The sequence below is a fragment of the Molothrus ater genome, chromosome 3 (genome assembly GCF_012460135.2).
Source record: "Molothrus ater isolate BHLD 08-10-18 breed brown headed cowbird chromosome 3, BPBGC_Mater_1.1, whole genome shotgun sequence".
NCBI lineage: Eukaryota > Metazoa > Chordata > Aves > Passeriformes > Icteridae > Molothrus > Molothrus ater.
Genome location: NC_050480.2, coordinates 92366300 through 92438388, shown reverse-complemented (window position 1 = coordinate 92438388; position 72089 = coordinate 92366300). Strand labels below are relative to the sequence as shown.

Below are 72089 nucleotides of genomic sequence, written 5' to 3'. Positions count from 1 at the left end.
TTACACTCATTTTCATTTTTGGGTGACTCACTGAGACTTGTGCTCTTGCTGGGTCACTCTTCCTCCTCTGAAAGATGATTTTTTCAAGAATTTTCCTATTTCCAAGTGTACTCATCATTTATAATTACAACTTTGAAATATTAAATTAACTTATCTTTACAGTCCTACCCTCCATTTCTTGTCAAATAGCCCAAAAATTCACTTCTAAGGCTGGATCTATGTCACTCTATCTTCTAATCCATTTGGCATGGTTTTCTGACTGCCATGGTCAAAGCAGCATGAAAGTAAGCTGTGTGATTGAAGGTATCTTTCATAAAAGCCAGGGATACAACCTGCTCAGCATTTCACTGAGAGCACTGCCTCATTAGCATGTGTTATCTCTGCTGGAAAACAGTCAGATTGCTACGCCAGGTGTTCCTGTGAGGGTTTTTTCTGCTAAATCACAAAGAAATGGCAATGCTGAAACCTGATTTTCCTTGAAAGGCAACAACCACCTTGTAAAGTATCTTATTTCTGAGGGAGTTAGAAAAAAAGGGGAAGTTTACTCCGTAGTGCCTATTTAAATTATTTTTATTCCAGATACTGTCATTTCAGTTTATTTTCCAGCAATCAGCTATAAAATGAGGCAAATCTGAATTTCATTTCACTGTGAATTTAGATGCGCTTTTTGAATTCTCATGTTTTCTTTTGTTTTTCTAGTGAGAGAAGCAAAAGAAAGATTTGAGAATTTTAGAGGAGCATTGTCCTTCTTTTGCCTGGAAGATTTGCAGCTAAATCTGTCTGTCCTTACCAACCCAACTAAAGCAAGTTTTTTAATCTTCAGTTACAATAATACAATATCCTCAGTGCAGACCCCGGTGTTTTTTCTCTTTCTTTTGGATAAATTTCACAACTCAACTCTAATTTTTCAAATTACAGACAAATGGAATAAATCACAGTACATACAGCACCACCTTTGGAAAGCAGAGCAGTGGCACATACAATTTCATTTGCATGATAAATGCTCTTTGCTGCTTATGTGAAGAGTAGCAAATCAAGTGACTGCTACCCATCGAGCTAAAGAGGAGACAGAGGGTATGATACCTTAGATGTGCATCTGAGGCATTGAGGATGTGTGTTTCACCTCCCCTTAAATAACCATGGAAGTAAGATGTGCACCACCATGCAATTTTGACCCAGAGAGATAATCTGGGACATGTTCTGGTTCAAGCAGAGTTTTACCAAAGAGTCAATACACCTATGTGTTTTCAGGTCCTTTTCATTCATAAGGGGAACCAAGCATGGGAAAAGGTGATTTCCTCTGCAACCCTTCTGCAGTGGGGTTTTGGAGAGGCTCAAAGCAGCTGGTGCTCTCCAAAATGCCTCTGGGCCAGGCCTAGCAGGTGAAATAGCAAGTGAAATCCCCATCTGCCAAGGCAGTGGGTGTCCAGGAGCTTCTCCAGCCTCAGCCAGGAACACACCTGAGGTGTTGCTAAGAGTTATTAGCAGAGAAAAAGCCACAGACATCAGAGTGTCTCAAATCAGGTGGCAGGGGCAGGCGCACAAGTGTCAGGAGCAAAATATTTACAGGAAAGCTGTATCTGTTGAAGTTAGGCAGTGTTCATGAAAGTCCTTAAAAACAACAAACTCAGCCAAACTGAAAGTTATATTTTTTTTTGTACCATACTTATTCCTGCTGTCATGAAAATGATATCCTTTATATCTGTAGTTGTAGGGGTGTGGGTGACAGGGGTCATGGTCTGAATTTATCCCTCCCTTCTCTCTCTCATTTGTAAATTTTATTCTGTCAGACTATAGTGATAAGAAAAGCCTATCCAGGAATATGTTCACCTGAGCCTCCTAATATTCAAACCCCTCTTTTTCCTCCCCATCCCTGCAGTAGGCATTACTGGCACACACAAAGTGTGGAGGAATCCCTGGGCAGCAGAGGATGACCCTTCTAGTGTCTCCACAAGTCACATCAACAACATGGTTAATTTTTTCTAGGCTACATAATAGGTTAGAGGGAACAATCTGTTTCAGAGAGATTATTGAAGACTAAGCTTTGGCTATGCATTTGCATACTCCTGAAAAGTGCTGGCAGTGACAGTTCTGTCCTTTGTAACACTGTAATCTCCTTTTATTGCCTACTGTCAGCAGCTTTGTCAAACATGGTGAGGTAGAGTCCTTTGCTATATGGACATTATATATAAAGCTCCTAATTAGGAATATTTTTGACACAAAAAATATCATGTAAACTGAGAATGAAAACAAAGAAAACCCAGCCAACTTTCTTGTAGAAAAATCTGAAGTGTTGGATGACATGGTTGCATGAAAAAAACCCAACTAGTAGTCTGAAACTACTTTTTGTTTCCATAATGGTCAGCCTCATGATAAAGTAGATTTTGAAAATCTTTGGGTTGGAAATTGCAGCAGATCCATGTCAAACTCCACTTCAGTATCAGCAGTGATTCCCTGGAAGATCTCTGGAAGGCTGATGCAGCAAGGGGAGGCTCAGGTGGCTCCAAGGTCCTGTCCTCTCTTCAGGAATGTGGTAGCATCACCAGGCACATCCGTGTCTGAAGGGGGCAGTGGGTCTGGGCTCTGCACAACCCCCTTGGTTCAAGGGGAATGTAGCATGCTGCATTTTTAAAAAGCAGGTGTGGTGCCTGGTAGTGGATAGTTTTCAGCCTCTTCTGAGAACTGAGCAGCGGACCAAGGGTGCTCAAAATGGAGAGGAGGTATCACCACTGCTATTTTTACTTACATCATTACCAGCCTGCCTTGCTTATCCTGCTGAGTTGTGCTGAGTCCTTTGAATTAGTGAGAGACTCAGTGGCACAGAAGGCAGAATTACAAGGCCTGGTAGTTTGTAGAGCAAGTGCCTCTGAGTGTCACTGTCTAGAGCAGGAAAGGGGTGTTAAGGGCTGTTTTATTCTGCCATGAATTTCAGAACAATGTTCCATTGTTCCTGAGTATTATTTGAAATCTAAATAATTCCAAGTGATTTGTGTGAGCGAAATGGTTTTGTGTGATAGCCATGGTATCTGTCAAACTTTGTTCCCTACTTATGAGAATAATGAGTTACAATGGGAGAGAAAGAATTCTTGATGGGGCTCTCATCTCTCCTGGGACTTCCTGAATGGAGTTATTCAAGCACACACGACATGGGCACAAGAATAAGTGTTGCAAACTGGCCATGAATAAACTTACACTGCTTTCTAACCACATGTGATATAAATTCTGGCATAGCCTCCAGCTTAATGCAGAAAGCCATCTGCTTTCAAAGAGGAATTTTAAAAGCGTAGGGGTGGGATGAGAGAAGGTAAGTAGGTATATCAGCTGCCCTGCTTGCAATGACATAGTGTGTTGGAATAGGTTTTTCATGCAATAGTGTGAGTCATGATGTAAAGAACACATCACACATGTTCTGTGTCAGCAATCCCCAAAGCAGAGCAGCATGTGCTCTGGTGGGGAGCTTTACCCTCATCAATGACCAGGGAATAAGGTATTTTTTAAGGATTAGTGTTTTAGGTTGAACTGGGGAAGGCAGGGTTTTAAAACCACGCTTCTGTATGTTGGGTGAGCACCTGTGTCTTCTGCTTGGCTCAGCAGAGAGGTTCTGAGACAGTTTCTTGGCTGTATAGGATCTTGAAGACAAGGCAGGTGGAGAAATAGCTGGTTTGAAATCCTCCCATTGGTGAGATGGGACATAAAGCTCTGAGCAGCATAGTGGCATCAGGCTCTTTCTAGCTGTGCATGAGGTCCCTAGAGGAAACACATTCTCAATTCACCATGGGAAAGGTGGGATAGTGGTGGAGACTGCCTGTGACAAATGTGGTGGGGACAGGAGGTTGGGCACCTCTGCTTTGGGGGTTACATCTGCTGCATAATCCTGAATTCAAGCAACCTTTGGAAGGAGCTATTTTTATTATTTCACATAATTGCTCCAGAAAAAGATCTTTCCTTCACCTTCTGGCTGCTCTTCTGCTGACAACATTGGAAGAGCATCATCTGATAACAGAAGCATCTCAGTATCCCAAAGCAAAATAATATCAGTATTTGAGGACTGGAGATAGTGGTCAGGTTTTATCCTTGGACTGGTGTGTAGTTTAAGCCCCTGGAGTTTGCTGCAACAGTGTGAAAACATAAGTGTATGTATGGCTTTTGTAATATATTTCAAACATCAAATAAATAAGATATAATCATATTTCTTTTATATGCTTTTAAAGGTCCTAATCCCTGAAGGAATAAAAGAAATTATTTGGTGGATTAATGTAAACACTTCTTTATACACTCAGAGTTTTTATGTTTGGGCCAAAATATTTATGTTTTCCATCAGCAGAAAAACACATAACAGATATCTGCCCAATATTAATCATCTTTATGTAAAGAACATTGTTCATTTATAGTTACCGAGTACATATTGTGTGATTAGGCTATTTTAAAATGTGATGAATGGCAATTTTACCTCTGTTTTGCCAATGAGGCAATTCTTATACTCAGATGATATTTACATTATAAATAGCACAAGCTGACTGCATTAATGCTAATAGAATCATTTGTTGTTGCCCTCTCAGCACTCCTCCTGAAAGCTGGCTTCATTGGATTTAAATCCAGCCAGTACTTTTGTCGAGAAGGTATTTATGTGCCTTTAATATCCACTCCATGCTGGCAGTGAGGGAAGCTGTATCCCCCTACATGTGAGATTCACATAGAAACAGATCAGCATTTTTCATGACTTAAGAGTATTTCTGCCTTCCTCCCCTCTCTGATTTGAAATGTGGTTTTCACATTAAAATCGAAATAAATCTCAGAGACACCTGTATGATATTTCCTCGATCATTTTAGACATCCAAATTTCTGTGTGAGGTAAATCAGGTCATCTGGCTCACTGCAGTCACAAGAGTTTTTTTTCCCCCCCTGCATACAAACAGTATTTCCAAGGGAGAGCTCCAAGTCTAATAAAATGCTGTGGTAGTGAGACAAAGGCTGCTGGGTAATAGTGCAAAGTATGCTGCTGGTATGATTAACTCACCATGAGCTCTCATCATTACAAAAATACATTTCTATGCTGGAATTCATTTCCCCACTCAGTCCCTTCAGCAAACAAAACACTACTTACAGGATGAAGGCTGAAATTACCCTCTCTTGTATGAGTTTCCAGCAGTGCTTAAGGCCATGTGACAGCCCTGATGTGAATGGGAATACAGAGAATCCCAGTGCCAGATCTTGCTGTGGACCTCCAGCACCATCTGGCACTGTCCCCTGGCTTGTGGGGAGATGGAGGTTGCAGCATCATCTCAGCAGCTTTGCTTTACTTCTCCTTGGGTAATTCCATTACACACACACTCCCACAGAGCCCCATGCATTAAAAGCACTCCAAGGAGATGCTGTGGCCCCTCTTGGGCAGAGCTGCTGCCTGTGCCAGGCCCTCAATGCTCCTGCTTGGTTTTGCCAATGGGCTGCTGTTTGGTTCTGAACTGAGAAAGAACCAGCCCAGCTTTCGGACCAAGGTGCTCAGTGCTTTGTTTTTCCTTGCTGTTGAACCTGTGGCTCCAGGCTCTATTTACTGCTCTCCAGCCAAGCCCTGTTCTCAAATGCTAATTTCCTAATTCTTTTTTTCCTGTGGCATGCATTACCTCATAATGTGCCTCCTTCACAAACATTAATTAACTTATCTTCACAACGTGCCTGCAGCAGCAGAGAGGCACGGATGGCCTTGCTTCCAGCCCTTCTGAGGCACTGAGTGTTCCAGCATCCTACTGAGGGCTGGCCTGAGGCAAGCTTGCTGCAAAGGCAGGAGAGAGGAGGAATCTTGCTGGAGTGTGTATGCATCTAAGGAGCCCCCCATAACCCCTCAGGTCGTGACAAAGTCCTGCCCTGCCTGAAGTCAGAAGGAGATGCTCTAACTGGGTATCATTCCCTGTCCTTTCTGACATCCAAGGCACTGGACTGGGACCACAGATTCTGCTTCTGGTCCTTTGGGTTCAGTATCCCTGTGAAACAAAAGGGGACATCCCCATCCTCCTTGTAAATCCTGCAGCCTGCTCAGAAGCATGAGCACAGTGAACTAGATTTATGGTGGCAGAAGATGGCTTCTCCATTGCCTGGAATGAGACCCCAAAGAACACAGCAAAAGTAAAACTACAGAGAGATGAGATCTGTCATGGTTTGACACTGGCACAATGCCAGTGCCTCCATGAGAATAACCTCTCCCTGGTTTCTGCTGTGAGATGTGACCAGGAATAAGCAAAGCAGGCTCCCACTTAGGAAAAAAATATTAACTAAACTACAAGGGAAACGGAAAAAAAAAAGAAACACACAAGGAAAATGAAAAATACATCATTCACAAATTCAATTCATCATACAAAATTCACAAATACATCTCCTCCTCTTCCCCACCAAATTCCCAATACAATACATCCCCCAAATCATCGACTCTCAGTCTGGTGCCACCCTTCAGAATACTCAATCCTCAGTTCATCAAGAGGAGAAGGAGTCCTTCTTGTGCCAATGGTGGCCTCTTCCTTTCATGTCCTGCGCTCTCACCACTGAACACGGACCAGAGCTGCTTCTAGGGTCGACTTTTAAGGATGCTTCGTCCCACTCCAAAAAGGCACAGTCTCAACTTTGGGACATCTGTCCCCCCTGTATTTTTCACCCCCTGGGGCCGAGGGGTACCCACACCGAACCCTCTTGGTCCTGAGGCATTGCCTCTCCCTCGAATGCAGTCCCTGTATCACAAGGAAACATGGCTCTGTCCATGGCTACACACAAAGAGTCCAGCATAAGCTACTCCATCATCTCTTCCACCTGAGTTCTTCTCTATTTCTCTCGTGGCCCATTTCCTCTTATCTCATCTATCTCTCTCTTCTCATTCAGCTCCAGGAGGATTAGCATTTGTAAGGTTTCCATCCAAGAAAAGGGTTAAAAATCTGAGGCTCTGTCTGCCCAGAACTCCCACGGCTGGCCCTGCCGGCCACCTTCTCGCCGCACCCTCCCCTTCTCCTTCTCGGCCGGCCACTATTAAATTTCAAGGTGGCACAAGCACAGGCACAGGCTCTCTCTCTGTCTCTCCTGGGGGAGGGGGAAGTGGCTGCCTGATGCCTCTCAGTGCTCCTCCACCCTTCCATCCTGCAGGGGCCTTCCCCTCCCTTCTGTCCAGGGCCCGGCCTACCTCACCCAGCCGCATGGCTGCCCCTGGGCCTACCTCACCCGGCCGCATGGCTGCCCCTGGGCCTACCTCACCCGGCCCCATGGCTGCCTCTGGGCCTACCTCACCCGGCCGCATGGCTGCCCCTGCCCCGCCCAGCCCGCAGCCGGGCAGGGGAGCTCTGAACCTTTCCCTGACCGGAACCCAAGAGAGCCTCCCAGGGCAGAGCCCTGCTTTAACCCCGTGTTCTCAGAGGTGGACCCAATGTCCCAATGGCCACATTAGGTGCCAATATTAAAATCTGAGTATCCATTGGCCTAACCACAGCATCCCAGAAAACATATTTCCTGTCAAACCACCACAACTTTCTGTTTTCAAGTAACCTGCTTTATTAATTAGTAGAGAAATAAATATGAAGCGGCCAGTAGTCACAAAGAGACCTGTTCAGGCCACAGAAGAAGATAGCAATGGATGATGTAGACTCTCTATTGCCATATCCTACCCTACAGAGGGAGCAGGGCAAGTGGGGTCAGACATCCAGGCAGTAGCTGTGTGACATGTTCCCTTTGTCCCTGAACTGCAGAGTGTCCACCCTGGGTTTTTGCAGGTCTGATTCACCCAGTGCTTTCTGATGTTAAAGATATGAAAACTTTACCTTTGTGGCATAGCAGACAGCTTGACTATGGCATGATACAATCAGAGACATGGTGCAAAGCACCATCCCTCTGTAAAGGGAATATATGTGAGGAATAATGGGAAGGGCACTGCAAATGGAGAACAACATTTGCAAAAAATCAGCAAAAGTGTGGTGGTGTGCTCCTGCTCTGTTATGCTGTTCTTACCAGAAACCCATCCTTGGATTATAGGTCCTCTTGCATTTGGACTCCAGACACTTCTCTGCTTTTAGTATTTATTTCTGTGTGCACAGATGCAGAATGACAGACTCTAATTATACATCCCTATTTAGAAACACAGTATTTCCCAAAAGATGGCATTTCAAGTGTCTTGCTATAGTAATTGGTGGTTTTGGTCATTTTGAGATTACAGATGTTACAATTATCACATATCATTTTTCTGTTAGTTGGAAGAAATACGTTTATCTTCTTTTGGAGGAGAGGAAGGTGATTGGCCACTTATTTATACATTTTGGCTTGTTATGCTGAGAAAAAAGGACACAGGGTCCCATTTCACTTATTCTGTCTTGTCTTAGGGTATGCATTAGCTGCCACTAACTGAAGGACCCTTTCAAGAGTTTCTTCCTCAATATAGCTTATATACAATCACCGTACATTTCATAATTAATACCTTGATGAAATATCTTTTAGGGTTATTTTTTTCTTAATTAAACCTGCCATTTTTCTAACACTGAATCAAATTTGATGTCTTTTGCTATTACATCTCTAACCTCATTTGTACTGCAGGTAGAGTAAACTTGGAGGATTACTTTGTCATAAAATCGTAGAATAGTTTGAGTTGGAAGGAACCTTAAAGATCACCTAGTTCTACCTCCCTGCTGTGGGCAGTGATGCCTTTCGCTAGACCGGGTTGTTAAAAGCCCCATCAAACTGGCCTTGAGAACTTTCAGGGATGGGGCATCCACAGCTTCTTTGTGCAGCCTATTCCAGTGCCTCACAACCCTTGCAGTAAAGAGTTTCTTCACTATTTCAAATTGAAATCTACCCTTTTTGAGCCTAAAGCCATTTTATCAAGCAGCATCTCTAACCTCTCTAATTTTTTTTTTATCTCTGTTAGAGCAGCAGTAACAAAATACCCTTTAAGTTGTTGTCTTTGTTCTTTAAATCATAGAATACAATGGAACTGAGATGAGTGTCTGTGAACCATCATTCCATGCAATATTAGATTGCTCTAGGGGTAACTTCTGAGCAATGAAATGTTCAAATAAATAAATTGCAGCCCACAAAATCCTCTTATCATTCTACTGTGTTATTCTCTTCTAAACCTCAGCTGACTTCATGGTCACAACTGCAGTATCAAGATGTCTCCAAAGCAACAATTACAATGTTTTTTGCAGCTGCAAAACATGGTTTTTACTTTTGTGCCACTTCACACTGTCTCACAATTGCCTTCATCCCTTTTGTACCCACAGTTCATACAAAATCTCTGGTAATTAATTTTTCTGTGGTATGTATGTCTCTTATAAATTTTGTGAATCTAAACACTAAGGTACCTGCATCATCATGAAGAAAATACCTATATATAAGCAGTCAGGCTATGACAGATTTTTAAAGAGGCTAGTGGAGATTTCAAATATTTTTATGACAAATCCTTGGGATTTAAGTAGAAATCTAGCACTTTATTTAAATCCATTAATTTTAACCACATTGCCAACCTCTATAATTTGTCATTAAAGCTGTACATCATAGAGGCTCATCTGTCCAAACATTTCAGCTGTGGTTTTGTTGCCCATTTTATCACTGCCCAGCATGTACAGCAAATTTTAGAAGCTTAAAAATTAAGGTTCTTAGAGATAGGTAATACTAGCTCTTGTCATAAGACCTAACCAACTGTTTTGAAATTGTGCCATTCCTTGACACTAATTCCGGATTGCTCCTGGAGGGGCTCCTTTCTGCAGCCTGCAGTGAAGGTGTGGAGGTGTTCAAAAGAAATAAACAGGTAAAATACAGCACCACAGCATTAAAAAAAGGCCTCCCAGTCTCCCTCTCTTAGCTTTGAAGGTGATGTGAGCTTGTTGTTGTCATTGTGGAAATGCAGAGCTAAGTGAGCAGGTGTGTATGTTCCCACACCACTCTTGTGGGAAATTAGGAGCATTTTCCAGGGACTCTCAGATCCAGTGGCTGTAGTCTGTCTGCCCATCCTGTCATTGGCTCGTGGGATGACGGCTACAGGGTTCTAGCTGAGACCCATGGTACTCCCCAGTTCATTATTGGAGGGTGTCCTGGTTTTGGTCAGGAGAAGCTGTCCCAAAGCTTCTCCTTTCCATAAGCACATCCCAAAGAGCCTCTTCCAAGTGCCTCTAAATTTGGCTGGAAATTACAGCTGAGAAAAAACCTCTAACACGGACTCTTGTGGGCTGTAACCAATGTCCAGGATCACTCAGGCAACATGGGGAAAGAAGAAGTGGTGAGGGCCAGCCCAAATCATGCAGCTAGAGGGCAAATCACAGCAGTACTTCTGCATCTGGGGCCATACAGTGAGCCACACCGAGGAATCCATCTGCCTAAGAGAATGCATTACAGAAGGTTCACTGAAGGCCTATATCAGCATCATTTTATGGTCCTACAAAAGCTGTGGAGGTAACACTGAGGAGGTAACATGAGGCTGGGATTGCTGAGAGACAAGGCAGAGCAGGAGACATCAAAGGGAGCTTTTGTCAAATGGCAGCCTGGCAGGCAACATAGCTGATGTTGTTAGTAGGTAAATCAGCTGATAAGTTATGATAATCACCAACCTAAAATGTACTTTTAGTAACCCTACACATCTATCTAGTATATGCTTAAACAATTTGACAGTACCTCACCATCTGACGGGTGCAACCAAGCCTGCCAAGGTGCATTGCATTGGGAAAGGATTTGGGATTACATGTTACCAAGTTAAGAAGCAACCTATGAAAGGGAAGCTAACATTTATTCAGAGCCAACTTTATTTTGTCCAGAATAACACAGGTTTTAGTTCTTAAGGCTCCTGGGTGTTTAATTTATTTAATACATTTTAATAGCTTGATAGTGCATTAAACATTCAAAGATTTTCCCTTCCTCATAGTGATGAGAGTCTGAAAGGAGATTAAAAGTGGGATCTGAGGCCATTGTTATGTAATTGGACTTGTTTGGCCTTTTGTTAGCCAGTGCAATTGCTCCCTTGCACCTGTCCATGCAGTGTGATTTATAATTCAGCACAGAATACACAGGTTTTCTTGTCTCCACGTAATTGCTCATATTTTTATTTGTCAAGTATTGTGGATCACAAGCATTTTCAGTTCTTCACAGGCAGGCAAATGCTGCTTAAAATAACCCACATCTTGCAATTCTTCCCTCAGGAGCTTATCCATGAACATTTTCAGTGTACCGATTAATGAGACCAACTCACACTCATCTGATTAAAATATTTAAAGGAATACTAGACAAATTCAAATTGTCTGGTAAGTACTGGGCATGCTCCTCTCTGTCTTAGCTAATTCTTGTTCCTCTTGATAAAAGATGGTGAGGAAATCTCAATAAATCAGAAGTCTGCTACTGTCTAAGTCAGGAATGCTCTTCTCCAGTGAAGGGGACAAGCTTTACCAGGTAACAGGTGTCAGGTCAGACCAAATATTATGAATCAAGCAATGAAATTGGCAGCAAAGCTTTTATACAATGCAAGCCAAAGAAGTATCAGTTGCAAGAGGATTAAAAAAAATAAATTGTTTCTGTCAAAATGGTCCAAAGATCTGTGATTCAAATGGAGAATGGGAAGACCCAGCATGAGAATTCCAGGGTTTGACATGAAACCCTGTGAACCCACCTTGTTTTGTAGTGATAAGCATGGGAGATACTTGGTAATGGGATGTCAGAGCAGGCATCAGGTGCTCCCCATTTCAGCTGCTCATATGTGCATCACACAGATTCTTCTTGACAAAGTCAATGGTCTCTCTTCATCTGCTCATCATTTTCAATACCAGCTGCACTCTTAAACCCAGGACTAATCTATTTATTCCTAGGAGTGTTATAAAATTCATGAGGGTGCAGTGTGAGCTGCATCCAAATGGGCCACTCAGGCTAGTAGTTAATAAGGAAAAACGGTTCCTCTACAATCGTGATTTAGGAACCCCAATATATCTATATATATGAATATGAAATCAATGGGCAGATATGTCTGCTATGCTCAGGACATGTAAGCAGGGAAGGGATGAATACAGTGAAACTACTTCTGTTGAAACTACATCTCTCACAAATACATATCAATATCCTGACTTTAAAATAAATGGATGTGCCTCTTCATCCTCTACAATCTTTAGCCTCTTGAAACTCTGTGAATCATCATCCCTGTGTGAAACTGTGAAATGCTGTCAGTGACCTTTTGGAAATGGGTAAGAGGAGGGCTGGTTTCTGAGTTTATAGAGGCAGGCTGGAGCTGAAACACAACTGCTGATCCTGTCAGCAGCACCCAGTGTCATGTCCCAGGTACAGAAATAATCAGGAGCTTCCTGAAGCCCAAAACACCCCCTTGGCAGACAGTAAAGTGCTGGACAAACCTTCCTGTGCTGCATTTGCAAGCAGATTGTACAGCTTTGGCCCAGTCCTAGTAACCTTTCTCTGAGGATGGGCTCAGTCTGAGGGGGGCTTCCAGCTGCTTTCCACCAGCCAAGCCAAAAGAGGTGAGGCTGGAAAAGCGAGTGGTACAAAGAGCAAGAACTAGACTTTCTTATTGGAAAGTCTTCCTTTATTTTAAATACATATGTAAATATTTGGTACCTGTAGTAAGAAAAGGTACTGTGGGGTCTAAGAAGAGCTTTCAATCCCGCAACTTTCCTCTGATTTTCCTGCTAAGACAGAAAAGTGGCATATGGGTGGGAGGCGTGTAGTAGTGATCAGAAGTAGGATGCAGCTGCTCAACAAAAACATAATTATTTGATCTCACTATCAGGAGAAAAGCCTGGTAAGACAATACTGACCAAGGAGGGAAAGTTTAGAGCACTACAGATGAGTGTTGAGTGGGAATGAGACAAGCTGCTTGGAGATACCTGTGGAAGGAGCCACATGAGATGACAGTGACATCCTGGTCTCACCACACACCTCTGGGGGCTTCTAATCTTCCTGTAGAGGTGTCCCCTCTGCAGTGGAGCCCTGGCACCGGTGGGGCAGGAGGAGGTGGCAGAAGGACTATTGAAAATGTGGGGTTTTATCACAGCTATTTGAATATGAAAGTGGAAGTATTAATGATCCTACCAGGTTTGGGAGCTTGAGGTGTGAACCTCTGCCCTCTTACCGTGGCTGATGGGACACTGAGCCTTTGCCACCTGCTGGCTGTCTGAGCTCTCCTGCATCCCCTCAGGCTGCCCTGGGCAGGCTTTCCACACTTCCCATCCAACCAAAATGGGTGGGAGGAGGAGAAGGGAAGGGAGAAGGAAGATGAGAAGGCCAGGAGAGATTCCTTGAGGAGGAAGTGCAGAGCAGGCAATGGAGTAATACAGTCACAAATGAGCAGGCAACTGAGCCACATGCATGCAAAGTGCCTGGAACAGCTCCTGTCCTTCCAGGTCAGGAGAGGCTGCTCTGAGTGATGATTTCACCAGCATGTGGGGGACATGATAAAGAAGTTTCTCTTTAACCCACAAGCAAGGCACAAATAGTTTCTGATGGAAAACAATATTAAAATTGTTGATTTTTACAGAAAAAATCCCAACATCATTAATCAAACAAATAGCACTCTTAGGAACTGAGCAGTGTGGGGCTGCAGATAAATTGCAGGAGTTGTTGTTCCCCCTATATCTTTTAGCATTTCAGAATGGACATAATACCCAGTTTTATTATTTGCCAGCCTGGTAGGTTGGACTTGAAATGCAATTAAAATAGCACTTGAGAGAGCCATACATTTTAATTAATGGCCTGCATTGCTGAGAAGTTGGAAAACAAAGAGAGCATTGCCCACTAGGAATGAATAAATCAAGACAGATGCATTCCTGGGTGTCCATACATCAATATGACGACATAATCTAGTAGAGCAAGAAACCCATCTCTGCTGTAATATTGCTCATTTTGCTTCAAAAATTCAGCGCAATGGGCGCCTATGATAAGAGGAGGGGCAGTTTAACAGCCTCAGGTTTTAAAATTGGGACAAAATATATCTAAGGGAATGCTGTTCTGCTGCAGGGCTCCAAAACCAACAGGAGTCCCCATGAGATTCAACCTGTCCAACTTCCCTCTCCACTCCGCTGCTTCTCCTTTTTGTTTCCAGATCCTGGAGCTCTGGCCCTGAACTGCCAGACTTGTGGCTAAGATGTAGCAATCCCAGGTGTGGGTGACACCTAAGAGTGGTGTGAAAAAGGTGTGAGCACCGTGGTATAAAGTCTGGGATTTGCTCCAGCTCAACACCCTTGTTCTCTCCCAAAAGCAAGGACACAGCCAAGAAATATCTTGGCTAATCTCTGCTACTCCCAATGGCATTTCTCCTGTGGACAGCTGGGAGGCAGTGGTTCTCTTTTTGTATATACAGTGTGTATGTGTAAATATATATGTATATACTTATGCCAAAAACTGGTGCCAGACATGTTTTAAGCATAGATCTGGCCTTCCTTAAGTATTTACATGATGATCATCTTGTACATGACATTTACTAAGAAACATATTGAAACACTGAAAAACAAGTAATGCTGGTAAGTTTTGCTAAATAAAGAGTGAAATGGGAAGTGGTTCATATGATATAAGTTACAGAGACTTTCAAGAGTTTGTATATCCACTCACAAATCACATACCATTTATGATTTTGGCTAAGGATCAGGAGCTACGTAGAAGAGATTTCTTCAGCTTTTTACAGGGGGAAAACAAAACTGAAGCAGAAAAAAAAAAGCAGTAGTAAAAGCAGAAAGGGAAATAAGAGACAGGAAAAATGAAAACCTGTCGACATTTTAAAACACATTTAGAGACCTTATAAGTACAGAGTGCAGAGTTAAAAATTTGAAGAGGGCAGTATTTTTTTGGGTAAATCTGTCTTTCCTGAACTATGGAAACTCCAGGAAAAACTAGCAAAAGAAAGGCACTTATGAAACAAGATAAAAGAGAAAATTGGCTGTTGTCAGTATGAGATAATGAGCCTTCACAGAAATATGTTGAGCTGTCTGTCCCCTTTTTCATCTCTTTGTGAATCTGCCTTTTTTGGACAAAAATGTGGGCAATCTTTGGGACTATAATCAAACAGCAGGCTCTGATCTAGGCATCTTCAGCAAAACACAGAAAGGATTGGGATGGAGAAATGAGAAAATGCCACTTCATTAGTCAGTAGTTCTCCCGTATTCAAATGCTTTAGGCAGTTTTGGTCACCTAATCTTTAAATACAAGGTTAAAAATTATGATCTTCAGAAAAGCGTCAGCAAACAAATGAACACAGGGGAAATCTCTTCTTACTTCTACCTCAAGCTAGAAGTAGCTGGAGGCTTTCCATTCATCTTGAAAGAGCAGTCCAGCATTCAACACTTGTTCTATGTGATGGATACCCAGCAGAGCACAAACTGACCTTTCTTCCACCTTTGCAGAAGTATGTCCTCCCTTGAGCAGTGTCCCAAGAGGGACACCAACACAGATCAGCCACCTGCCACAGCCAGAGACAAAAAGGGGTTTAAACACTTGTGCTGCCTTTGGTAAGATTGTGCACTGGTAGAAACCATCTCAGAGAAGAAACTGCAAGGTGCTGGATATAAGGAAATATCCAAAAGTTACCAGGAACACCCAATTATTGAAAGAATCATGGAATGTGCTGAGTTGGAAGGGACCCACGAGGATCACTGAGTCTTACTCCTGGCCCTACACCATCCGCAAGATTCACACCATGTGCCCAAGATTATTGTCCCAATACTTCTTGGACTCTGTCAGGCTTGGTGCTGTGACCCCTTCCCTGGGGATCCATTTCCAGTGGCCAACCACTCTCTTTTATGCAACCTAAACCTCCTCTGACACAACTTCAGGCCATTCCTTCGGGTCCTGTCACTGTCACCACAGAGAAGAGATTGGTGTCTGCCCTTATGTTATACCCATTGTTTGAGATATTTGGATTTTATGGTGGGCAAATATCAACTATCTGTTTTTCTCCTTAACCCTGAAGATAAAAAAAATAATATTTTTATTTGTGTTTTGTTTTTTGTCTTCATATGTTCCCCTCTTGGAAATACCCAGACAGTAAGTTACCAGTGCTGGCCAATGGGACAATTGACTCTTCCTGTGGCCATTGCTTCTGCAGTTCACTCACAGCACATTACTGAGCAATCCAGCACTGTCAGCCCATTTAGCACAAATGTCTACAATGAAGTGCCAGAGGGGCTGTGGGCAGGCATAAGCATCCCTCTGCCTGATCTACAGATCTTAACTAGTCATGAGATTGAGACCTGTCCCAAGGAAGTTTTTGACACATACATTTTTAGGAGGGGAGTTACATGTGCATTGTTGGAGGCACTGGGGACAAAGTAAAAAGAGATTTTCACAGCCTGCCGTCTATCCCCTCTGCCTTTTCATTAAACATGGCTGGAAAACATTTCCCAAGTGGAAAACACTTTTTTGTACTTTTCCTCAGCATTTAATAGCTCTTGAAAATTGCATCACTAAGGCTTTTAGCAACTGGCAGTAAGATGTGTCCACTTCCATTTATGCCTAGGATCAGAAAAGGATGGGTGTCCATTAACCCACACCTGTGTATTCACTGGAGAAGCAGCAAAGATTAAGTTTGTTGTCTTCTGGGAAGTCTTCTTGAGTGTGCAGATTTCCTCCTGCCAGAATCTGAGCAGAAAGGGAAATATTGAGTTGTCACTCAGACCTGTGCAACAAAGTCCAGACAGGCACCTTACCAGCCCATCTCGTTTTCTGAGGCATCAAAAAGCAGGAAGGAGGGAGATGAACATGAAAGGTGATTAATGCTGGAGCAGGGGGACCTAATCATAGTGAAGGCAGGGAATCTTCATGAAACAATAAGACACTATGTAATTACTAAAATAACTAATATGTTTCTTTATAAACCATGACGAGCCACACATTTAGGGTTATTTTGTATTCTGAACTTTGATTGACTCACATAATTGTGTTTTTATTGCCAATTTTTTAGCAAGACAAAGCAAATTCAGTCAATCTGAGCCTCCAAATCTACGTACAATCATTGATGCCAAGGAGAGAATCTTCTTCCCTATTGATCATAGAATGAAGGTGAACTTGAATTTCCAAGAACTTGAGACAGTCTGAATGAGAATTTCCAGTGAAAGTGGCATGAGCCTTTGGATCAAGTATCCAAGGTGACATACAGAAAATAAGGATAGGTACTTACTAGACAGCTTCTTTTGCAATCTGTCCATACTGCTGTGGGCATCAGACCTGGCTGTGTTCCACCTTAGAGCACCATGCCACTGGCCACCTTCTGCATGTTCACTGGTCTTGCCCTGCCTGTTCTGCAGGTGAAAATCATCCAGGGGTGTAACTAGTAAAGAAATGACAAGTGTAAACAGCCAGTGTGCTAGAGAATTGGGGAAATTTCATTATCCTGAACTAAAAGTAGATAAAACCTATTCACCCACAATTACGCTTGACCATACCTTTGCTTTATCCCTGAGTTTTGAATCTGATCTGAAGGTGTATTTCAATAGAGTATTTGCAATGGGACAAAATGGAGAACAAGCAAAATACTGGTGGAGGGGAGAAGATTTCCTGTTTGCTTATTGCTAAGGAGGATTTCAGGGGTGCAGGCAAGCCTCCTGCATCCCCCCAGGACCTTTGGGCTTGGTCCTCTTGACCCATGGCAGTGAATCAGAATTTCTTCAGCATTTTGCAGACTAATGTTAAAGCAGTAAAGGCTTGGGCTGCCCCCAGGAAACTTGGACTTTTGGGAAAAGAAGGAAAAAAGGATGCCAGGGTGATTTAAGCAATGCCCTGGAGGACTGACCCATTGCTAGGACAGAGGATCCAATTGCAGGAGCATGAACTATGTTGGTGAGACCTGAGGTTTCCTATGGGAAAGTTCAGGGCCTGAACAGGTTAACTCAGAAAAAACATTAGATCTTTAGAAATAGAATTGGTGGGCAGCTCTGCTTTGTGAAACAGAAAGAATACCCAGCACATGGCTGGATAATCCTGTGATATTTTGAAGAAATTGTGCCCCCTGCTGATTTAATTAGTTTTTTTTAGCCTCGGCTCTAAACCTGGTGAGAGCATTCAAACATACTGATTAGCAGTCAAGGTCAATAACTCAGATGTCCTGCTGGATAGTAAAAATCTTCTCTTTCAACACTGAAATAAGATGCTTATTATTGATTTGTTGGAAGCAGAAAGCAAAAGATGAATGGCATATCCTTGCAGGGCCAGCATTCTGAGGCCATGTCTGGCATTTTACGTGTCCTTTGTAGCATTTAATAGGGAAATAAAAGCCTGGAATAAAACAAGCAGAAATTTGTGACCAGGGGATTTGGTGGGTTTATAAAGCCTCTGTTTGTGTCTTATTTGCATGGTAAAATTATCTCATTTTCTAGCAAAAAAGAACAGCCATTGACTACCCATTTAAGCTGATAATGACTGATTAACAAAAAAAAAAAAAAAAAATAGATCTCTATGGAATAATCATCACTGCTGTTTTATGAGATGGGTGGTTATACCACGGTATCCCACTTCAACTCTCTCAATGCCAGCAGTATGAAAAAATGCACTTTTTTTTCCAGGAAACCTCATCTATGCCAAACCAACTTGCACAGGGGTCACCCCAAATGCAGGTCAGACAGCAAAAGAAGGAAAGAAAGGAGGAAATCCCAGCAATGTTCTGTCACAGGTATGTGAATTGGACTCCAGCCAGCCCCACATCCAGCAGAGTGGGGCTGGATATGGGCTCACACTTCCCAGGAAAGCTCAACAAACCCCCATTTCCCCTTGCCCCATTTCCATCTGGCAGTTTGGGGCCACTGGAGCTGAGGTACAGATATGATCCTGATGGATTTAAGCTCGTGCAGCATTTCGTTCCTCTAAAGCCCCACTTAGTGTGCTTTCCGGTGCTGCCCTGTGCTATTGTTAATGCAACCATCAGGGACATTTTCTTTTGGCTTCCCTTTCCCAGCCGCTAGACCGCGAGCTGTCTCCACTAGGAGGTCATTGAGTACCCTCTAGTGGATATTTTGGAAAACATATCTCAGCTCTTTATTGGCCCCTGGAGCCTTGGCAGCAGCCCTCTGGAAAACCTTATGTTTATAGTTAAGGTACACAGGGGATGGATTACAGAAAGCACAGCACACGCAAACAGTTGCAAACCCTTACAAGAGCTCCTTCTCTTTAGTTAAACCAATCATGAAGGGCAAACAAGATTAAAAATCAATACTTCCAGACAAACTGCTTGATTTTTTTTTAAAATCTAGTAGATGTGTACAAGGCCTAAAATACCTGTAAGGAAAATCAATCTGCCCATAGCATTCAATTTCAGTTTTTGGATTAGCCTGAGATGGCAATGGGTCCCTGACCTATGGCATCCAAGGACAGGCTCTTGGGAGGAGCAAGAATATATCCCTAAATTGGCTTCATTACCCTTTATTTATTAGCTTTATTAATCATCTGGGGTTTTTTTCCTAAATTAGCTAGTGCATTTGCTTTTTGCTTCCCATGATCAAGATGGGTTAAACTTCCCAAACGGCCTAAATCCCTCCTGGCTGCTCACTCACTCACAACCCCGTCCTCAGAAAATGTGTGAGAAAGGTCTTGTGTCACAGGAAGGACAGGAGCTTGGTAACTTGCCAGTTAGCACCTACAATTGTGGAGGTGGCCGGAAATATTTTAAGTTATTGCCAAGTAAAATAGATTCAGGTAGTGAAAAACAAAGATAAACAATAAAATAATACCTTTCTGCTCACACTTCTCACAGGCTCAGCTTCATCCCCAACTCTTCTACTTCCTTTTACCCTCAGGTTGCATGAGGAGATGTGGGAAGGGAAGTTGGGGTCAGTCCATAGTGGCTGCTCTTTCCTTCTCATGCTTTTCCCTGCTCCAGCATGGAATCCTCCCTGGGCTTCTGCACCACTCTTCTCTGGTGTGCACCCTCCTCAGTGCAGTGGATATGTGCTTCTGCTCCTGGAGCACCTCCTTCCCCAGCTCCTTCCTTCTCCTCCTCTGCCCTTGGTGTCCCCTCCGCTGTTTCTCATTTTTTCCTCTTCCCCTGCCCATCCACAGTTATCTGCTTTTTCTGATACAGCTTACCAGTAACATTTTCACTGAAGTGTTGAGCAGCATCAGTTTCTGTTTCCATCATCTGTCAGTCCAGTCTTGTCAGTCAGCAGTCTTGTCAGTTTGTCTTGAGCTGATGTCAGACTAAATGTTGTGCCATTAGCATGCTCATCTTTATGCCTTTTATCAGTGGCTTAATGCTAAGCTCTGTAAGACTTCAGGAATTTCCCTGGTACACCAGGATGTTCTCAAAATGCAGATGAGTAGGTCAATTACATCGCTGGCAGATGTGCCAGGCCTCCTGAGTATGTAGCAAGACTTAAACCTGCAGATTCTTAATGTCCTCACTTATAATTTAGCAGCTAAAAAAATGTAACTTCTTTCATTATGCTTGAAAATACCATACTGCTTCTTTCTAAATACATAAGAGACATCTCTGTTTATCTGTGCCTTTTCTTACCCTTCTCCTTAGGATGTCACTGCTGCCTGCTGTTTTTCAGGTTTCTATCAGGCTTTCCCCTTTTTAGGTCCCATTTCCCTTCTGGAGCACAAGTTCTGTGCTGGTCTGTTGGATATTTCATAAAGACCTCTGTATGCACAGCTTAATAGGTTTTGGGGCTCTCCTGGTGGCGTGTTCTAAGTTCACCTCCCTTTTTAACATCTTTTCTTGTGGAGCTTTTGGCCATGGCTCCTGGAGTTGGGCCTTGTATGCCCTGTTCTTATGCCAAATTCTGGAGTTTCAATTTCTGAACCATCCTGGTGGGTGAGGTTTTGTTTTTAGTTTTTTTTTTTTTTTTTTTTTTGGGAATCCCCATTTTTCCAGAAAGTAGCTGGCTCTCAGTTTGTCATGCTTTAAAAGAAAACCAGACTCTATGTCTCTATGTGCAGATAGGTAACAGATGGGCCAGTTGAGCCTCAAACCCTTTCCCTAACCTCTTATTTCAGATCCTCTGTGGTTCACCCCCTCCACTAACAGCTGAGACACCTCCAACCCCCTTCTGCCCAGTGCCTGGGTTAGTCAAGGTGTCCAAGGAGTGAAAGTTTGGAAAGGCACATTTTCAGTAATGAGAAGGGGTTATCTGAGGAGCTTCTTGGAGCTTCATTAAAAATTGGTCCTGACTGAGCAGGAAATTGGGTCAGAAGGTCACCAAAGAGACCTCCTGGGCTATATTGTTCTATAATTCCATGCAAAAATATGGTATATGACTTAGTAAGCTGGCTGAAAGTATTAAAGACGCAAAGACAGGGTACAGGATGAAACACATGACATAATTACATTGTTGAAAAAACTTTATTCTTTTAAATTTTATTTCCTGAAGTAAAAAGTCTACAGGAAGTGTGTAACCATTCTCTAAAAATGTTCTATTCCCTAATCCAATGATAATTTCAGTTGCTTTGAAGGTTTTCAGTTGATGACAGTCTGCAGAGCTGGTGCCCAGGGATGCACCCAGCACATGATGATGTACATTTCTTTGTGGGCTCCTGTGTTGCACAGAACCTGTCCTCTCTGGTAAGTGAGACACTGATAACACTGCTGTTTTGGAAGCAGTGACTCGCTTGCATTTGCTAAGAACACATTCAGAAATCTGTGCCACTTCCAGCTGGGTTTTAGCCAGAGCTCTGAGACACCTACCAGACACTGTGGGGCCTCAGGAGGAAGTTGTCCAGCACCAGCAAATGATAAAGGTGCTTTTCTATGGAGCAGGCCCCAAAATGCTCATAGCCTTGGCTTGTCAGAGAGCTCTGCAAGTGCACATCTCCCACTTGTGCTGCCTCTCCAGAGTTACCGAGTCCGTGGGTTTGGCTTTGAGAGTGTAGTGGTCAATATGGGAGGATTTCTTTTCCCTTTCACTTACTCCAGTTTCTTGTGGCATTGGAAAACAGGGTGTATGGTGTTTGCATAGCGAGGTTTTGGTAGCAGGGGTCTGTTGCCCTGGTTTTTTAAGTTTTTCTAAGCCTACTGATGTTTACATTCTTGTAACAAACTTTCTCACGCACTTTATGTAAATAACTTATTGTTTTGCATTCTTTTATGGAGGAGTAGAAATTTGATGGACTGTTGGTTTGTCCAGTGTCATTGGAGAGGGGGCACTGTCACCTTCCAACCCACTGTCACTTTTGGAAATCTATAAATGTTGGAGTCAGAAATTAGGCTTCCCTCTTTTTTGCCTTGCAGAGCTGCGTATCCTCGTCGTTTTATCTTGTGTAGGCCCCTCTGTGCTATAGCGACAGGGACCTACACCAGTGGCTTCTGTGAGAAGTTGCTAGAAGCCTTCCCCATGCCCAACAGAGCCAATGGCAGACAGCTCCAAGAGGGACCTGCTGCTGGCCAAACTGAGACCATTGGTGACCATGGTAGCTCTGCTGCAAGAACATATTTAAGGAGGTGGAAAATTTACTGCCCAGGAGCAAACTTTGGCCAGAGAGGAGTGAGAATATGGCAGAGGAACAACTCTGCAGACATCAAGATCCATGAAGAAATGGGGGAGAAGGTGCTCCAGGTGCCAGAGCAGATTCCCCTGCAGACTGTGGTGACGTGGCTGTGCCCCTGCTGCTCATGGAGGTCCATGGCTGGAGCAAAGATCCACCTGCAGCCCCTGGAAGATCCCACACTGGAGCAAGGGAAGAGTGTAAGGAGCCCCATTTTGAGGAGGAAGGAGAGGTAGAAACCATGTGATAAATTGACTGCAGCCCTCATTCCCTGTGCCCCTGTGCCACTGGGAGGAAGGAGGTAGAGGAATCAGGAGTGAAGTTTAGCCTGGGAAGAAGGAGGGGTGGGGAGAAGGATTTTCAAATTTGTTTTTATTTTGCATTTCCCTACTCTGGTGTTAACTGGCAATAAATTAAACTAATTTCCCCAAGTTGAGTCTGTTTTGCCCAGGACAGGAATTGATGAGTGATCTCTCTCTGCTCTTATCTTGACCCATGAGCTGTTCATTGCATTTTCTCTCCTCTGCCCCAGCAAAGGAGGAGAGTGATAGAGTGGCTTTGGTGGGCACTGTGCATCCAGCCAGGGTGAACCCACCACCAGGGATGTGCCAGCTCAAGCACACAGGCTATTTTACAGAGCAAACAGAAGTGGGGTTTTTCCTGTGTGATTTCAAGCATGAGCAACAAACACGTATAGCAAAAAATAAATTGGCTTAGCCAGCGCTGCAAAGGGTGTGAGCTGCCACCCATGGTAATTTCAGAGTGATTCCTGCCGACTTCCCCTTTGCAAAAGGTCTTTTCAATGAGTCATGCTCTCATCTACTGATGTTCCTGGCTTCTTAAAGCACACCACTAACCCAAATTTTGGCCTTGGACCCAAAATTTTCAAATTGCTTTTAAAGGGTGCATGTATGTGTGTGTGTGTGTGTCTGAAAGACAGGCAATCCCAGCCTGTGCCCCAAGAGACAGATCTGGCAGTGGAAAGTCACCATCCTCCCTGGCCTTACTCATCTCCCTCATGCTTGCTTTTCACCTTGAAGGGATGGAGTGTGTCCTCCCTACCCACAGGCACCAGTTGAGACACAGAGCTGCCAGGAACTCTCCATCTCTTCCTGGGAAGAGGTGCCTTGCCCTTTCCTGATTAGACTTATGATGCTGACCCAAACAGAAAGTCAGGATGAGCAGGCACTTCCTCCTCCTGCTTTACTACTGGCCAGAGGAGGGAGGCACCATGTTTCTAAACTCTCCTTCTTCTGGATCCCCCCATACTACCTCAGATGCTCCCCATTTAAAGAACTTTCAAAATCTTTTCTAAAATGCATCACCATTTTTGGTTTCCATTAGCACTGATGGCAATGACTACTTTTGAAGAGGCACAAGGAGCTCCCCATCTCTCCAGGCCTGCAAGTGAAGCTGCAGGGCACTGGCATGGTGGGTGGCAGTGCTTCCCATGGCAGCAGCCTGTGAAGCCAAGCTTTCCCAATGCCTCCAGTGACTGATCCGCTTAGAAAAGCAGCTCTTCTGGTTATGTTAACTCTTTAATCCTTTTCTCTCCCTTTCCAGAAGTGACAGCTTTTCTGTTTGCACCTCCATTGCATCACCACTCCCCTCTACAGCTGCCCTGCATTTTTTTTGCCTAACAGCATGTAATTAATCAGCTCAGGTTTGTAATAAAATATGACGCCCATTTAATAGACTGAGTCACTGGTAGAGCCAAGCAGAAAGAGCTGATGGGAAGGATGGCAGGGGAGATAACACAGGGCTGTCAGCAGGCGAGGGGCAGGCCTGCCTTGCACTGCCAGTGCTCTTCAGAGGCAGCCTGGGCGACATCAAGACCAAGCCTGCTCATGTTTCCCTGTTGCTTGGTGAGGCTTTGGCATGTTTTCCTGCCTGAGCCAGTGCTGCTGCAGCAGGAGCCAGACTGGTCGGTCCTTTCCATAAGAGGTGGGCATGAGCTGAGGGTTAGTCTGGGAATGAGGAAGCACAGAGAATGGGTGAAGTGAAGAGGTGACTGCCAGCCCTGTGGGGACACATCCTCTGGACAAGGTAAAGGGGTTGGACCCCATGTGCTGATGAGCCACCAGTCTTATCCCTGAGCTGTTGCTGGCGTTTCAAAACACTTCCATATGTAGTTTTTTTTTTTGTTGCTGGCTGTGGTAATATCACATTATTAATCTTCATTAGAGGGTGATAAAATACTTACATAAAACACCTCATAAAACCAGCTGATAACTGGCATTGTGCTACTCCAAGTACTCTGGAGTTTCAGGACAGAGGAGTTTTGTGACACTATAAAAATCTCCTCCTGTGGCTCAGAGACAGTCAAAGCTAAGGAAGAGCTATTGTGCAGCTGAAAAAGGCTTTTGGGCTTGAACACAGGCAGCTAAACTGGTGTATCTGGGAATGCTCGTGAATAACACCAGAAAGACGCTGCACATTTTACAATTTACTTTGCAAGAACTGTAGAAAAAGTAAAAAGTGCAGCACCATGATTGGGAAGGTGGGTGTCTGTGTGTGTACATCTAGACATACATAGCAAAAATAAACACTTTCTGGTTTTCTGGCTAACACAACTGCTGCTGTGCTAGAAGCTTTTTAAGCAAAATGGTTTTAGGTCCATTTCCAGGAATTATGAATATTTCCATGTGACTGCTTTTCAGCTGTTCGTAAGAAAATGCTTACCTAGAGTTTTTTTATGATGTTAGCTAATTACATCCCAAATTTAAAAAGACCTTATTAATGAATAAGATATAGGGATTTGGCATTTGATTTCAGCATTCAGCACAATTCCTGTTTAATGCTGTGCAAACTAATTCAGTCTCTTATCCCAGACCAGAAACTGCAAAAGCCGTGATGGTACAAATCACGCGTTGCAGCACATTCACTGCACGAGAAGCTTCAGGGTGCTCTGGGCATGGGCAGGAGAGCAAAAGCTCTGCCAGTTCTCGGTGTTTCTCCACACCACCATGTCCCAAGAGGCAGCAGTGGCTGCAGGATCTCATTTCCAGCCCCACAGTGTGACAAGCCCTGCACTGAGCTTGCAGTTGCAGCACTAACCCTGTATTAGCCTGCCACACTGCAGAAAGAGCAGGATCAAAGGAGAGAGTCATCCTTACCCAAGTCCTTGCAAGTCTTGTTTCTGGTTGTTTACCAGGTATTCCAACCACTTTGTAAATGTCTCTTTTTTTTTTTTTTCCCTTGGAAAAAAATTAACAAAGAGCTAGGGCTAACACAAATTACCTACTGTGCTTTTTACTGTTGAATTAATAATCTCCTTACTTTATAGCCCTGCCAGGAGGGATAACGCTGTTGTTAAGGCATGACACCACATTGCAGAAAGGGTGTCTGCTCAAAACTTGTTTAGTCCTCTCATCCTTGCCTGTAAATCACTGGAAAACATACAAAACCTCTCACAGTTTGCACAGTGGCCATTCAAAGTAAACTGTAAGTCATCTTATGGTCTCCTTTCCCTGTTAAGGTAAGGCATACCCCAGAGCTAAACAACTGAGAGTGGCCTTTTACCAATGTTGAGGAGCTCTGGAAAGATCAGCTTTTGCTTTTGTGGTAGGTACCTGCCAGGAAAGCCATTTTAAGATTGCCCATCAGTTAAAGCTCTAAAGCCGTGGAGGTGGAGCTGCAGAAACGCCCTTCCTATTGGTGCCAGAACATTATTTAGCTCTTCCTTAGAAAACATCAGCAGTTAGGAAGGGCTCCAAGTTTTCCCAAGGAAACACTGTAATGAAATGCATCATCCAGCTGTCTGTGCCTTCACCACCACTCACCTGTATTCATCCCTTCATCCTGCAATCTGGTGACAGCTCGCAGGTTGTGCAAACCTGCTGAATTCGAGTGCCACCCAAAAAATATTTTGCAAGTGGATACAGTTTCCAGCTATGGAAATCTTCACTTTCCCCACGAAATCATCTGGAACAGATATTCAACATCTGCTATTTTTATTTATTTACATATTTAAATTGCTCCTCAGTCAATCCCATAAGTCCTCAAAGGTACACCAGTCCCAAGAAATAGGATTGACCAGTGATGATAATACTGAAATTTTAAAAGTGGGTCAGGGCCAAATATTGCTATGATTTATGATTTCTTATTCTTTCAACTTTCATAGGACAGCAGGGCCATCCCACTGGGAGTAAATGAATCCTCCTTGCCAACACAAAATGCTCCTTTTGCTATGGAATTTCCAGTTTCAAGACCTAAAATTCTTGCATAAACATTCAGATTGCATTATAACAGCTGAAAAAAATTAATTAAGAAATATAGTTAATTAGCCCACCCTCACCTCTGATTGAGTGTATCATCAATCTCTTCTCTAAAGCATTCTTCACAATTGTAATGGCTGCTTTATCTAAGCATCAAAGAGAAACAAGCTCCAGCTGGGAATTTAGAACCTGATACTTATTTTCTTAATATAATAGCATTAATAAGCAAAAATGAGGACATTTCTTAATTCAGTTGCTTTAGCTACTGAAAGAGAAGAGGGCACAAAAAGAATAGTAAGTAATACCCTCAATGAGCAGAGTTCAGGGATTTTTCTTTAACTTATTCCTCAATGCTGAAGAAAGACATGACAAAGTTGTATTGAATGAAAAGACTTTTAAAACTTACTTAAATCAGAAAATAGAACACAAACAATCTGTTGATTTTTTTCATTTATTTTTCTGAATTCCTAGTTCCTAAACATAGCTTTGGCAGCTAATAATTTCTATATCCTGGCCTAGTCACTGTGCTGAAAAAAAGCTGTTAACTATATTGACTTTGTGGCAGATTATGGAATCCTTTTAAATTTCTAATTTAGATCCCGAATGGACTGCTCACCAGGTCACAATGATGCTGAGAACTTGGTGTCTGGCATTTTGCTTATAATGGGAAATTTGCTCAGTGAAGGAGGCACTGCACTGCATTCTGCTGCTGTTTTAACAAACAAAGAATTACATTCCCTCAAGATGTCATGCTGCCAGAATTGCTGTACCAAAAATTAAATTGAGAACAGAGTCTCAAATCCTTTGTCTGGCTAAATCATCATATTGTTTTCAGCATCTTTGCAATGCAAAAGCAAGCAGACCACTAATCCTTTGTGCATCTCTTTGTTCCTACAGCACATGTTTCTACTCCCCATGAAAACATGCATCAAGAGGTAATGTGAAGAAAGTATCAAGAATATTTTTGTCAGATGAAAATATCCACTTATTCCCCAGTCAGCTAAAATTCCTAACAAAACACATTACAAAGTAAATGGATTCCTTCTACTTAGTGCATCTCCTACTGAGCTGAGCAGCCATCTTCTACTACTTGCCCTGAATTGCAGAGTCCAGTGCTGCTCCCTGGTAGCCAGTGGCTGGACCAGAGGCTGGCAAAGTCAGACTCAAGGTGTTGAAAGAATGAGAAATTGTCTCACTGCCAAAAATGTGCTAAAATGTGTTTTGAAAGGCATCCTGTGAGTTTGAGTATGAAAAAAATTATAATTTCAAAAATTACAAAATTACAAATTCTTAGTTTGAAATTGAAATTGTTCTAACAGTTCAGCTCAAGGATTTTAGTAAATCAATCCCTCTGTAGATTTCAATGGGCTTCAGATAACACCTTCTGGATCCAGGAGATTTTACAGACTTGTGAGACAGGCAACTTATGCCAAGTGCTTATCAAGATGGTACTACAGGGGTATTCCACAGTGCTGGTGCAACTAGAGGCATTAAAGAGAGTTTGAGTTACAAGCATTGCACATACAAATCTCATATCTCATCTCTTATCAAAGACAGATTTAATAAAGTGCCATAAAGCCAGAAAAAAAGTCACCCATGCCCTGGTCTGCAGCACAAAGGGGAGTTTTCTCTGTAAGAATTCTGCCACAGGCAACACTGTGTAGGTTCAAAATATGTTGCCACTTCTAGTATTTTACTAAAGTAATTACACCTATATTGTAAAGTATTAAAAAAACCAAAAAAAACCCAAAAAAAACCCCCAACAACAAAAAACAAACAAAACAACAACAAAAAAACCCACCAAAACCAAAACCAACCAAACCAAAACAACAATTGCCAAAAGAAAAAACAAAGTGGAAAAAAATTTAAAGGTTTTGGTCCTTGTTTTTGTATTATACTCCAACTTTCCTAGTGTGCAATGTGAGGTCTAGACGGTAAATCAATTTTATAAATTCTGTTAGCATCATGGACTGTCCTTAGTGAAATTCTCACTGAAATAAGTGAAAGTCCACCTAAAGAATACCAAAAAGCATCAAAACTTACAATGAGAGATTTTACCTGTACAAGAAAACTTACCCGAATTTAAAATAAAAATCCCCAAATATCAGATTTATAGAAAAATCTGATATTTATTAAATTGCCATCACAGAAGAGCTCAGTATAAAATCTCTAACAAGGTGATTTTACAGTGCCAGCAAACTCTCTCTCACAGCCAAAGCTCTGGTTATGAATGTACAGTGTGCCTCCATATCATAGAATACAAAACTGGAGTTTCTCCTTGTAGCCCCATATTTGCTAAACAGGAAGACAAAATTTAATAAAAACTTCTATTAGTTTATTGTATCCAGAACACTCAGTTTTGGGATCATTAAATGAAAGATATTGTTACTACTCAACCTGCTCAGAATGTGCAGCTGCTATTTGGCATTTCAGACTGCAAGAAAAGCCACTTCACACGCCCCAGTGACAAATCACAGCAGTAAATATTCTCTGAACACATCACAGTCTTCATCCAAGGAGCCACTCTAGCACAGCAGAAAGGCATGCACAGATGAAGTGATTGAAGTGGGAAAAGAGGGAAAAAGGGAAAAATTTCAGTAAGGAAATACCTGTTACTTAAAATCTAATTTTCTGAGTAAATCCTAACAATGTGGTGGGTTTTTTCCTATTTAATTGGAGCATTTCCAGCGTGTTTGGTTTATGTCAAGCAGCTAAGAGCTGAAAAGTATTCTAGGCTCTTTACAAGTACAGCATCCAGGGACACATTTTCTGCAAACTCTGTACCTTACGCTGTCAGCAGAAAATGTTCCAACACCCCCTGCCAAATTTGATGTTTTGAGAATAGGTAGAACAACAAAAAAAAACCAAAACCATTCCTCATTGGTCCAGGGACTTCTTCTGTGCCATCTGCCAATTGTGTGGAAACCAGGTCAGACACCAGTCCAGGTAAGAATCTGTTGTTCAGTAAGGAAAATTCCTATCAGGCTGGGTAGACCCAGACTGCTGTACCCTGTGCCCAAGAGCAGCATTTAAGGTGCACCCAGTACACCAAGCACTTGAAACCCTCGACTGTAAAACACCCCAAGGTTTATTTTAACATTTTACTCCCTTGCAGCTGCTACAATATCTTCCTATGACATACATCCCACTCTGGAATAATTTAGTAAGCAAGCACCTGACCTGAAGATACATGTACAAAAAAGAAAGAAAGCAGTAACAGAAGCTCCACAAAACCAGTTTTTAGCAGTTATACAGCAATATTCAGCTTTTTAGGGCTTTGTGTTACTGCAAGAAGCTACTCAGAAGCTCTGAAGATTATTAATGAGAAAATACAGTCCTGCCACTCCAGGAGTATGATGTTTGTAATTACTTTCAGTCCAAGCATTTGTAGTTAGATAAATCACCTTCTTGACTGTCATTTAAGACAAAGCAAACTTTCATGTACTTCAGAATGTACTTACAGCATCTGTAATGAATACACAACAGTAACAGCTATGGTCATTTAACTCCTGCAACATCTAGGGGCAACAGCAAAAACTAGAGGAGCAATAACCTCATGTTCTCCAGCTTTTGGCCCAAGTTGTTTCTTGTATTTCTCTAGTTTTCTCTCATAAACTCCAAAAAATACCAGTATAACAGTGGTTTTCTCGTCAAACAAATTAAGGTTACACCACTGTAAGAACAATCACTCTCTAGCTAAAAATAAGGAGGACAGAAAACACTTTGAATAATTTCAAAAATCAAAGATTTCTTTTTGTTTAGCAGACTAAAACCTACCTGATTGATTTGACAGATAGCAGTGATGCCATACGAGCTTGTATCAATTCCCACCTACTGAATCAAAATGCAAATAACTTTTTCCCCCAAAGCAGCACTGACTGTGTGGTGCTCTGACAGGAACTGCCAGCACTGTTTTATAGGGTGCTCTAATCAGGGCCTGGATGATCAAGAGACATAAACTTACCCATCAATCAGTATCTTTGTAATTCAGTCAAATGTGATGTCACTGGCATGTCAGGCAGCCAACAGAAAAGTGTGCCTGCATTCCTGAGGTGACCTAGAAGTCCCAAGCATAGAAGAAGACACTGAAAGGCTCTAGCCCATAGAGGTGCTGCCTTCACAGCTGTCCTTGAGTACATGCTTCATGTGTGTGTCTGAGTAGCCCACGTTCACCCACCTTCAGTGCTTTGAGCTGAGCAAGAGAACAGGTGATAAAACCCTTCCCCCAGCAAACCCCAACTTCCCAGATGTTAAGAAGCAAGTGATACAAAAAAGAACATTGAACATCAGAGGATCTAGTCCATTCTATCCAATCATTCAATAAATCTGATTTGACCATGTTCTTATTTTCAATTACTGGTGGGGAATAGAGTTGTGAGAAGGATGCCTGCAGAGAGAGCCTACCCCAGCACGAGTTAATCATCTAAAGGACAAATCTTGTTCTGAACACTTGGTGTATTTTCTGATTCCAGGGAGGATGCAAGCAGTGGATTGAAGCAATAGCTGAGAATTGTGCAAGACATAATTGACCACACCATATTTTGCTATGATGGCAGGCTTGATTCTCTGCTACTTGACTCTGGAGTAGCTATTTGCACTGAGGTTCTAGGAGAGAAACATGGGTGCAACTTGATATTATAAGGTTGATTACAGAGATCATACTTGGCAGACAATGAAGGAACTTACTGTACCCAGCACATGTAACCACGAATTGCACCTAATGCCAAAAGTGCTCCAGATTCTCTGGGATGAGAGACTTCATTAACACCACAGGTAATTGTATTCCTAATTGTTAACAATTCCAAGACCAAATAAGGAAACTTAGGGGATTTTTTTGTTTGTTTTAAGTGGGCATCCTATTTTCAGTCAGTTCCCTAAGAGTGATTTCAAAGTCACTCCACTATTATTTGGGGACAATATTAAAAAAATAGGAAGTCCCTGTAACTTTAAAATAGGAGGATGTGTCACAAAAAATGGTTTTCTCAAACTCCTGGGCAACAAAACAGATTACATCACACAATCTGCACAACACTAGAATTAGCAGGAATCTTGAGGCAAGATGGGACACAGAAGAACATACTACAGAATGTATAAAACCAAACTCAAACAGCATGAAAAAAGTAATGTTTATTTTTAATGTTTACAAAAGCATGAACACCTTATGCAAAAGCAGCACCCTGAACCATACATTTCCCTCAATCTTCCTGGGATATTGGCAGAAAGCAAGTATTTTCTCTGCTCTTTAGTGCTCAACATACTCTGCTGAGGTAAATGGGAACAAACCCACTCATTTCATGGAGCTCCCTCTGCTTGCATTAGCAAAGGGGCTGGTGCATCAGACTGCAGTGCAATGAGATGTCATATGGGTGTCTTGCTTTAGGTATCAAATTAGATTAGTCTGTGTTTCTAACCAAGATAAATACACTATCCAGATAGTTAATTAGCTCCCCATTCTCTTCAATTTTGACTGAAATACATCTCAGCCCACATTAGCTTCATGCAAGGTTTAACTTTATGCACCATGAACAGTTTTATTCAAGTTTTTAAGAGATAGCTAGTGCTTGTAAGCTATTTTAGGACTGAGATCTTGCATCACAAAAGCTGTTTGTCCTTTCTTACCTCCCTTCCCAGCACATGCAGTTCAAGTGTTTACTCTGAAGAAATGTGCCCTTAGGTTAACCTGAAAAAATGTGCAGCATTTTCATTTTGCCTTCACCTTTTTTTCCTGATGTGGAGCTGGAAGTAATTGATGCTCCTGTAATCAAACAGGCCATGCTTTTGAACTTACATGGAAACATTTGTTTAATAGGTGGACTCAGTCATCTTAATGGTCTTCTCCAACCTAAATGGTTTTATGACTCTGATTTATTTTTAGAAGTTTTCTGTCAAACAGAAAATATGATTGCAATGATTTCAAAGACTCACCTGGAGCAAGTTACTCATACTAAAATGATCCCTACCCTAATACAGCATAATTCCCCAGCTACCCTGAGTTGAGATCTCTCCCCTCAGAATCTACAACTGATGCCTCAAAATATTTATTACATTGGTAGAAATGGCTCTGTCTTGTCTGCCATCCTATATCTAAAATAACTGACAAATACTATTTATGTTTGCAAGACTGATATTGGATCTGTGGAAAGAAAACTGCTTCATTTTCCTGCTGGAGCTAGGAATCATTCTATTAGCTCCTGCCAAATTCACATTCAAGCAATATAATTTACTTCACATCTTGAAAGAACCTGCTAAGAACTCATACATATATACACACACATACACTATGTATGTGTACACATATATACACACATGTATAGATAATTTGTATTTAATTTTACACTGAAAAAGTGCTAAAATAATCCAACAACTGTCACTGCTAGAGATGAGGCTAAATGAAATGGTATTACTTATATGGCATCAAATATTTAGAGACTCTGGTCCAAGAGCTTCAGAACTCTTAGCAAAAAATTATCATTCGTTGGCAAAAAAAGAAAAGTTTCAAATCGTTTGAATTTAATTTTTCAATAAATTGAAAGATTTAGAAGAACAAAACCCCAATAACCCTGTAAAGAATAATTCTACTGCAAAAGATTGTATAATTTGAATTTCAGTACTGTGTATAGAAAATACACATTTATACATACTTTCATGGCAAAATTTTAAGCTTCCTTAGATTCAAAGATGACTCTAATGAATCTGTCAGTATTTCACATGTGCATTATTGCCTATATTTTGGAAAACAAAAAGCTGTACAAGTTGAGCCCTGTATTCTGTTAGTCTGGCTGCATAGTCAGAAACAGAAATATTGCACATGAAATCATGCCTACAAAAATGCACATTTAATAAGGCCATTATATTCAAGATTGTAATGGGACTTGAATTACATGAATAATCAAAATATATCATAAATAGACCTAGGAAAGTCATACTGCAAAAGATATACTCAAAACAGCAGTGATCCAGTAATTTAATAATTGGGGGGGTTTTCCTCCATCAAATGGCAATCTCTCAAACTGGTTTTATGCACAGGACCAGACAACATGATGTGTATGTACACATGCATTCTCACAATGAGTTTTTCATGTTTTTTTTAGAATTTAACAATTACCCCAGAATTGGATAGTAGATTTCTACTCAAATTCTGTCAACAATGTTCAAGTTCCAATCAGCTTAAATTCACTTCCATGCATGATGAGGGGGAAAAATTTTTGACTTTCAGTTATTTAAATATTTACCATCATGCAAGACATAATTCTTAAGAATTAGTCAGAAAGTGTAGCAAAGACACAATTGAACCTATACTGGCATACTCCTCAGTATGCTGTTTCAGAGCTAGATCACATTAAGGGTATCAGTTTAGGTGATCTGGCTTATTGAATGAATGACAGAGCAAACAACCAATCTAACACAATTCAAGGAATGATACAGACTTAGAAGTTAGCTGCCCACATCCCATGGCAAATAGAAAGAAGCAACCCTTTAATCAAAGTGGGGTAAATGACCTTGAAATTACAGCAGGATAACTGCATTCACACCACTCACTACCTCGGAGTAGCAGGTGTGCTGTAAATCTCTTCTGTAGTTATTTACTCCTTTAGCTACTCCAAAGTTACTGAGCCAAAGTTACAAAGCCAGCATTTTGGCTTGGTTAAGGGTGGTGGCATCTGTCCAAGAAGGAAGGGTAGATCCCCATCCCTCTTTCCCATGCCACACTACGCAAATTATGCAAATTCCAAAAGCATCATTACAAAGGCTGGAAGAATCAGAAGACACAGCAGATAAGAAACTTAATGGTCACATGCATTTGAGTTCAGCAGAGATAGTTTTTCACAATTCTACATTCTGCCCAAAAATCCAAAGTGGTGGTGATTAGGGATGAACCACCTCCCAGCTGAACCAACTCCAGCATCAGGAATTATTTTTTAATACACAGACTATACCCAAAACTGTCTTTCCTAGAATCTGTTTTCTGGGTTTAGATTTTTTTTTAAATAGAAACAAGACAAACCTGAGAACCAGAATATGTGACCTGCTTGCATATTATAAACAGTCAATAGATGATTGAGATACAAAAATCTATTAACATGTCACTCACTTTATACTCACAGTTCCGTCTACTCTTTCTGCACCAATGGTGCCACTTGCCAGATCTATGTTTGTTGCTACCTCTGGTTATATTTTTGACCAGAGCTGGGGGGGGAATGCATTTGGACAGTAACAATGCAGCTCTTGCAATGATGGCCAAGGAACACCAGTAATAATTCAGAATATAGTTTCTAATTCCACCCATCTTCTACTCATTGCGTGCTAAGCAGCTCAAAATGTATCACTTAGTAATCACATTATTCAGAAGGTGTATAAATTTTTCCCTATTTTCTTCACAAAAGGATTGGTAAAAAGTCCTTTATGTAACATGTAAATGAAAATCCATCTAAAAGTTTCTACTTATTTTAGCAGTTTTGACTTACAATGGTGGCCTGTCTGTCAGAAATACTTTGCCTGCAAGTGTCTAACAAATAGAGTTTTGACAGGTATCAAGCAATAGCAACGTTTTCAAGGTTTTATGTTTGCTGTATTTAGTACTTTTAAACCCAATTCTCACTCCCAATAAAGTGATGGTTGGTCTTGTAGTTAGCATGACTACTCATGCACACAGCATTTCTAAACAGAATTACATGCTGTTTTCTCTCCATCATAGAATTATCTTACCATTTTGAGTATTTTGAGTCAGTGCCACAGATTTAATGCAGGTCACAGACAACAAGCAGCAGGCCTATTTTTACTGCTTGCTTCAACTAATATATTTGTTCATATTTACACATTCTTAAAATGTACTTTTGACTTGGCTGTACTAAAAGTACCACTCCAAAATTTCAGTTTACACTAAAATGATGACTTGATCAAAGGATACCACCAAATATCCCTTTTACTCCCACAGGGAAACACATGTTCTCCTGAATTAGTATTAACGGATATTTAGATTAGAGGACTCCATATTTCAGAAACCAGTTATTTAATGCTCAATATTCTTTTCAGCAGATGAAGAGGTAGGTATATTTCCACACAAGAAAAAATAATAAAACAAAAACCAAACTGTAACAGATACTCAATTAAATCAAGTAATGTCTGAAAAGTCAAACACTGTTCTGACAGCACATATTTTGTCTGAAGGTACTCTCCAAGGAGGAGAAGAAAAGTTGCACATTCTGATTAGATAATACGTCATAATTTGAAATTTAATAATTTTCTGGAAAGAAAGCACAAGTATTCAAATGCTACTTCCTTTCCCTCCCCCCCACCCCCCAAGAAATGTGGGTGCCAACAAAACTGTATCAATGGTATTAACTTTTGGACTGCTAAACATGGAATCAACTGCAATTCTTCCTTACATTCACCAACACCAGCAGTCTACAAGTTTACACAGAGACCATATGCATGATAATTACATAATTACAATAGAAATTCAACTTTAGTGTTGTTCTTAAAACAATCTTCATAAATAATGAAAATATCTGTGTTCTAGCTCTTCAGTAACCTAAGGTTAATTGGTACAGATAGTGTTTCTTTCTTCCTTTTATAAACCAAACTGGAGGTTCCTCACTGCCAACAATGGTTAAGGCCTGGATCAAGTTACTCTCCTTTTGCTTTTCCCTTTTTCTGCTTTTTTCCATTTTCCACCACCGCATTATTTTCTGGTTTGCTTACTCCATTTGCAACAGCACCATTTGCTATTTTGCCATTCTTTACAGGTTCCTTGGGCAGCTTATATGTCCGATAGTAGAAGTTACCAAACAGGAAAATGAAGGTGATAGCATAGAAAATGACACCCCAGTGCATCCATTTAGGGAAAGGACAATCAATATAAATAGACAAGGCTGTGTGGCCAATAGTCACATGGAACTGCACCTGAAAGACAGAAAATATAGAATCAAAAACGTCTGGATATATTCTGTAGGTCTGAGCCCATAAATTTATATCAATTCATTAAGTAATGGAAACAGCTGAACTGGGAGGTGATAGGGAAGCAGTATTTGCCTGTCACAATCATGCAGGCACATTTATGCTTGACCAGGAGCATCATATTTGTTGTAATATCTGGCATCAGTTTTCAGAAACAGGACGATGAGAAGATAATAAACAATCTGAATTTTCTCTACCTTTTGAACGTGCTTTTGTTATTCAGTTGAAACAACCAGCAAGGAAGCATTAGACTTTAGCTCACACAACCCTTATATATGCTGCATATGTTTTTTCAAAGCTGAATAAATGCTTCCATCTCCAGGAAGTACTCTAATTGAGGAGTGTCAGGCAGAGAACTTTTGGAAGGAGCAGCATCTGATCCAAAGCTCTGCAAATGCAAATCCACACAGAGGCAACATCTTTTATGCCAAAAGGAGGGGAATTACTTACCAATTGCAATATGGTCAAATATCGTTTCCACCACAGGTATTTCTGAAATTTAGGGCCACAAGCTGCCAATCCATAATACATGTACATAATGACATGAATAAATGCATTCATTTGAGCTCCGAAAAAAGCTGTCCAGGAACAGAAGGGAAGATCATCATGTCATTTTGGAAAAGAGGATTCTTTTCTAGTATTACTTGTATAATTATTTTTAATAGAAAAAATTACAAAGCACAGGACATGTCAGGATTCCACCTCCAAAATATTGAATAGTATAATACAGACCTGGCTGTCAACATGTGCTGACACAAACAGATGTTAATGCAAGTAGTATGTCACACTTTCAGTGTAACTACTTATGCCAAAGCTTTTTATAAGATTTTTGTTGAACAAACATAAATGACATCTATTCCACATTATTAATATTCCATATTGTTGCAGTGTAACTGCAACTGTTTTTCTGAAGGATTATTAAAAGCTTTATTAGACAATGTAAAGTATAAAATACCAGGCTCTGAATTTGAAGCTTTTAAACTGTATTTAAATGCAAAAGGTTCACTTCTCAGTAAGAAGTCAAGAAACTCACATGGAAGTCTGATTAAACAGGCCAAAAAAAGCCTATACAAAGCATGACTTGACTCATGTTTATAAGAACTTCAAGGCATTGCCAGATGAGTTTGTCTAAATTAATAATCTTTAGTTTCTTTATTTATGATTTAAAATATCCAACATTCTTAAATATGTCAGTGTATAGTATAACATTTTCTAGAATGATCCCTGTTAGAAGCATGTTGACAGTTTCATTTGCATTAAGATCTCTTTGCTTTGTCAAGATTAGCAGCCATTTAACAGAAACACATTATATTTTGTTAAAGTGTTCTTACACTGACAGAGAGGCTCAAAAATGCTCTAATGTATAAGATTAGGGCAATACAGACAATAGCTGCTGACATCAAACAGCTCAGATGCCCGTGTGGTCTGGACCCAGTTGTTGTAATAGGGTCTAGTTTATAATAGACCTGTCTATGTAAGCAATGTGCTATCAACTAGAAAATAGAAGAACACAGATCTATCCACATTTATGCAGTGCTGGTACATAAATGCAGAAAAGCAACTGCTGCTTTTCCTTTTGCAGGCTCTAGGAATTAAGAGGCAGTGCTAGAACACAAAGCTTGAAAGAAATTTGGAAATAGTTGTAACTGTTGCATTAAAAACTGCAGATATTTAGCATGAAAATTCTGAAAAGGCAACAAGGGAGTGGGCCTTTTGAGATATCCAGGGAATTTCTAAGCAAGTAACCATCCAGTCTCCAATTATCTTATTTGATAGGTGCAGTTGCCATTAAAGGTCATTAAACATCTGGTTGAATGACCTGCTTCCTGCACATTACGTGAAGGAAATTAAAAGAGACACTGAATTTACATATTTCTTCCTTGCAATGGAAGTGGCCACTCAGTACTAAATACCTATAGTAAATGGGAGCATAAACCACCCATGCATTAAGTGTTAGTGTGGTTCAAAAAAAACGAAAAACAAAACACCAAACCCAAAATATTAGTTTGGTGTTCATAATATGATATTTTGTGTTTACTAATATAGCACACATCAAAGGAAAGAGGGCATTTTCCCTGTACCCTCAGTTCTGCAGAGCTTTCAATTTGAGATAAGGCTAAACAACAGGAACACGAGTACAATGTTGGCAATGAAGGGTGTGGCAAGTAAAATAAACAAAAATAAAATTATTTGATGGAGGCTTTAGAAAAGAAGCAAGGGGAAAAAAGGCTGATAATGAATTTAGACTTGTGTCATTATGAATAGGTTTTAAAAATGAATTGACAGATTTATTGGCTCACCTCCAAGGGAAGGTTTTAGAATTTTATATTTGCCTCTTAATAAAAATAAAAGCAAACCTCAAATGCATATACAATGCCAAAATAACATCTCCATTGTCTTCATTAAATTTGCACACAGAATGTGGCCCATAATTAGATTTTGCAGCTCTCTGTATCTGCAAAAATGAAAGTTAAGCAAGATGCATACATCTTTCTGTTTCCCACAGATACAGATACTTTCGAAGGCAGAACTTCAGGCTTGCAATTGATGCCCATGAGGAAAAGAAAAGAAGTTTTGCAATTCATTAGACTATTGCCCTGTTATCTTTTCCTCCCCCATAATTCCCACAGAAGGAGATCGTATGCATTAATAAACAGTTTTGTATATTATTAAGTCAAGTCTATAACATTTTCTTCTATTGCTCCCAAACAATAATAATTCTCCCTTCTGTCCAGTCAAAAGCATATGAGAGGAAGGGAACTCACCTTGTCCACCTGCAACCCACTTAATACCAATCCACCACAAGGTGAACATGGTGAAATGGTGATAGACATGAAGGAAACTAATTTGGTTAAATTTCTTCCTCAGGATGAAGAATACTGTATCCAAATACTCAATTCCTTTAGAGACATAATACCACCATAGAGCAGCAGCTATCTGCAATGAAAAACAGAGACTATGTAAGTTTGAGTGATTCCAAGCTGAATGGAATAAAGTTCTCACCACCTGGCTACTGTAAGAGAAGGATACTGCTTCCTTCCCTAAATCTTGGTTAAATGTTGAGGTGGAATCAAATATCTGACAGTATGAGAACAACAAAAAAATATTCCTTTCATCTGTTCTGGACATGGAAGAAGATTATGGAAGAACATTATTCTGAGCCTGTTGCTCACAAATCACATCTGTAAAAAACAACGGATATAGTTAAAAGCTCTGCCATATCTGAACAGTTTACCAGTTAAGCATGGGAAGTTTGTGTCCTTATTCTCTTCTAAGCTTTGCAGAAGTCTGCCACAGGGCTCCCCCCTCTAATGAGGCAACACTTTGATGTGGTCAGAACAATGAGGCAGAAACATGATGATAAAATGAAGTTGCAAAGGTGAAACCTCCAGTACCATAGGCATATGGGTGGAAAGATATCAAAAAAATTTAGATGCAGCACAGATTTCACATTCCTTACAGCAATATTCCCTCAGCTTCTTCTGACCTGCTTAGCAACTCCCTCTGTAAAGCAGCATTCCCCCAGTGGCTCTCTGCTATTCAGGGAGTAGAAAAAAAGAGACCACAGGAGCCATTCAAACTGAACAGGTATTATCCATCTACCCAACAGGGAAGTGCTACACACCCAAAATTCTTTTTCTCATCCACCCATCACAGCGCATCCTGCCCAGGATGTAACACAAACAGGGCTTCCTGCTGAAATTAGGATACTGTCAAAGCAAGTAAAGCCCAGAAGCCCTGTGTAGCAATATGCTAATGCTATGATATGGGAGTATGGTGGTGGTAGGGACTCCCTCCCAGATCCCAAAACATAGCAACAAGTCTCGTTTTGGCATTGTAAGTCATCCAGCTTGTTATGCAAGGGTGGGACCAGATGGTGACTCACACAGAGAGCTGGAAAAAAAAAAAAGAGTTGGAATTGGTACCACCAGCAAGGAGAGCAGGCCATGTCACAACACACTATTTGTAAGATGTTGGCCTTGTCTTTCAGGACTCAGTTGATGGTAAATGAGACTTTCTTAACTTAATATGGTGTGAAATAACCCTACCACCCCCTCAGTCCGCAGGGAAGGCAGAAGAAAAAAGAATTAACACAGAGCAGCTTCCCTTCCCAATGTCACACATACTTGTGAGATAAGGGGAACCATAAAGATCTGTAGAGAGCAATGCTATAGCCCTGCATGGTGTTTTCCTCTACCTCTCCAAAGCAGTGGGAAAGGACAACATCTCTCCACAGACTAAGTTTGTCATAGCCATAATTGGTCTGGTGAACAGTTTAGGAGAAATTACAGCAGAAGCAAAAAATGCAGCACAGGAGAGGAGTGCTGCATATCTGCATTGCAGGCTCTGCAGTTTCCCAGAGGGACTGCACATCTTACTGATGCCAAACTGCAGCCTTCTATGTATCCAGTAATGAACACCCTTTTCTCTCTCTGGATGTGATTTAGCCCACTTCACATCTTGGGAAGAGGAGGCAGATTTTTTCACTTTTATATGAAGAGATATTAATACCTAAAGCTGGAGAGAGGCTTAATGACAGAAAAGTGACTCCCACAGATCTTGGAGTTCCCAGACACACAGGCAAGCTGCAAGAATCGTTTATATATATATATATATATATATATATATATATATATGTATATATTGCTCAATATCCAGTACTGCCTCTGGGACAGGTAGTCAGGTATTTAATAACACCCACATCAAGGTTTGTCTCACACCCAATGGGTTAGCATAACAGTCCAGCATCTCTTACAGGTCTTTGCTAAAGTTGTATCTCTTACATAAATTAAGATAAACATCTTTTCATTTCATAAGTTGACAATAAACACTTTGGACTTTATAGCCATAAAATGACAATCCAGCACTGCAATACTTAAGCTCTTTGGAGGTCCTCTCTTCAAAGAAACTTTTAGAGAACCAGAAGGTCAGTCAGAAGCAAACTGCCATAAAATCTTTTATAAAGTAAATGGACATTTTTGTTAATGAAATAAGGGAACAATAAGCTAAATAGCCCATAAGTGAATAGCCAATTTACTGTGACACAGAGTAAAATATGAAAATCCTACAAAACTACTTCTGTCTTATACCCAAAGTGCCACAAGTTCAGTATATGTTCTTGGACAAGTCACATAACACATCTCATTGCTCTTCTTTTGAATTGCACCTAGCAGAGAAAGCAATTGCACTCCATGGGTAAAAATAATCTGAACTTTTGACAAAAATTCTTCCCATCACTTAAGAAAAACAAGAGGACTCTTTGAAGGATTATACCTGATGATTTTGTGTTCCTGTAGATTTTTTTTGCCTCTCAGCTTCTTTGCTCTGTTACTATCATCAAATTTTCTACTATTTACTCTCAAACCTGATAGGTTTTGTGTACTGATGATCTATTTCAGTACTTCCAGTGACTTCTACAGATGTTTTCATCATTAGCTTATAGAAAAAAATGAAACAAATGTCAAGTCATTTGCCTGAGGCCATGCATAAAGTCAGTGAAAAAGGGCAGAGACAGAGAACAATACACTGATATGTAAGCTATGTTGGGAGCAGATGGCTACTATTAAATTTCTTTTTCAAAGCATCAAAAATCATGACCTAACCTTTAGCCTTCAGACACTGCATGCAAGAAAGATTTAGTTGAAAAGAAAAGGAAACATGCATTAAAAAGGCACATCCTTGTAATGAACAATACTAGTCACAACTATATATTTTCTGGTAATTTTCATATATACCAATCTAAGTCTGTTAAAACACCAGATGGCACAGAAAGATTACATTACAGCCTAGGATTAAGAGGGTCAACAAGAGGTCCAATCCCATGTCCTCTGCCTGCTGCAGGGTTTTTGACTGGAGGGCTGTTTTATTACAAGACTCTGTTTCTGCAGCATTTATCCTCCTTTTGGGTTGGAGACATTTATCCATTAAGGGGTGTGAAGGGACAGGTACTTCTTGGAAGGTCACAGCAATGTGAAAAATTAAAATCACTTTTATAGTGAATTTTCAGTTATAGAATTTTGTTTACAGAACTTGTGAAGTCAAGTTTACTGAATTTTAAAGCATATTATGTCTTTTTCATAAGAGGAAACCACTCAAGCTCTAGACATAAATACTAACAATGCAGATTACAATTACAATACAGAAAACAACCATTGCTTGGCTTCATGATTGCAATCAGCACACTTAAAACAAGAACCAATTCACACAGGCCCATGTTCCCAATTCTTCAGAAATGCAAATACAAAATAAATGAACTTTGACCTGGTAAACAAGGACACACAAACATAAGCAGAGGTGGGAAATGACTACTGACAGGCACCAGCATACATTAAGTTAGACAGTGTTACAAAATCATTCACTTCAAATACTGAAGCTCCCAAAGGAGTACTACAAAGCATGGATTTAACATCTCAGCCCTTTGCACTTATTATTTTGACTCTTAATCTATAACCAAAAAAGTTTTTGCAAGTTACATCTGTAGATCCCTCTAAATACTTTCTTAGAGGTTTTCTACCCCCTTTTCTTTCCTGTCTACTATGAATATTTTTTTTTTCCATAACAAAACCACTCAACTTCCTGCCATCAGTCAGTACAGTGGCTGCCTACTACATTCAGCAGATAAGTCATTCACAGAGGAGTTTATTTCAGCAAATATTTCGGCAACTGGGGAATTTAATTTTCATGCCTGCTTGCTCCAGTTGTCCATTGTTTCTTGTAGAACAGTCAGGGGAGCCTGAATGAGATTAACATGTGTAGGTAGGTGCAAAACAGTAAGCAGGAGGACCAGCCTCTTCACATTTTGTGTAAACTACCTAGACAATTAACCATCAGTGAAAGCCAGAAGCTGGATATAAAGTTGAAGAAAACATACAGACAAATACATGGAAAAATATTCCCCTAAAAACTGGCAAAACCAAAAAAGCTTTGTCTGACTTAAGAGGTCTCTGAGCCCCAAGTTGCTGACTTGCTAAACTGTACAGGGGAAGTGCCACCACCTGCCTTTCCTTTGCTACCTTAAAATTACTGGCTTACTGTCTTGATGCATGATGTGGGTTGGAGAGGCAGAAAAGGACATTCTCTGGTATCCAGGATAGCCAAACTTGTTTTCTGGGAGCTCTCTGTAGTCTCTTGAAGGACAAAGGATGGTTTCTTGATCCCTTATTTTGATCAGGAGCTTTACACAGAGGAGGCCACTCAATGTGATGGCAATATCACAGTGAGACATTTCCAAAAAGCCAGAAACAGGGCCCCTACCAAGGCTCCTATGCTGCCATTTAGACTACTATATACAATTAGTTTCATGTTTCTCAACATTCGTTCCAAATTTCAAAGCCCCAAATAAAGTCATATGTGAAGCTCTGCTTTTCAGAGCATGTTCCATAATGCCTTCTGGGCTCAGTGCTGTTTCCATGTGAGCTAGTCCCAGTCTTCTTTATCTGAGCAACACAGGATTTGTTTACTCATTCCCTTGCAAATATGGTCATTGCATTTGTAATTGATTCTACTGTTGCAGTGCAGCATTTCTCTGCAGAGCAAACCTGGTACCAGTAAATGCTAGACATTTAGTATCTAGAGCTATTAAAAGGACATGAGAGATGTGCTAAAATACTTATCAATTCTATACTCAAAACTGCAAAAACATTTTAAAATTGCTTTTGCAGGTTTGTATTATGAAAGACGATGGTGAATGAAATCTTGAGGAGGTTTGGATTGGGTTGGTTTTTGGTTTTTTTTGGTTTTTTTTTTTTTTTTTCTGGTCTGACAGTGTCAAAAACCAGCATACCTTCTAAATCCAGAGCATGACATAGTGTAAAGCAGGACAGAAATGTATCCCAGAATCCTCAGTTCAACAAAGCACACTTGTGGAAAGTATCACTTTCTGCTTGCAACTTACTTACCTAAACTGAGAATTCATTCAAAAGAACTACCAGAGAATGATCAAGATAAAGAGTCTTGACTGATAGCATACTATACACTTGCTGCAGCAACCTGAGACAACTCCATTTTCCCTCCTTCCTCAACTCCCTCAGGTGCAAACTGAACATGCTACAACTTAAAACTTCAGGGATAAAGTTTATGCAAATCCACAAAAATGGCAAATAATTTTATAAAATTAAAAAAAAAAAAAAAGAAAAAAGTCAGGAAGTCAAAAGCGTAAATATTGCTAGAGCAATCCTTCCTATCTGGACATATTATATAGCATAAATACATTCTTCAGGTCATTTTGCCTTTAATTCATTGTATAATAATGCTGTGTTTGTCACAACAAACAAAATGGATGATAATTCTTCTGAGCAGGTCTGACCTCTCCACTGCCTCCCACAAATAAGTGCACCTAAAAGTAAGGCTGTGAAACAGACTAATGCTTGTATTTAGCTAGTATAAAAATTCTTTCAATATATACCGCACCAGTCCTCAATGTCATTCAGCTAAGTGCAAGGGCAATCTATTTTGCTAATCTGTTAAAAGCTCCAAACATGTCAAGCACTTGCTATACTCAGCTAGATCTTGTTTTCCCACAAAATTTTTGACAGAATCATTCTAGTGACTGCCACAGTGACAGCACTGTATTGGCAAAGGTGAAAGACTGGCAGCTGCAATAAGGCCAATAAAAATCTAGACACAGAGCTGTTCTGCAGTATCAGCCATTATAAACAGGGTGTAAGACTCAAACCTTTTGCTCTCACTATCACCCCTGCCATGTGCACAAGCTTTTACTAACACTGTCCATGAACAGCCACTCACAGACAAACATTTTTCAAAGTACCATAAACACAACACATTTTCACTGCATTTTCAGGAACATGTCCTAATCTGTACATGGAACTTGCAAGAACAGCTGAGAGATTCTCAGGTGTCAGCTCTGCTGGAAGATAAAGTTTAGTACGTGAGCTAATCAACAGCATTACGAAAATGAACAAGGAACTGCACTTTGCTTTTAATTTGGGTGTTTTCCAAAACCCAGATATTCGAAATCTAAGATTATACAATGAAATCTACTGATAATACATTTGCCAAATGCCAGCAAGGCCTCATAAAGCCAAACATGGGTAAAGGAGACAAAGAGTTGCCACACCAGTATGGGTGAAGTGCAACCACAAGATAAGATGACAAATCTCTCTTGCTTTGATCTAGCTAGGACACACCTCCTTTACTGTGGTTACCCTGGTATCCAAACTTCAGCAAATCTGGGAAGCAAAGGATGTGCACAAAGTTTACTCTGGATGGTACAACTGTGGATGAAGCCAAGGATGGTATCTTTAAGACTCCCCTTACTTGCAGCAGTCAGATGCAAGTTAGCACAAATATGCTGATGCATTTTGACTAAACCTGCCACGTAGGAGGCAGTCAAACCTGAAGTGGCCGGGGAGGATGTAACGGGACACAGCCATTGCTGACAGCAGCTGTGGAAACACTGTTTTCAGAAAAGGCTTAAACCATCATGTAGTGCTATATATTACACACATTCATATACAAACACAAAAAAGAAATACTCACCCTAACTTCATAAACATTATCTGAATAATCCACACTCTGGCAGACATAGCTGTACCCTCGAGCTCTTGATGACAAGAACAACTGAAAATTAAAGTCATAGATGAGGGGAAATATAATACATAAAGCACATTTATAACAATTATCAGCAAATTTCTTGCTACATCAAACTTACCAGAACAGAAACACTTAAAATATTATTAGTCCTATGAAAATTATTGAAGAAAGCCAATATTTAGTACTAACAACCTATTGTTACAGATTATTTATTTTTTTCTTGTAAATTAAAAAGAAAGTACTAATTTTTCCCTGAATGTATCTGCCCAGATAATGAGAGCCTTCTACAACAAATTCCAGTATGACCTTAAGCTATTTGGACACTAATATTCTTTCTGATGGCTCTAGCTTCAGAAACAGAAAATAGCTAATTGCTTTCATCACAATTGACAGAAATGCTCTTCCCAGTATGGATTCAAGAGAACACTATTCAAGAGACAGGAATTGGATAATTTGGATCTACAATTCTTAGCACAGTAAAACAACCAAAATCCAGAATCTCCCCCCCTCACTTTGAACAGCCAAAGCTGAATACCCACTAAACACAGAGAGGGAAAAAGGGTGGAGAAACGTTCAGCATTTTGGCCAACAAAAAAGCAATTGAAGTGCTTCTGTAGAGCCTCTCCGTGCTTAGTTAAGCACATTGCAAAAACCTGGACAGGAGAAGACAAAATTGACATTTGAACAAGTCCCCATTGGAAAGAAGTACACTTGTCTAGAGTTGTACAAAGTTCAAGTAACACTGATCTTGACATTCATAAATGTTATGATCCAATCATTTTAAAGGCAAGTAATCCCTCTATTAAGGATCCAAGAGAGACAGAAGTGGAGCAGACATAAATTGGGATGATAGAAAAAGATTTCAAAAAACCTGTCATGGACAGGCACTGACTGCTCTTACCACTAACCTGACTTCCATCTTATTTACAACATACAAAACCTTGTGAACCTCTGGACTTGCTTGCTGCACGTGTGTTAAAGGAGGGAAAGGAAAGAACTGTCCACAGAAATTATCCTAGAAAAGAAACTGAACTACTTCTGCATCATCTAATTCCATCTAAAAACTACTGTTACTAACTGGAACTCCAGTGTGATTCCACTTGGGCACAAGCACATCCAGTACTAATAGAGAGGAGCAGGGAAAGTTTAATTTGCACTGTTACAGAAACCAACCCATCTCTACTGTGACCTACTGGATAACTCAACCAAGGTTCCCTCTGGTAAAAGGCAGTAAATTGACTTCACCAGACTGCCCTGAAGTAGAATAAGAAATTCATGACTCTGTGGCAAAATAGGGTCTATTCATTGTGACTTCTGCATGTTCTAAGCAAAATTTGCTCCAAATTTGGACCTAAATTTGAATTCAGAGTATGAGTCTTGCACTAGACTCATGTGCTGAGTGCTTTATGACTTTACTATTTAACATAAGCTCCCACAGATGAACAAAAGAGCTTGCCATCAGGATGGTTCTTTAAATAACTTTTAAAGGCATTTCACATTCAAATTCTGTTCTTAGCAATGTCTGGAAATTTTACAATCACTCACAAAATACAAGCAGAATCATTTTACTCATAACAATTACATTAAAACTCGTGTGAATTACAATAGTGGCACAGTGGTATTGTAAACTTTGGAAGCAGAAATTGCCTTGTTACAGGGAACCACTGAAACTTGAACACCTTCCTGCTATCAGTCTCTACAATCAAGAAAAGACTCTTGCTGGAAGGGCTGTATCCATTGTCTTAACATCCATTGAATAACAACCTACCACTAGAACAGAAGAGGAAACTAGAACCTCTGTGTATAAAGTTATGAGCTTTCAGCATATCAACAACAAATATGTATTTGCAGTCCCACTCAGTTTTATATTAATTCAGTGACATGGAAATGCTACAAACACATATCCTCTAAGAAACATAGGTCTGAAAATTATTTGACTGCAAGTTTGGGATCATTCAGCTTATGGATGAAACAACAAGTTTAAAAGATATGTGGAAAAGGCATTGCAGTAACACTGCAGAACTAGTTTCAGCAGTTTCAGTTTTAACCTGCCAAGATGATTGGATTTAATCTCTTCCTTCAACTATGCTTTCATGTCAGCATTAAATTCTTTTGTACCTGTCACACTACTTAGTTGAATAATCCAAGAAAATAGTTTAGACAAAATGATGATTAAGGTGTGATGGTTAAATTTTACTAAACCATGTCTTAAAGAGAGGCTGAAATAATTTCATGATTAATGATTTTATGCTAGGAGCTCTGGGAAAGGGTGAAAATGCAGATCATCATCAGATATGCCATTTTTTCCTGGCAAAAGTATAGAACAGACCAGACAGTTCTGCAATGCTGTAATTTTAACTGCTCTGTTCATTTGCTTACTTCTGGAAACAGATTTTGAAAATCTACGATCAGAGGTGTTCCAGGAAGACAACTCCTGATCCACATGAGCAGCCACAGCAGCATAAACTCAGCATCAGCCTTATTCTGTACAGCGATCCTTGAACAATAATTATCAAACTGTTAAGTAATCCCAGCTAGCTACTGCTACACAGCTGTTCCACTGCAGTGCTACTATTCATTCCCTCTGTCCAGAAAATCCAACAAAGGAAAAATGCAGCAACACTGAAATTTATTACATGTAACACACTCAGAATATTGCAAACCAAATATTAGAAGTCTGTATCCTTTTTATTTAAAGGTATAGTTCACTTAATTTTTATTCTTAATAATAATTTCTAGACAAGATACAGACAATGGATATCTGAATTTCTAAATATTATAAACACATTGAAAGAGTAAACAGCTCAATTTCTAACAAGATACATTCTGATACCCTTTAGGATTATTAAGATGAAAAAAAATGTATCAGTTACAGGTGTTAAATTTACAGATTTTAGTCTGTCCAGTATTCAGACTAACAAAAATCTAAGAAGAACTTGGAATACCTCAAACACAAATTCTCTCTATAGATTCATTTAGTGTACTTATTCTCAAACAGAAACTACCTATTTATAGAAATACTCACCTCAAAGGCAAACTCATCTTTAAAAGTCTGTGCAAAACATTGACTCTTAATAGACATCAAGAATATGCAACATCATTTTCATTTTGACAGCCTGAAACCTCAGTAAGAATTCCCTCTTGCAAGAGGGCATACACACCTCTTTGAAAATGAAGAAGTTGAGCAGGACCATCCCAAAGTTGTAAACAACCAACAGGAAGCGTAGCTGGAAGGGCTCTCTCGTCTTCATCCACTTGGGGCCCAGCCAGACAGTGAGGAGATAAATAGTGCTGATAGTCAGTGTTGGGAATGGAGACTGCATCAAGGGCCAGTCATCAACACGTTTGTCTGGGGGAGCCAAGCAAACAGGAGTCAGCAAGGTCTGAGTAAAATATATTCCATCATCACTTTAAGCATTGAATTTGTTAAGTATTATTTTCTCCTGGAATAGCTGCATCAGATAGTGGAAACACAATGCACTCATTCTTTCTAGGAAGGTTAAAGAAAATAGTTTTTTAGAAAAAAACCTTCTATATCACATTACCTCACAGAGAGATTCATTATGTCATTCAAGCTCTCTTGTCCAGTTCTACAATCCAAAACAATAAAGCAAACAGAATCACATGAACCCAAACACAAATCAACCCACTAATCCCCCAAACGAATTTTGCTTATGATGGATACTGGCGGCAGTGGCAAAATAATCAAACTTTCATCACCACAGGCAAATGAAAGATACACAGATTTGGCAAAATACTGATAAAACCAGTAGCTTTTATTAGTTTAAAATTAGGCACTAAAAAGTCTCCTATAGAGTTTATACAGGTTGTATGATGATAACTTTTGCTACTTGATGTAGGTCAGTCTCATGTTTCAGACAGAATACTAACAGTGTTACCAGAAAACAACCAAATAAAAGAGTTCTAAAGGGATGGTTCTAGTCAATCTGTGCTGCCATATGGGAGCACAGAAACAAAGGTTTTATTTACAGTCTCCTTCAGTCACTCACAGGATCCAGTCACATTACACATATTTCAGAGCTGAGAATATGCTATATTAAGTTCTAGATCAGTATGAAAAAAGCAGTGTTAGCTTGATGAACCAGTGACACCTAGGATTAGAAGATAGCTCTGCTAGAGGAGGGAAGCAAGACTGCAGTGACACCTCCTTACTTAGTGCCTGTGTTGCCCCATGTGTCACATGTCTCCCCCTGCCCTGAAGGCTCACATCAAGCTGTAGCAAGGGATAAAAGGTAACTGCTTCATAACAATCAGAACTTCAGATACTGCACAGCTCTATGATACTAACTGGATTTTTTCCAGATGCTTAAGGCCAGTTACAGTTCCGATGGAAATCACATCACAGGGCTCCTTAGGAAGCTCAAACATCTGAAACACCTGCCTTCAGTCAAGTGTGGGCAAACTCACAAATGCAGCTGCCAGAGATTTACCTAGAGGACAAGTTTCTTTTAGAGGGCTGTAAGTCAAAGACCATGAAAAATCCCTATACCATAAATTAATTCCTGATCCCAGGCATACAACCAGCAAGTTAGAAAACCCATCTTATCAAGAAAATGAGGAAAGTACAGAACACTGCTGTCATTACTTCTCCTACACTTCTTTCTTGTTTCCTTTGTTGTACTTAAGGCCATAAATTAGAACTATTTTAGGAGCAAATTTCATGTGGCCCTCTATTTCTAATAAACAACAAGTACTGTGATCTAGGGAAAGAGGGCATGCAGAACACAGATTATTCTTACTTCCAGATGATTTAATAGTAATTAAGCTGCATATTCCAAGATGCTAGGAGGCCTAAAAAGAAATGGAAAAGCAGAAAGAGAAGCCTAACTGCTTTCATTCTGGCTGTTAATACCAGAAGAGAAAATTCATCCTAATGCATGGAAACTTCAAGAAAGGACACTGCTGCTGCTAGAATGATGGGATTCAGCTGTGTGGCCACAGCCACCAAAAGAAGTCAAGGGCAAGATAGGGCAAGGACTACAGGGAGGAGTGTCAAAAAATCAGATAAATCAGCTGTAGAAACACAGGCAATGAAAGAAGACCTGAACAGAGTGAGAGAAGTCAGTTACCACTCAACTTTTCATCAAGCTCCTGAAACCACAGAGCGGATCACCTACCAAAGCTGAAAGCACTACTGCATTGCAATTATTACACTCTTATATCCTTTACAATTTCATTCCTTCTTTAGTGATTGTTCTACTAATCTGAATTTAAAACCCAAAGATAACACACACACACAAAAAAAAACTCTCAAAAAACCCAAAAAAACCCCAAACCAACCCCCCCAAAAAAGCCCCCCCCCCAAAAACTACAAAAACACCTCATCATCTACCTGGTACCAAGTAATAGGCAAGGATTCATCATGAAACAAGAAGAAAGGTGTCAGTTAAGAGACAGCTCTGGGAATAGCCAATGAGTGCCATGCTTTATCAAATCCAGATCTCCCTTCACTGTAGTGTACAATGAGTTAAGAACAGGTGAGGCAAGAGACACAGGTGCTTTCCCAGGTTTCTTGCAATAAGGAATATAAAGAGGATAAAGAGAAAAAGATATATTAGAGAATCTGTCTTCTGTTTTCTAACACAGTGTTTCATGGTAATCTTACACACTAAAGTGGCAATGCAAAGAAATGTGAAAGAGGAGGATTTGAATTTTAGCCAGGATGTGAATGCTATCACCCACTGCTGAAAACAGGAAACTATGACTGTTCCAGATTTCTTTTTGTGTCAGGAGACAAAGATTTCTGGATTTCTGGATGGAAGAATGAGGATTCACCAGAGGGTGAAAGGAAAGACAAAGGGACAACTTGTACTAAAACCCAGCTGCAAGCAGGCTTTGCCTCACACCTCATCAATACTGTAAACAATTCTTCCACCTCCTTTCCACAAATACTATAAATTGAAGAACCTCACTGGAGAAAACCAAGAGATATATTTCATTAACTCTGGCAACTACATAAGAGCACCTGAGAAGTTGCCATTACTCTTCCATGCCATGGTCTCAGCACGTTACTTTCCCTCTCCAAAGGGTTTTTGGACAGTGAGCCACCACATCTCAGAGAAGTATTGAAGTATTTACAGGAAAAACATATATTATTATTGATACAAATCTTGTAACACACTGCCCAGGGTATCCAACATTGCCATTTTGGGGGCCTGACCTCTCCTAGGACAAGTAATTACAAAGACAAAATGCTTCTATGAGAGGGAACACGGCAGGCAATTCAGTCTGAAGTGCATCCTGGCCAAAACAGCAGAGCAGTCTATTCTACTGGGCTAACTACAAACACCACCTTATGTTTATTTTGAGGGCATCTAGGAGCTTCTGCATATGATTATTTTTAACTAGTACTGTGGCATCAGGAAACATGATGCTATTACTCCCTGAACTTTTTCATCACAGCATCTCCTCCGGATAATGCAAAGTAACTTGCCTCATAAGTCAACTCCATTCTTATTGCACAGAAGGTTATACAAAACCAATTTCATTTCAGTTTACCTGGCAGGCCTGCTCATTCATGTTCTACACAAAAAACTCAGAAAAATTCAGACCCTTGCTCCATACTTCTCTTTCAAAGATAAATTCACTATCTTTAGTCATCTGCGCAAGTCACAAGCATTCCAAGCTACTCCAACACCTTCCTCCTTCCCAGCCCCCAATCTGTTTTAGCAAAACCAGCATAATTTTGTGTCCTACTTACTAGCTGCTGCTGATGACCACAAAAGATTTCTGCAAATTACAGAGAACTGTGATAGCTTAAGGAGATATACGAGTGCATTAAATCCTGCAGTATTTCACACGGAATAGGGACATTTTTACCTCAAAGATGAAATATGCTTGAAATAAAAAGGCCAGCTCCCTGAATTAAAAAAAATCCCTCCAACTGCTGTGAAGCAAAAAGACCAATGCCTTTACCTGATTAGAATTGACAGAGATTGACTGAATCTTTCAGGGGATTAATGCGTTTGTCTTTCAAATCCCAAGACCCAGATTCTAATTTGATCACAAATAAAATGTCTGCTGTGGTGGCACAGCCTGTAGTACAGTGCTCTTCTGGTAGGGTGGGAAAAGTTTTACAACAAATACTTAGGGTTGCACTTTCTAGCAAAAATAAATCCAGCCTAGACTAAGGCATCTACTAACATGTTCTTGGTAGAAAATAACTGTTATGTAAGGAAATATGCATATACACAAGGCTTTCCTGTCATTTTGTGTATATACGTTCTGAAGTTACACCTTGCAAAGACAAAAACCAGAAGAACCTACATTTATATATTTATATGTAAGTATATTTATTATTATTTATATATATATATAAATAATTGAAATTGCCCTTAGGTACCTACTTTTGCAGGATGTAATTCTTTTTGTGGGGAAATTAACAAGAAACACACAAATAAGCCCCTTCAATTTCTTCATTCAAAGCAAGAAGAGCAGGACCAGTGAAAAGAACTGAATATCCTGCCTGGCAATGTCCAAAGAGGACATAATTAACCTATACTGAAATATAGGTGGAAAGTGAAGATGAATTTCAGTAAGTAAGGCTGCAGTGATGGTATTCTAGCATTAAAAATCACAACAAATTTTTGAGAAACGTACCGTAATTGTTTTAATATGTAAGCATTTCTGTTAAACATGGTTCAGCATTTCCTTTCTGACAGAAAAGATTTTAGATGGTTAAATTTCCTGCATTTTTCTTAGCCTATAATAAAATTTTTGCTTTCCCCTTGAAAAATAAGCAAACAAATCCATAGCACAGTCACTTTGACATTCACCTAGAGAAATACTGAAACAGTACAATGGCGATTATCTTTGCTTTTAAAATCAGTTTTAGAGAAAATATTACATCACTAAAATACATGATTATTGCAATTCCCTGTGTTCATGTTAGGTTCAAAAGAAATACTTAAAAAATCTTCAGTTTAACAACAGATGCATTCCTTAGCTATCAGGTTGGTGCTCACTAATTTATCTGGAGAGACTTTCAAAGTTATTAATAGCTATTGATACTATTCTCAGCGCAAAGACACTTACAGTGCCAATCCAGCACATCCATCTGGCCGATTACATTTCTAAAGACACTGCAGAAATGACAGTGAGCATTTAAAAGTGGTTCTGGGAGAGCCCTCTGCAGATGACCTCTATTTTAACAAAAGTACTCTCAAAGCCAACCTCAGGTTTAGGAAAGATTTTCTTAAACAAGTCAAATTTTGACTCCACAATAGAAGGAAGGCACAGCAGTATTACCTAATTGGAGTACTGTTCCACGAACCACAGTGTTTTAATTATCTAAGGATTTCCCATATCTTGTTCCACTACCTCTATAATTGAAATAATTACAAAACAAGAGTGCATATCATTAAAAAAAGATGAGAAATATAACTTCACACACCTTAAAATGTTTACCAAGTTTTCACACTAGATCCCTTCAGTGATTTTAGTGCTTGTTAGTTCCACTACCACTATAATTGAAATAACTACAAAATGAAAGCCCATATCATATTAAAAAAACAGGTGAGAAATATAACTTCGCACACCTTAAAATGATTACCAAGTTTTCACACTAGATCCCTTCAGTGATTTTAGTGCTTTAGTGACCCCCTTCCCTCACTGGTTCAGTCATGTTAATATTTACAAGTGAATACAAGATTCACTCTGGCTACACAACCACTGCAGACTGGATCTGTTGAAAGTAAACTTGAATAAGCATCTACCTGATTAGACCCTATGCTTTTAAACTAAACCACGTAATACATCAGAATAATTTGAAAGTAGATTTACTGTTAGCAGTTTGTAGAAATTCCAAGGAAAAAGCTCAGTCTCTGACTAACTAACACCTCAGAAAAACAACAGCTAAAGCTATAAAATTAGCCTTTAAAACAGTACATGACTACATGGGCTGCACAGTTTGAGACTGAAGACTGATAATGAAGTAGCATTGCAGAGTGAAAATTGAGAGGCCATATATTTTTGGATGGGAAATCTATAGAATTAAAAATTTTCTATTCACTTACTCTTATTTTAATAGAGCTGTTCATATGGCCCCAAATTATTTTTTTTCTTAGGTTGTCATTGCTTGAACTAACTTACCTGCTTTGCTATTGATTATTCATTGCACAGATTGCACTCTATTCCTCAATTAGTGGAATTACAGAATCATTACAGTTGGAAAAGACCTCCAGGATCATCTAGTCCATCCTATGACTGAACACCACCATGTGAATTAAACCATAGCACCTAAATGCCATGTCCAGTCATTTCTTGAACATCTCCAGGGAGGGTGACTCCACACTTCCTGGGGCAGCCCATTCCAACGTCTAACCACCCTGCCCAGTGAAGAAATTTTTCCTGATGTCCAACCTGATCCCCCCCCTGCACAGCTTCAGGCCATTTCCTCTTGTCCTGTTCCTAATAATCTCAGTTTATAAAGTTTCTTTAAACTTTACAGGAGAAATCCTGTAATAGCAGATTGAATCTACTGCATGAATTAAAACTATATCCCCATAGTCTCATCCATGTTTCAGGCAAAAGAAAAGTCCATCTCTTCTTAGGAGAGATTGTGCAGACATATTGCTGCAGGAAAGCAAAATGACTGGGACAAAAAGAATGGCCAGTTTATGCTTCTTTCTTATCTATCATACTTGGCAATGTCTGCAGTCTTCTGGCACTATAGGTATTTCTAAGGAGTTTGACAGGACCTGTACCTAACTCAGAAAGAATCTAATATCATCTACAATGAAACTTCCATTAACACATGTATAAGCCAAGAGATCTTTCTCAGAAGAATTTCCCATTTTAGTACAGGATATGTCTTTTCAGAGGCAGCAAGCCCGGTAGAACATATAGCAGCTTGCTGTAAAATGTTAACTAGCATAAAGTTGCTCTCTACAGCCAAAGAAATTAGGATTAAACTTTAACTAGTTCACTATAATTTTCTTTCCTAGACCTATCATTTTTTTTCCTTCTTCATTTGGGTAGTTCTGAACAATTATCAGGTCAGTCACTACTTGCCTTTTTTTTTTTAATTTTCCTTAAAGAAACACTTCATTTCATTCACTTGCAGGCATATTTTCCTATCATAGAATCATCTTCATGGCTCATCTCTGTATGCTCAACAAACATTTAAATTGGCCTTGCACTGGTTTCTCAGGAATCAGTCAAGTCCCTGCTGCTTTATGTCACAGAAACTTCTGTATTGTCATAATGTCACAGTATCAGTGGTGGTAATAACTGGCAAGAAAACAAATATGTGAGTATCAGAGAATCATAGAATGGCTTGGGCTGGAAGGGACCTCAAAGGTCATCCATTTCAAACCACCCTGTCATGAGCAGGGACACCTCCCACTAGAGTTTGCTCAGAGTCCCATCCAACCTGATCTTGAACACTTTCAGGGATGGAGCATCACAGCTTCTCTGGGCAACCTGTTCCAGTACCTCACCATCCACACAGTTAAGAATTTCTTCCCATGTATGGTATTGGTAAAGCTAAGGATGACATGCACAGGATGCTATAGGGACAAAGGTTCCCAAAACCGGGGGAAAAAGCATAACAGCTGACCTAAGTAATATTTTTTTAAAAATTATTTAGTAGATCAGTAGAGAGAAAGAAAGTTTTTCTTAATCTTTGATAATAAGTCTAAAAATCTAACTACTTTGTCTATCCTTAAGATTTAACTAGTCAGGAACAAACTAATTAGTTCAGGTCAAGAACAAGGGACATCAAAATGTTTTGGCAAAGCATTGTCATTTTAACAAGCCATAAAACATAAAACTAAGGTGCAAGAATAAGAGTATTCAGCCTCAAGCACAATGAATAATGAGAGCACATACCCCAAAAATCAAAACAATGAAACCCACATATTCTAAGTTTGCTGTACAAAAACCTGTTGTGGTCAGAAATGAGAGATGCCTGCCGCAAACCCAAGAGGACTATGAGGCAAGACTAACAGGTACCACCCATAACCAGTTGTGGCTTTGTTTTGAATTTCAGGGCTTTGTAATTGACTGCTTAGTCTTCTTTAAAGCTGCAAACAGCAACATAAAATCAAAATACCACACAGCTAAGAGCAACATCTCCTGCAGCTAATGAACACTTGTGTAATGTGCATGTGTTTCATAAACTCCCATTAAAGTAACAGGAAGGCCAAATCCCAATTTGCTGTTAAAAGGCCAGGTGTATTTTAACTAGCCTTCCCATCATTGTAATCTTCTCAGGACTCCTATCACTCAGTCATTAATACCATATTGTCTTTGTGCCTATATACAGCAATTACATTATACACGTGTTTCAAGACAAGGATAGTTATGGAAGTACTACGAAGTTCAGGACACATGACAATTTACCATCAAGTCTCAGGATTTTCAAGTCCAAAGAGATTATCTTGCTCACATTATATTTATCTCCTCCATTGATTATGATTACTTGTGGGGACAGTACAAATGCTCTGCTTCAAGTAATAATAAAAATATAATCCTCATTGAAGCTTACACAAGATATGCAAGATACAAGCCCTTGAGGCATGAAGTACTCTTCAGGTTGCCAAATCTTCTTTTCCAGACATCACAAATGCAAGATGCATTCCCAGTGCAGTGATGCCTGCATGCTTTTTCTTAAATACTATAAGTTATGGAGTAAACAGACAAAAGCACACAAAACCCCCTACCCTACCATAAAATGTAATTTTTTAAACTACTTGCAGACTTTATGATCCAGCATATGTCTCTGTATTTCTAAAGCAATAGAAGTACTGCACAAAACACACTTCATAAAGCTTTTCTTCTACTGAAACTTTTATTCAAACTTTGCACTTTTTGCCAAAACTACTTCTCACGTCACTGCTTCATACAAAAGCACTGGGGTTTGGCACTATGAAAATAGTTATAGAAGTATCAGTAAGCAGTAATGCAAACACAGGATTTATGCACATTCAATGTTGCAATAACAGATTAGTCTATTGGCCCACCCAGAGCTTTATAATGCTGAAGGGAATGAGCATAGGGTATGATGATCTTCTCCAAAGATAGATACTGGATTCCTTCAGTTTAAACATAAGTTCATTGAAAAATGTGAAAGATTATTAAAATCAGTTCAATAATAACTCTGCAAGGTCTTATCCACTGTGGAGTCAAGTGTTACATACTCAGCATACACGGGACAGTAAATTCAGCCCTGACAGTAAATTCAGCACTGACACATGTCTAATGTGCTAACACCTCGGAAGCATAGTGATGTTGAACTACACAGCAAATACAAACAACTTATGTTGATGCTCTTGCAACGCAGAGTTTGGGGTTGTAGATAAACATTTAGAGACTTTTAAATGCAGTGCTTGAGCATGTAGGAAAACCAGCAGTGGCAAGTGAAATCTAACTAAGAATAATACCAGAAAGCCACTGGAGAAAATTTGCAAGAAGCAGCACAGGAAGCTCTCTGATAAACTACCTGTTTTTCCTGTTTGCATTATCACAAGGATGCTCCTCATCACTATGGTTTTACAGAAGGATGAATGAGATGAGAATTTTGTTTTGATTAAAAACTACAAAAAGACTTACTGAAATGCATTAGCGCTTCAAAGTTCAGAGGCAGAAGTAAATTTACAGTTGTGAGATGCATTAGGTTTTCTGTTAGCTTAACACAAATACATCAGTCAAAGCCTCCAAGGAAAAACAAAACTCTAAAACATTTAGAACTTAATTCTCAACATCCCTTTAACATCAGCAAAAATGATGAATTGGAGGAGTGAGGAACAAAGCACAAAAAAAAAAAAAAGACTAATTTTGAAATGCGGATTTTCAAAATAGGAACTGAATGACAAAATGTTTTTGACCCAAAAGTGATGAAAAGAATGATGAGTGTCTGAATCTGTCATTCACTAAGTACACAGTAGCAAAATCATCAGTTTGGAAGCTACATAATGTCCATGTCCAAACAACTGTTACAACTGAGTCTTTTCACTTCCACAGTTGTGCTCCCTTCCATGCTAACACATGGGCCCCAAGCTTCTCTAATGGTTTCAGCAATAAAGTTTCTCCCTCATGGTAAAAAATTCAGGGATCACTGAAATGGAGATTGGACAGAGTAGAAAAAAACCTGACCTAATTATCAAAGCATTTGAGAGTACTCTGTGAGTCTTTCCACTGGGCTCATCTATTCCTGGTAAACCACTAAATATTAAACTGTGTAGAAAATATGATTATGAAGTCTCCTATTTACAGCCCAGCTAGTCAATTTAACTACTAACTACTTTTTTTTTTTTTTATGTTAACTCAAACCATTTAAAAACAAGGTGTTACAATGATGTTCTAAGAATAGGACATAAAATCAAGTCAGAGAGATTTGCTGGCTCAACAGAAAAAGTGAAAGACATGGGTTATAAATTCACTTCTTTCAGCAATATTCTAAGAACATTTAGAAAGCAATAAAACAATTTTTCTTATTGGTCATAACTGGGAGAAACAATCAAGGAGATAATATCTATAAGCAGATAAAAAAAGAAAATAGAACACCGTAGTCAAGCATGTAAACTAAGCACAACATATGCAAGAGCTGAAAGAAGACACTTTTTAGATATAGCAGAAATAGATAAGAGGAATAGGAAAATATGATGCAAACAAACCAAACAGTCAAGAGTTCCTGATTATGCTGAGACAGAAAGTGAAACCAGGGATGCACTGGTTTGACCCTGTCTGGAGGCTAGGTACCCACCAAAGCTGCTCTGTCATTCCCCTCTCAGCTGGATAGGTTACAGAAGATCAAAGAAAAGGCTCATGAGTTAATCAGAATCACAGAATCACTAGGTTGCAAGAGACCTTCAAGATCATTGAGTCCAACCCATGCCCTAACACCTCAACTAAATCATGGCACCGAGTCCCACATCCAATCTTTTTTTAAACCCATCCAGGGATGGTGACTCCACCACCTCCCTGGGCAGACCATTCCAGTACTTTATCACTCCTTCCATAAAAAACTTTTTCCTAATATCCAACCTATATTTCCCTTGGTGCTGCTTGAGACTGTGTCCTCTTGTCTGTCAGTGGTTGCCTGGAGAAAGAGACCCCTACCTGACTAGAGCCACCTTTCAGGGAGTTGTAGAGAGCAATAAGGAGGTCACAAACTGATTGCTGTCACAGACAAAACACATGTGACTTGGGGAAATTACTTGAATTTATTACCAATCACAATCTGAGTTCTATAATGAGAAGTAGAACAAACCCAAAAAGCACCTTTCTCCCAAACCCTCCCTCCTTCCCAGGCTTAATTTCACTCCTGATTCTCTACCTTTCATTGCTCTGCCAGTGGCAATGGGAGACAGGGAATAGGGATTACAGTCAGTTCATCACATACTGTTTCTGATTCTGCTTCTTCCTTAGGAGGAGGAGTCTTTCCCCTGCTCCAGCATCAGATTGCTCCCACAGGAGACAGTCCTCCATGAAATTCTCCAGCCTGAGTCCTTCTCACAGGGTGCAGCTCTTCACAAACTGATCCAGTGTGGCATCCCTCCTGCCAGGAGCCTGCTCCAGCACAGGCTTGCCATAGGGTCACAGCCTTCCTACAGCATCCACCTGCTTTGGTGTGAGGCTCCTCCACAGGCTGCAGATGGATCTCTGCAGCCCTATGGACCTCCACAGGCATCAGGGGCACAGGCACCTCACCAGGGTCTTTCCCATGGGCTGCAGGGGAATCTCTGCTCCAGCGCCTGGAGCACCTCTTCCCTTGTCTTCCTTCCCTGACCTCCATGTCTGCAGAGTGGTTTGTATCACATATTCTCACTCCTTTCTCTGACTGCAATTACTTCTGTGCTATTTTTTTTCCTCTCTTCTTAAATATATTATTGTAGAATCATAGAATGGCCTGGTTTGCAAGGGATATTAAAGATCAGCCACTTCAAACAACTTTATCATGAACAGGGACATCTTCCACTAGACTGGTTTGTTTAGAGCCCCATCCAAAATGGCTTTAAACATTCCCAGAGATGGGGCTTCCACAGCTTTTCTGGACATCCTGTTCCAGCATCTCACCATCCTCAGAATAAAGAATTTTTTCCTAACATTTCTAACCCAAACCTCCACTCTTTCAGTTGGAAGCCATTCCCCCTTATCTTTTCACTACATTCCTTTGTAAAAAGTTTCTTTCCATTTTTCTTGTGGGCTCCTTTCAGATACTGGAAGGACACAATTAGGTCACCCCAAAGCCTTCTCTTTTCCAGGCTGAACAATTCCAATTCTCCTAGTCTTTCCTCATAGGAGAGGTGCTCCATCCCTCTGAACAACTTGGTGGCCCTGCTTTAGATTTTCTCCCTTAGGTCATTGTCCTTTTTGTGCTGGGGACCCCAGAGGTGGAAGAGTGGAGTAGAGAGACAAGAGTGGAGTAGAGGGACAGACTCAACTGCCTCAATCTGCTGGCCATGCTGCTTTTGATGGTGTGATTGTTGTCACAGAGATTTTATTACCATCACTGACTGGCTCAGCCTTGGCCAGCAGCGGGCCCATCTTGGAATGGGCTGGCATTGGCTCTGTTGGACATGGGGGAAGCTTCTAGCATAGCCCTCCCAGTACCAAAACCTTCCCATGCAAACACAATACAAGGGTAAAATCCCATGGTAAAAGCAGACACAATGCCACAGAGAGAGTGAACACTCCAGGACAGGAGTTAAGGATCAAACCACTGAAATTATTCAGTACCTAAAGAAAGAAGTTGAGTTGCAGGCACACAAGCAACACAAAACCAAGAGCTACTGATGCCCACAGGCATCACTATCTTGCATCAAATGCAAGCCAAACTGAGGTAGCTTACTCTCCCTCACCTTCCATGAGAGAAAGGTAATCTAGTTCATGCTTATCTAGAGATCCAAGCACACACAAAATGAGTGAATACAAACCACATTGCACTCCATTTATCTCCAGGCTTGCCTTGCAGCTACTTATTGCTTTGCCTACTAGCTAGGGTGCAGTACTCAAAACCCCAACAGGGCTAACACCTAAGCATTGCCAAGCCTGAATTTCAGAGCTGCCTTCATTTGCATCCTTAAAATTCCACAAGACTTTGAAGTTCATACACTCAGAAGCAGTTCATACACTGCTTCTGTTCATACACTCAGTTTGACAACACTGAGCATAGTTGTACCCACTTGTCACCACACTAGATCCAGGAACTGTATTCAGCATCTACATCCTCCTAAGTGAAGTGTCAGTCAGACAGACCCACTCAAAGTGTTCCTTATGAAGTGCAGTGGTAGCTCCAACTTGGTTTCCAAATAGAGCTTGAGAAAGCGAAGCCTTGTCATATATTTACTAGTCAGAGAAGTCCTACCTTATGGATCAGATCTGTCCTTAAAAACTCACTGTCAAACTTCTGTGCTCTGGAAACACCCCAGTCACATCAACACTCTTTAAAAGCCAAAGCTGTCATTCTTTTAATGGTCAATTCTTTTTAGGTATATGAGCTCTCCTTTAGCTCTGTTTTTTCAGGCCATTCTGGCATTCATTCAACCCCACTTGCCTTACCTGAAAAAACTCTTCAGTACACACAACAGCCTCTTCTCCCCACTTAGCCCTGCATCCTAGCAAATTCTTCCTCTCAAAGTCTTCTCCATATCTGTTTGGAGTATTTTCATTCATTCACCTTTTATCTAAATCCCCTAATCAATCAAGTAATTCCAAAAACCTGTCTGGACCGGCAGAGGAAAAAGTGGAGTCTTGCCTCACCCACTCTTCATGACTCCTGATCTACAGGACCTTAAAAGGAACTACATCCTATGTTCCCTAAGCTTCTTCTACTACCTGTCCTTGTGCAGCCTTTGACACTCTTCCCTGGCTGCACAAGGACAGCAGCACAGCTGCCTTGAATACAACCTCCTCTGGTGGTTCACATCTATAACCACAGCCCTGCCACAGCCCTCCTCACCCTGAGCACAGCATGAGTGCAGGGTGACAACTACAAACACTCCTGTCAAGGCACTCCAACCAGAGACAGCCACCTATGAGCTAGAGTTCAGCCACTATCCCTGATCAATCTGTGTAACCAGTGGAGCCTCCAGGATGACTGCATCTGCTTCATGGCAAGGATATTTCAACTTGCCAAGAATTCTTCACCTCTGGTTGCAGTATGGGGCTCCAGGACCACACATTGATTTACACCTCATGATGCCTCAGATGAGAAACATGATTTGCTTAGAACTCTGCAACAGCAACTTGCCATGTGCTGAATTCTTAACATCTAGCCATTTGACCTTCTGCAGTAGGTACTAAGGTCATGCAATCAGCTTGGTTAAATTCTGTAAACAGCCATTTCCAGATCTTTTCCCATGGATTCTCCTTTAAGAGTATTCATAACAACTTATTTCCTTCAAAGATTTCAAGACATGCTACCTACACAGTTTTAGAATGAATTTTCAAATATTCAGTTATGTTCTTGTCATTTTGTCTACACATTTCCTTTTCCTTCTGGAATATGCTGATGAGTGTTCAAACAGAAGTTTGTATTGCATTCTTGCTGGTGCTCTTTGAAGTTTTTTCTGTTTCATTTCTTTACTGGAGCTGAGATTTGGATATCATCCCTACAACTTCTCCTCTTTCATTTTAGGAAAGAGAAGTCTTCCACTCATAACTCAGCTTCTCATCCATAGAGTTTATTTTGCTTGATCCTACTCTCTCATGACCAAGGTCTTGAAGCTTGCTGACCCAAGGTGTCTAAGTAGACATTTCCCCTTCACTAAGGTACTTTTCTGAATGATGTTTCCATTTCCAAAAATGCTTGGCATCTGTTTAGTTCTGACTATGTCTTTTGAGTAGTACAATCTGATAAAATCTCCTGATGATGAAATGGGGGGTAGAATTTCCCTCAAACAATCAGCAAATTGCCTTCAATACCAAGCATTATATTTTTTCTTCACTAATAAATTCCCTCCCTTCACTAACTGGCAATTAAATGTCAAATGAATCAAATAAACTGGATGCTCCTATTGCTCAGTTTAGTTGACAGCAGTTTCATATGATCTAGGCATTAGCATTCTTTGCTTCCACAATCAATTTCTCCAAGTGCTGCTTCTGCCACAGGTTTTTTCTTTGTGTTTCTGCCACAAGACAGCCAGCCCAGTTAGACAGCTTTTCCATTTCCAGTATGTTTCTCCCTGTCTAATCCTTGTGTTTTACCCAGCCATGGCCACAGACTGAAAAAGCTGTTCCCTTGAGAAGAATATCGTATCTGCAAGACAAATATCATGCCAAATCACCAAATCTGATGCTCAGCCAGCCCTCTGAAAGTTCAGGAACACATTCTGCTTTGTTTCTGTGAAACAGACTTCATGAACCTTAATCTCACCCTTCATTCTCTTTCCCCATCCTCTCCCTCTGAAGCACTTTCACTGGGATTCTACTTGCCTCCAGCTTTAGCACAAATCCTCAGCTACAAGGGACTACTTGCACTCAGAGCGTTCTGCTAAGCACCCAGTGGACTTCTCAAGCATAAACACTCAGGATCCTTTGGTCATACTTGGGTTCTCCATGGGGGAAGGTACAAGGGAAGAAGAAACATGTTTTACTCTGTTTCTGTTCCCTGGCCTGAAAAAGAAAATTAACCTGAACTTCCTGGGCAATTTTTAAATTAGTCCCAAGATCCCCTAGCAAAAGTGGTCATGGCAATCAGTGTTCTCAAGGAAGCTGCTCCACTGCTTCACCTTTTAGGCAAGCAGCTGTAAGTTTCCCATCTTCTCCACCCTCACTGCCTTACACTTCTGACCCAACTGATAAAACCTACAATCAATGTTGCTCCTGAACAAGATGCTAGGTAGAACACTACCCTACCACTAAAGTGAAAGTTTGCATCTCTCTCCTTTCCTACTGATGGAAAAAGTCTGTAATCTTATTAACTGCAACAGCTGTAAATAGCTGCTGTTCCAAAGCAGTCCCACGTGGCCTGGGATGGCCCTGCCTCCTTTAAACTCTTGAGCTCCAAGAACAATCATTCTCACCCAAAGTCAGTAAAGCCTTCTGTTCCTTAGCTCAGTACATTCAAATTAAGTAGCTCTTCTAAATAAATATTTTTGTCCAGTGTTTCATGAGTCTTCTTTTCAAGCCACAATCCCCTACTCCCCCTCCCCAACTGACAATGGTCTCTTTGCCCACATTTTGAGATTTCCACACTCTTCTTTTCTGATTGTGTCCTGAGTTATTAATCTTAATAGTTCCCCTGGACTCAGCCTAGAACCTCCCTTTAAGTCACTTGCTCAGTCATCTAATCATACCCTTAATCCTTCCTGGCAAATCCAACCCCAACCAGCTACTCGAGCTGAGAGAAAGAAGGAAGCCCTGCCCTAGCAATTACATGGAGCCTGGTCCCATGCCCTTACAGAAATAAGGGCATGGAATTCCTAGATCATATTTCCTGATAGTAACTGTTCCTCTGACCACCTTTTTTTTGCTGTTGATGACCGCTAAGAACATGTTTTTGACCCTTCTATCTCTTTTTGAAGATTATGGCTTCCTAAATTATGTCCTTCAGCCTCCTAGGTGAATATATAGTTACAATGGACTTTGGGCTTTCATGGAAGGGGTCTGAAAAGTAGTCACGGGTGGAGAGAAACAAAGTAGCTTTTCAACAAATGAACAAGCAAAAGCATCAAGCTAATGCTGAAAATGTGTTTGATAATATACTTGGGGAAAAAGTCACAGAACACTGCTATTATTCCCAAATGCAAGACTTAAAAAACCGAAACCACAAACAAATCAGATTTAGACAGCATGCTTAATGCTAAAAGAAATTGTAACATCAACTCAAAACCATTTAGGCTCATTATATACTTGGTCTTTTGGGGTTTTTTTGGTCTCAGAAAAGGTCAGTTGCTTTTTAAATAGCACAAAGCAGGGGAAGGAAAATGATCAAATCTTTAATGTGCAAAAATAAAGCAGCACAAGACTCAGTGGGATGTTCTGGCACAGTTCTACAGAAGTGTCATCACAGGGGTCTGAGGCAGCAGGAGGAAACACCTGCTGGCAAGACAATCTTGCTGAATACAGAGAACAGGGCTAAAGACACACAGGTGTTCAATAAAAAAATGGAAGTGGGAAATTGAGAGAATAAGTGTAGGAGTAGTAGTGGGAATAAAATTTCTTCACATTTTGTTGTGTAATTTTGCTGTGTAGTAGTGTTTCAGTATGATTTATTGTGTAATGCTATTGCATAGCATCATTTGTTGAGCAACTTTGCTGCGTGGTATAGTTTTTTATTTAATGATATTGAACATTAGGCAATGGTCTTGCATGCCATAATTTGTGTTTTCTGTTGAGCAACATTACTGTCATAGCTCTTAACACAAAGGTGAATTGCATGAATTCATAACAGTGCTGAATTCACAATTTTAACATATCATAGAATGGCTTGGGTTGGAAGGGACCTTAAAGATCATCTACTTCCAACCACCCTTCCGTGGGCAGACACACCTTTCACTACAATTTCAGAGCCTCATCCAACCTGGCCTTGAACAATACCAGGGATGGGGCACTCAGAGATTCTCTGGGCAACCTGTTCCTGTGCCTCACCACCCTTGCAGGAGAGTTATTTTCCTATTATCTAAACCTACTCTCTTTCAGTCTGAAGCCACTACCTTGTCCTACCCCTACATGCCCTCCTGCATCCCTCTTAGGTACTGGAAGGATGCTGTGTGTTCACTCAGAGATGGCAAATGGAGACAATTATTTTTGTCAGAACAAAGAAACATGCAGAAAAGCAGCAAACTGAGCAGGTATTTTTGCAGAATTTAGGGCATTAAAGATTATTTCACTGAACAGCCACACAGCATTGCCTCATGAGTAACACTTTATAATCCTGAGCTACCTTGTAACTACAATGTGACACCTATCCCTACCTGACTGTAAAAACTACAGGAGAATCTTGTTCCACATACTACTGGGTATAAATCAGAACTGTACTGTGTTTTTCATGTGACTTAGGCTCTACTCAAAACTAGCCTTGCAGGGATCTGCTGTTATCCAAAATCGGAACAAGAAACTTTCCACGAGATAGGACTGATTACTTCATTACAATGGAATCCTGCTTTAACAGCAGTGCTACCAAACTTAAAGCAAAAATTAAAAATTTTACTTTAGTAAATCAGTAAGACTTACATATGTTTTAGGGGCAATAACAATGTCATCCTAGTACTGCTTAACATCCTCCAAAGAAGCAGAAGAAAAAAGTTTGCTCTACGTATAGTATCATAGTTAGTTACTTATTGTTACATTCTTTACATTTACTTGCTTTTTCGTCTTCTTTTTTTTCCCCTCTGATCATTTTTGCTTACAATAGACATGGTCTATTGACAGACTTAAATAACATTTTTGAAGTTCAGGAAATATATCAGAATTTGAAGTATTTTTTCAAATAAATCAAGTAATCTATAAGGTTATCAATTTTGTACCCACATCTATTTTTATATCCATCTGAAAATGCTATTGATTGACCAGAATAGCATCTCTTTCATTCTTTACCTGGCAGCCTATGAACAATTGTATGTTGCAAGAGTCAGAGAGCAAACACTGGTAGATTACAATGCAGTGCTGCTGCAAGCATTTTTATTTGCTCTCATATTCTGGCAGTTTTTAAAAACAGACGAGAAAAATACGCATGCAGGCTCAATTTTTAAAATATAGCAAAATACAGAAGGTATGGAAAGGCAAATTGTGAAAAAAGTGAGCTCTTTCCATCTATAACATAAGATTAATTTATTATCTGACAGATGGCAGAAGGGAAGGGGGGTGGAAAAGCAAAGACTGCTGATGCAGTGAGCTTCCCGTCTGTAACGAAGGCCCCACATTCCCACCTATCACACTGCCACCAAATACATCCACACTTACATGCACACCAGTTTTGCCCTGGGTTTCAAAATAGCTAAACCTCATTGCTGCGTGGACAACGAAAAAATGAAGAAAACATCCAGAGGAGTAAATGATCCTTCTGCCAGCTGCCTGTGGCTACTCACAATAGCAGCTGTGAAAGCGACTCCTTTCATTTGACACACGAGACAGAACCATTCACGCTGACCAATAACACTCCCAGAGCTACCGGTCACTGCAGCAAGGCACCACCTCATTTGCTGTCCCAGCACTGCAAGCTGCTTTTGCACATTTCTCCGTATTCCAAGACATTTGCTCTTCCTTCAGCATCTGCCACATTGCAGTCGTGGAGTGCCAACACAGGAGTGGAGCACATTGAAAACGGAAAACAGCAGGACTGACCCAAACACACTTAATATAAAATGACAAGCTGCTGCAGCGGCGGTAACAACCATTTCCTCATTTCTTTTGCTGAACTCCACGCGATGCCGACGCGGGGGTCCCACCTGCCGCAGAAGCCAAAGACCGCCTGAGCTCCGGCACCACTTACCGGAGGGCCTCGCTTACCTCCGACATCAGATCCCCGTATGACAAGCCCAAGGCACGCCGCGGCGGCAGAGAACCGGAGGAACCACGGCCCTGGGAAGCGGATTTCGCTACGTCCACCCGCGGGCGCCCGGGGGACGCGCTCACCTTGCCGCGGATCGATGCCCCGCGCAGCCCGGGCCGCTACGCGGGATTACGGCAGATAAACAAACACCGCACCGAGCGCACCCGGAGGGGCGAGGAGGGCAGGCGGGGGTGGGGGGCTCTGCCCCCGCCGCGGCCCCATCCCGGGGAGCCGGAGCGCGCTCCGCGTCTCCCGGGAGATGGAGCCATTTTGAGCCGCTGCGCATCAGTGGCGGCGGGCGGGGGGCGCCGGGCACGGCGATGGCGGGGCCGCGGCCGCCCTGGCGCGTTACCTCGGATGCTCCAGGTCCAGCGGTAGAACTCGAGGGTGTCGTTCACCACGCTGGACACCAGGCCCATGGCGCTGGGGGGCTCGGCGGCGGCGGCACCCATGGTGAGCAGCAGCAGCAGCGGCGGAGCCGGCAGACCTGTCTCGGCGCGTGCGTCCGTGCCTCTGCGCCGGGGCTGCTGCTGCTGCTGCCCCTTCTACAGCCGGGGATGTGATTTAAATCTCTATCTCTCCGTATCTTCCCTCCAGACTCCGCCTCGCTCCCGTCACCGGCTCCCGTGCCCCGCGGGCAGGGCGGAGGGCGCGGAGGCGGGGGGCGGCGCGGCGGCGGCCGCGGCTCCGCAGCTCGGTGCTCCCGGCCCGGCGCTCCCGGCTCGGCGCTCCCGGCTCGGTGCGCAGCGCCCGGCGCGGTGCGGGCGGGGGCGTCACGTGGCCGCCGTCCCGCTGCCCCCGGCGGCGCCCGCGGAGCGCGGCCCCACGGCCCGGCCCGGCCCGGCCGCGCAGGCGCCCGGCGGCCCCCCCGGAGCAGGTGCGGGCGGCGGGGACCGCTTCTCCTCCCGCGGAGGGCGTGCGGGGTGGCGAGGAGGCGCTTGGTTATCTCAGCCTGGCTTTTTATGTTCAAATAGGGGGTTTGAATTTTTATTTTACCAGAAAGGGGGGGAATGAGTCTTTCAGCCAACTCCCATTCCCTTTCTTTCTTTTCTCCTTGTATAAGTTTGGATTTTTCTTCTCTCTTCCCCTCTTGCTACCCCTTGACAGACACGCCGAGGGTCCTCCGTGAGCGATGCTGGTTTTACCTCCGTCTGTGCGTATCAAGGCTCTTCTGCTGCTTCCAGGAGCCTTCGCTAGGATCCCTTCTCCTCCCAGTACGGATAACACCAGCAACCGCAACGGGACCTCGCTACCTCCCTGCCCCACCACCTGGTGGCACTTCCCTGACCAGCCTTCTCCAGGTGCCACCCAGCTGCCCTTCGCACACCCCCCCTTATCTCCTGGACCAAGGCCCCTGTGGTCGCTTCATGGAGCAGAGAGATTCAGCTGCCTGGAGTGTTGCTGGGTGCTGCAGGAGAAGCATCCATTCTGCACCCTGTGTTTCAGTCCCAGCAAACCCTCTGTCTGGTGTAAAGGCACCACCTGCTCCTCACACCCTTTGCTCCTTATCTCCTTCTTGGCAGCATGTCTGTGCCATGATCTTGCTTAGTGCAGATGGCTGCATGACACCCTCGGGAGTGAGGGGCAGGAGGGGACCTGCTCCACCCAAGCTGCAAGCTTTCCTCCTAGCAGGCAGCAGATCAGATGGTGTCTGCCTCTCCCTCCTCCAGTTCAGCGGCATCTCTGTCACTTGGTGGGTGTCACCTGGTCTTGGTGAGCACAGCTCGCACTCCTCCTCCTGGGTGAGTCACCCCCGGCTTAGCTCCTGCACTGCTCTGGTGCTGTGATCCCAGCCCTATGGACAGGAGAGACACACGGCCATCACTAGTTACTCCACTGCAAGCAGAGTCACTGCACCAAAACCAAGGGGCTGGCAGTAGGGATCACCTACACTGGGAAAAGGAAAAGGAACCATGTCAACACCTGGAAGCCTCGATGGACAGGGAAGTCCAACTTACCCCAATGCTGGCTGAAAGCTGGAGCGAATCAAGGATGTCACATGCGGATGGATGGACAGCTGCTACTTCTCTCACATGAGAACAGTCAATCAAAATTCTTCATGAATTACAGTGACTTGAATTATGCCTTATTTTGATGGTGCTGATAGTGGCAGAAGGTCTGGTGAGAGCTCTGAAATGGATCTGTCACTGGGTAGGGCAAGGTGAACACCAACCTGCTTCTCAAGTTGCAGGCAGACAGTGTAGTGTTAGCTGTGCTTCCTGTGCCTCCCAATAGGAGAAACCACTGGAATGTATTCTTGGACATTTAGTATCTTGATATGTGGTTAGCATTGTCTAAAGCACAGCTTCAGAACTTTTTGTAACATTGTCATTTCAATCAAAAGGAAACCAGGAGATTGAGTCATAATCCTCAAATTGGTATGTGGCCACTTGTGTTGGCCGCATGCTAGATACAGAACGGCTACTGAGTGAATCAATGTGACAGAGGTTTGCACTTCCCTGCCCTCTTGAGCAAGATGTGGACTTAGGAGAGTGCCACCAGCACAAGGAGTGAAGATCCACAGTCTACCAAAGAACAAGACATATTAGGAATATGAATACATATTTCTGTTAATAATTATTTATATTATAGCTTACATATATTTCTTTATTAGAATGCCTGTTTATTCTGTGGAAGTCTTTTTTGCACAACTAACACCAATAGTTATTGTTTATAAAATGTTTATATCATCCAATTTACTGTTTAATCTATTTCCAATTAGTTAACTTTTCTTGATGGCGATTAAATCCTTTATATTAGCAATATGGTTATTCATAGATAATTTCACAGAGCCATTAAGGCTTGAGAGGAGCCACAACTGAGTTGCAGAGTTTGGACAACAGGGAGAAGATGAACTATCTAACCAGAGTAACTTCCTCTGTGCTTTAAGATTGCCCTAAAAAACATGCTGAAATTTATGGCTAACTATTTTCATTAGTTTAACTTTCAGCCTGCAATTATGTGGACGTGCTTTTAAGATTAGGTCTGTGTCTGGGCTTCCAAACACATCCCAGCTAGTTTTCGACATTTGTGCACCCAGGGTCTACTACTTTAAGAATGCTGAGACCATGTCTTCTACTCAAAGAGAGCAGAAGGAAGAAGGCATCCAAAGGCATAGTATCAAGATATCCTCCAAAGAAATCTCCAGCATGGTCGTCAGAAAATTATGATTTTTCCATATCATTAGTTGGCCAGTGTTGTCATTTTCTACTTGATAATCAACTCGTTCCTACAACCTGGACCTTTCAGATGGGCAAATTTCTGCTAGGAAAAGGCAGGTCTGTGGCAGCTGATTCCAGAGGAACACACACATGAATTCCCAGCTGTGCTCCGGCCATTTGCCCAGTGCTGCAGGGTGCTTGTGCTGGCAGCAGGCAACTGTGTGCTTTGGGAAGGGTGCAGAAGGTAACAGGAAGTCGTGGGATAGGTGGCTCTAGGAAGCTCTCCTCCCAGTTCCCATTCCAGATACAAGCTGTGTGTATTTCTTCCAGATACTT

At 41.1% G+C, this 72089-nt stretch overlaps 1 protein-coding gene across 2 annotated transcripts; it reads right to left on the bottom strand.

Annotated features, from left to right (window-relative positions):
• Positions 1-31731: 31731 nt before the first annotated feature.
• ELOVL4 (ELOVL fatty acid elongase 4) lies at positions 31732-69293 on the bottom strand. Of its 2 annotated transcripts, none has more exons than XM_036380042.2 (6): positions 68945-69293; positions 49295-49482; positions 46080-46160; positions 39347-39518; positions 37032-37159; positions 31732-36527 (listed from the first exon to the last, which is right to left on the bottom strand). In XM_036380042.2, exons 1-6 carry the CDS (start codon positions 69042-69044, stop codon positions 36252-36254), a joined length of 945 nt encoding a protein of 314 aa, XP_036235935.1. In that variant the 5' UTR covers positions 69045-69293; the 3' UTR covers positions 31732-36251. The 2 variants fall into 2 exon arrangements, with proteins under 2 accessions (XP_036235935.1, XP_036235937.1); XM_036380044.2 differs by lacking the exon at positions 68945-69293 and adding an exon at positions 68676-68816.
• Positions 69294-72089: the final 2796 nt, after the last annotated feature.

Excerpts from the sequence above, each read along its gene's own strand:
- ELOVL4 (XM_036380042.2), bottom strand. The coding sequence starts at position 69,044 with ATGGGTGCCGCCGCCGCCGAGCCCCCCAGCGCCATGGGCCTGGTGTCC. Across the intron at positions 46,161-49,294 it reads ACTTCTTCATTTTCAAAGAG|TTGTTCTTGTCATCAAGAGC; the intron begins GTGTGTATGCCC and ends TTTAATTTTCAG. Across the intron at positions 39,519-46,079 it reads ATAATGTTTATGAAGTTAGG|ATAGCTGCTGCTCTATGGTG; the intron begins GTGAGTATTTCT and ends TTTTCATTGCAG.